Below are 72,089 nucleotides of genomic sequence, written 5' to 3' on the forward strand. Positions count from 1 at the left end.
TTCAATCTAGATAGTAGGATCTCATTGTTATTAATTTTCAAAACAAACCGCACTAGGTATAGATAGGTAGGTAGGCACTAACCGTTCTAAATTGCCTGCCAGATAGGCAGGTATTATCTCCAGTACAACAGTTACTGTACAAGCCCCTAGTGCAAACCGCAGCACGGCAGTAGTTAAACTATTGTCGAGCGAGGGTTAATGGGGAACGTGGGATTGTAACGGGATGCGGGGTGGCGAACAGTAGCAGAGGCATCGTAAAGAAGGCACAGAGGGTCTGGAATTGGTAAGAAAATAGTCAGCCGAACGCACGTCATCATACCATCAAAATTATGTGTATAATTTGTGATTTAGCCAACAATCTAATAAAAGCGAAAGGTCACTGACTGACTCATTTATCACGTAGGTAATCTTAGAAACTACAAGTGCCAGGAGTCTAAAGTTTTGCATAGGGATTTCTTTTAGAAATTTTAGAAGGTGCTCACTAAGACGGGATTTTGCAAAATTCCACCCCAAATTGTAAAACGGGGTCCACTGTACGAAGTTGCGGGCGTCCGTCGCACAGTCGCGACAGCAATATAATTACGCGCGAGCGATAAGGATGGGTAGCTTGGGGTCATTGGACAAAATTCTACGTGCTCACGGACCAGGCTTTAGTATCATAATCGTTATAATTACAACCACAAAATAGTATTTTGTCTTACAACATTGAGATTGTGAGCCTACCGCGAGTGCCCGCGCTGCGCCCGCGTCGCGAGCATCATTCTGCGTAATGAGCGGCCACTCCGGCGTTCCAGTTTCCTATTTTTATTGCAACTTGAAAGCGCAGGATTTTATTGTTTCAATGAAAACGCGAACGCGACCATTTTCAGGTCACAACAAAGTTTATTATTATACACCAAACTTTTTATTTGTCATGATTGCTAAACATATATCATTGCAGAGTAGGTTGAACAGATAAACGTGTAGATATTCTGTTTGATATTTTGTATGTTTCGAATCAACAGTTTGTTTTTAATATGTAATTGTTTACTCTATAATTTGCTAAAATATTTGGGTCGTTGCGATTCTCATGTAGGTATCACTATTATTTCAAACAAAGAATTTTATTTCATTTGCTTTAGATTTAGAAGCAAGCGTAAAAAGAGATGGACAACAGCGATTGAGTTTGCTGTTATTTTTCTCTCTTAACTTTTTTTATATTTGACTCTTTCTTTTTATACTTCATATGCGCGGATTTGGTTCCTTCAAGTGTCGCGTATCCCTAGGGAATCGTGAAGATTCTCTGGAGTAAGTAAAAGTTGGTTTACGACATTCGGGAAAAGCGTAGTTTTTATGTGTTGGGATGAAGCTCAAAATAGGTTTAGTACGTTTCCGTCTTACTGAAACTTATTTACAAACGCACATCTTTTTTAATATGTACATATAAAATGGGAGATACATTTTATTTTAGCGTTTCCTGCCAGCTAGTAGATCTAACTAAATAATTAACACAATTCTAAGTTCGTTCGTTTCAGCCAAATGACGTCCAATGCTGGATAAAGGCCTCCCCCAAGGATTTCCATAACAACCGGTCCTGCGCTGCCCGCATCCCGGTTCTTCCATTTTCTTCAATTCTAAGTGTGAAAACAAAAATTATTCATAATTTATATGCCCCATGTACCTACCTATAGTTGAGCCATGTCATGTTCCGCGTCTCATTCGATTTGAACACTACTCCGTTTGCCGACAGACTACTTAGTGCAAAAAAACTTTCTTGTATTATTTTTCCGCGCAAAATCTGTTAAACAGATACTATAAGTTTAGAGTTTAACTAAGTCAGTGCCTGGGGTATGAGAGTGGCTCGAGAGGGTGTTTTAGAGTCGTGAAAAGTCAACGAGACTTCCAATTATCCACCTAAAGAGGATTTAGGACGCTATTTGGATCAAATATGTAATTGCTCAATGATGAATAACAACTGTCTACAGCATTTTTGCGCACGGGTTATGCATAGCTTATTTTTATTGCTTTAATACCTAGAAATAAGAATAACAACAAAAAATTTTTCTGAATTTGCTTTTATGTGTAAAAAATAGAAAAAATCATATCAATGAATGTATGAAACATGAACATAGAGATGATTTCATTTGTCGCCAAATATTTTTTTTTCTTTCTTTCTTTCATTCTTTCTAATTATTAAAACATACCAAACATCCATTTAAGATTCATTCTCACAAGAGAAAATTTTAAATAGAGTCCAAATATTGATTAAAAATGAAAAATTCTAATTTGCTGTCATGTTCCATAGAAGATTTTTCTCATAAAAATCTAACCCTATCATGCTTTCAGTTTACTGGCCTTGGTAACTTCGTCTCTCAAATCCCACTATATTTTGATGAAAGCATGCCCCTTGTTCTTGCGAATAAGCCCCCATAATTATCTATAAATATATCCCAATAAGAATGTGACGTGCATCTTTAGAGACATTCTACTATGAAGATGGAAAATTCAAATCGCTATAACTCTTTAAAAAGCAAATATTTTCGATTTGTAATCGCACTTTTTTATATAAATTTGCTTATATAATCAGAATCTAATAAGTAAAATCCATGCGCAAAAAAAATATTTTTTTTTGTTGACCGGTGTAATAAAAAAATAAAAAAAAAATCTTTCAGATTTGATGCTCTGTCACGTCATAGATGTCAATGTCACCACTCTCGTGTCGCTCCCATACCTCAGGTAAGTAGTGACTGAGTGAATCGCTAGAACTAATAAATGCATCTTTTAGGATTAAGTATTAGGTTGACCCTGGGATGGCTCCCACTAGGCAACGAATTGGCGGCTAAAATGATTTGGAGCATCGGAGCGCACGTTAAGCCATTAGATTAATTTGGTTCGATAGAACCGTTAGGCTCTTATTAATGACATGAGACGGTACCTATGTTTTTTTACTAACAGTACTTACTTACTTCTCAGATGATATTAACAGTAGTGGCGAAAAAATGTTTTAGTGTGCCTATCTAAAAAATTCTAGCTAGGTTAAACAGGAGCTTCTGTTTTGAACTAATGAGCATTTAATAATGAGACACTAAACATAGGTACCTACTATGTTTAGCACTTGTTTATCTTTTATATCGTTCATAATGACTATGATATCACATTCATGAAAATGTAACAAACATTTTTGCTTTGACTGCCTGATAATAAGTAAGAAATAAAATTGTTTGCCTACCTCCGGCGAGCAGTTTAATGTATTTGTGCGTCTCTGTAAGTTCCACTATTTCCTCCAAACCGAGGGAATGGCTCCGCGTTTACGGCCGTGTCGGAGCCGGCGATCAAACGGAGGCTTTATGTTCCAACAAGTCCCTGGAAATACGAGAATCTTGACATTTCTAGTTCAGTTAAGATACAATTTGATTATGCTGTAATAATACTTATTACAAAACTAGTCGGGTTTGTAAATGAGAGCCTAATTGAAATAATAGTGTAGCTTCTGTTCTGCATTTCCAAATGGCAAATTCGTCTATTTTGTGAATTTGAATTTGAAATTTTGCTTCATTGTAAATATTTCATTTAGTGGGTAATTGATAGCTAATTCCTTGTTACATCAGAGGTCTACAAAAAACTGTTCGTTCGTTTCGTTTCAGCCAATTGACGTCCACTGCTGGACAAAGGCCTTCTCCAACTTTTTTTTTATGCTTGACAAGGCAGGTATTTGATGACCGCAATCGCGCCTAGTGCGATATGGTGGTGGTAACTAGTCCCCTTTCAGCGGAGACGCACAAAAAAAAAGTATCGATAACATTTTAAAAAGTTTTCTAGTCTTCATTTTTACATACATACGAGTAAGTATATTCAACGTAGGTACCTGTATTAACTATGTCACCTCACATGTCAGCACCCTAGACCAGGGTTTCCCAAACTATGGGTCGCGACCCAAGGGCCCTGTCTGTAGAATGACACACCACACTACCGATCCAACCGCTGGGCAGCGGGCGACAATTGTACCTAAACTTTGTTGTTATTTGAAAAGTCCTTTATTTAGGCATATTGGTAACGGTTAAATTTCTTATAGGTGGGTCCCGAGTTTGGGAACTTGTATTATATGAGTCGTAGCCCAGACAACTTTGGGAACCATTGCCCTAGACTATGATAGTTTTCTATGTTATTTGCTCCAACATAGCGCCGTTCGACAGCGACAGGGATCGCGTCGTCTAGAATCCGATTTATTTACTCACACACGCAGTGTGAATGTGACTCGTTTATGGCTCACAGGGTAGTGCTGGTGCTTGTTTTGATAACTTTGTCGATAACTGCTTTGAAGTCTTTACATACTCTTTATTTTCACCTGCGAAAGTGACAAGTAATTGAGGTCTTATTTTCTGCAGAGCCTTACAAAAATAACAATAGCGCTAGATGCCGTATTAGGACCGTATTATTACTTTGACATTGAAAATAAGAAAAACCTTTGTTGTAATAACGATATGTTTGTAGTTAGTACTCATTTATTGACATAAAAGATAAAAAATATTCGGCGGCGTGCCAATGGAAATAAAAAGCGTCGCGGTGTGGTCTATTTGTTAGGTCATGAATTTGTAACAATAAAATACGTAATATTATAAAATATAGTCATAGAGTTGAAGAAAATGACTTTAAGATTTGTGTCCCATCGATCAACGGCGTGACGTCACTATAGCTTCTTCACTATCTCAGTCCCGAGCGCGAGGCGATCAGTTTGTCGTCGGTAGTATGTTATAACGATCTGCTTCAGCTCGGCACATATTATTATCTGACATCAGTATAGCGATCCGCACGTTATAATAAATTAAATTTAAACTAGCAAAACAACAAATGAAAACAATTTTGCAACTTTTCCCAAAGCCGTCGTAGCGCTCAGTCTACGAACAGTACACTCGTACCCAAGTGTCACCTTTTAAATGATGCATGAAATGACTACAAAGAATGTTAATGATTCGTAACTCGTAGGCCTCGTAACTGTCAACCGTGCCTGTTCAATGTTCATTGTCTTAAAACGACCCATTATCGTACAATCTAGTGGAGTGACCACAAATAATGATTCGTAGCTCGAGGGCGGCCAAGCGCGGTAGCTACGAGACTACGGCTACGCGGCTACGAGGTGTCGGCGGCGCGGCGCCCGCCCATTGTCTTACAAGCATCGCCCATTAGCGAATCATTCGGCGAAGTGACTACATACTAGACGAAGGCAGAGTAGGCCCGCTTTAACAGACACGTAATACACAGTATGAATTTATGACAAAAACATTATTAAATGATTTAATTTACAATTAGTTTACATGACAAAGGTACTTACTGACAAAGGTGACTCAGTTTCTTCCGCCACTTCTTCTCAGCACCAGCCCATATGTTGTCCCGAAGTGGTGGTAGGTCAAGCTATATTTGGGACGTGTATAAGTGCTCTGGAAAGGGCCTATGTACTGAATAAACTATTTGAATTTGAATTTCAACATATTATTTTTCACGCGATATTGACTGATTAGTAGTAGGTACACAAATGAAAGATAACCCAGTACATGAAAGTTACATTACAACTTCTTAACAGGAAATGAGCATGTATAAGTGCTAAGCTGACTTGTGCGCGACCCATAAAAGCTTTTAATTAAAACTTACCTGTGCTTACGTAATTTCATAAGTTACAGAATTCCTTAGGAATAAGTCGGATTTTGTATGAAATACAGGAAATTTCATACAAAGCCAGTGTTCAAGATAGGTAAAAAAATATAAACAACACTTGAAACAGTTTTAGAAGTTCGGGACCTCTTCCGATCGCTATAAATCGCTTTTGAAACTTGAAGCTTTCTCAAATAAGTTTAGCAATAAACTATCGAAGTTTCTACGCTCGAAATCATTCCTTGTTTCTAAGTTAATGTTAAGTATTAGTGGTACCTACATATTATTTTATCGTAAAATTACTCGACCATCATCAATTCATAATTGGGTCGTCTGTCCGTCGGGTATGACATCTACTCTTCTCTCTCATTTTCTCTCCATATACCGCTGGTCCTTTGCGCTATATTCCAGTGACCACTTCATTGTTAACTCACTTCAGCACTTTGATACGCTTTCTTGTTCTTTTATAAAATGAAGGCTACACAGCACTATCTTGGTAAAAATTAATATTCATTTTGTGGGATAAAAGATTTCTATCTTTTCTTCAAGCTTCAATTAAAGCTTCAATTTTCGACGATTCATTGTGACCATTAAGTTCATGAAAATCTATATCTATAAATAGGCCAGTAGAATTAAACACAAAAATTGATTAAATCGGAAATAATTCCTACAAAAGATTTTTTTGCTTTAATGGCTTCATTGGTTGCCCATTAAGACTCTCCTAAGTTTTCGACTTCGACGGAGTTTTGCTTAAGTGGTGGGGGCCCCCGAAAGCGGCGTTTCTTCGGTTTTCTGGTTATACCGCGTAAAGGACTTACCCTATCGAAAAGTGATCTTCATGACGGTTAAAGGGCACTTAATGCTGCATTGAATAAGACCAAATTCATATGTTTTGGACAAACCGTTCTCGCGCTAAAGTTCGGCAAAGTAGAAAATATACGTATAATTAATGACCCTCTCCACGTCCAATGGCTTGTTACCCACATGCTTCCAAGCCTTATAAAGGGTCGCCTTAACCAGTGTAACCGTAACAAGGCTCACGAGTTTAATTCGCTTATCCTTGTTCGTCCCAGCCGTTCCTTAACTGCGGTTGCTGCACCTCTTCCTGACACTCTCCTGAACGACTCTGTGTTACCTAATGTGGCTGCCTCTCTTCCTTGTACCCTCCTGTACGATTGCATTGCTTAGCTATATGCCTGGTCCAAGGTTCGACGCCACAAAATCAACTTTGTACGCGTGAAAATAGTTTAAATACTATTTTCCGTGCTTGCAACATTTTTCTTTACTGCTTCGCCTCTATTAGTCGTAGAGTGATTGTATATATCCTATAGCCTTCCTCAATGTATGAGCTATTCAACACAAAAATAATGATTTCAATCAAACTAGTAATTCTTAAGATTAGCGCGTTCAAACAAACAAACAAAAAACTCTTCAGCGTTTTAATATGAACTTGTTGTTGTTGATTTTTGGCGTCGAACCTTAGACCAGGCATACGGCTAGGCAACGTAGTCATGCAGGAGGATACAAGGAAGAGGGGCAGCCACAGTAGGTAACACAGAGTCGTTCAGGTGAGTGCCAGGAAGAGGTGCAGCAACCGCAGTTAAGGAACGGCTGGGACGAACAAGGATAGGCGCATCAAGCTCGTAAGCCTTGATAGGGTTACACTGGTTGAGGTGGCCCTTTTCAAGACTTGGAAGCCTGTGGGTAACCAACCATTGGACGTGGAGAGGGTCATTAATTATACGTATATTTTCTACTTTGCCGAACTTTAGCGCGAGAACGGTTTGTCCAAAACATATGAATTTGGTCTTATTCAATGCAGAATTAAGTGCCCTTCAACCGTCATAAAGACCACTTTTTGATAGGGTAAGTCCTTTACGCGGTATAACCGGAAAACCGAAAAAATGCCTCTTTCGGGGGCCCCCACCACTTAAGCACAACTCCGTCGAAGTCGAAAACTTAGGAGAATCTTAATGGGCAACCAATGAAGCCATTAAAACAATAAAATCTTTTGTAGGAATTATTTCCGATTTAAAAGCTAATTCTACTGGACTAGTTTTCTTTTTGTTCTTTTAAGTGAAATAGACTTTTTGCCTGTACTAAGTTTTAGACACGCGCTTCATTAGTGGATTTCATAAAAAGTATTTCGGAGCCATCTACGGTTTGCTAGCTAAAATCAGGAACATTATTATCTTGAACTTATTTTATCGTGTGGGTTGGAACAATAACTAAGTTTATTCTGTGTGGTGTCAGGTTTTATTTGCCGTCAGAGGCGCCTGCCTTCTCTTAATTAGGCCAGTGCCATTGGAGTATTAAACTTATGTATATTATTCTTTAGACAATCAGGTTAATTTAAACCTGCAATGTCCTAACAGACCTTTCACCTTTCACCTGGGAAACTAAAGGAATGTTTCAACGCCTAAGAATGGGCATTATCCTAAATGCCAGTAGTGGGATTAGTTAGAAGACGGGTAGAGGGTGTAGCTATAAATCAACAGAAAACAAGGTGTTGCCTTTGCAGCCAGGAATTTATCCCCGAGCCTAAAATGTAAATTGTGATACGAAATTAATGGGGTCCTAAATCACAAGTTTTTGCCGAAGGAATCCCACAGACACCGTAGATTTGTCCCAGTTCCAGCCCTCGATACGTCATGACTTATCAATACACCGATATAAATGGCCTCACGAACGCATTTGCATTTAAATTAAAGTCTGCGACACGCCTGTATCACCACGCGATAAGGTCTACTTCAGTGGGAGGGAGTGGCGGAGGTACGTGATAAAATGTAGTTAATGAGAAATAATGAAATTCTGGAACGGTGGGCTAGTGGCGCTGCAGTGAGTGAATGTTAAGCTTTGTTCGCGCGGATATTTAACGCGCAATATAAGGTTCAATTCAGACCATTCATTGCGAAAAAAGTCTCGGCAAAAATCTCTTTACACACGCGGAGCTATTTTCTTTGAAACTACAGTATTAGCTTTTTATATTACAACTCCTCGTTATTTATCATTATACGGGATTGAGGTCAAACGCTGGTTTAGTTTCACGTAACAAAATGAAAAGAAAACCTACGCATGTTTTTAGCACATGAAAGCTGAAAGTTACAACTATTACTTCGTTCAGCCTCATAATTCAGCCCCGCCTTTCGCCTTAAAGCTGAAAATGTCCGCAAATTGAGAAATAAACACTGAATAATTCTTTTAGCCATTCCATTTTGTAGCAGAATTACTACCCGTGGCAGGGTAAGAGCTCCCATTACAGCTGCTGTGAAAATTCTAATAGCAGATTTTTCCATTAATTAGTGGCTGGGTCATTCCATCGTTTCGGGTGTTACGTTCGTACACACATATTCAACAATTTCATGTATTTTGAAATAGTATTTTAATAATGTTAGTGCTTTAATCTGTCCGTTTTTAGTTGTTTTATCTAAATAATAAAGTTTGTACAGCTTAGAATGTAGGATAACGAAAATATGAATCGAAAAGTGTGCGTTTCGGGCGTTACGAGATTTTGCCTCTATGTTCTGACTGTTGTTGCATTTACTCGAAATTTAGCGAATTTTCTTAAGGAATCATACCTAAAACTTACAGGACCTATAAAGTATGACATTTGCAAACCATGTAACATACAATCACTGTTAAATAAAACGTTTTACTATTTTTTTATAAATTTTTTCTTTGTTTCGGGTGTTACAATGGTTCTGTTTCGGGTGTTACGAGTACGAAAATTCAACGCGATTTATCGATAAAATCGGTGTTTTATTAGTCTCTAAGTACTACAAAATAAGGAGTACAACAAATAAACACAAATAGAGCGAATTCTGGTTTGAAATTACGAAGCAGCTTTTTTTAAAAAATATACAAAGTTCAAGTTTAATTTTTCTTCAGAATATAGTATTGAGAATAATGATAAACTGTTTGTAGATCAACTTGCTTTTATTTCAGCACATTTTATATTAATACAAATTAACACCGGTGGGACGCTCGGCGCGACCAGAGAGAAGAAAAAAAAAAAATTGACACTAGTGAAGTGCAAATCAATTGACGATCATAGTGTTGTGCTTTATGTATTTCAACACTCCTCCTCAAATTTAACAATAACGTCTTAAATTTGCTACTTGTAAAGCACCACACTATGTCCCCAAATAAAAACACAATAGTTAGACTATAACAATTACAGCTTTTACATATTTAAAATTATTAGTTTACTATTTATCTATGTATTTAGTATTCTTTAGTTATCTATCCATACATTTATTACAAGTTAACTTAGGTATTTATGTAAGTATTTATCCTATTTATCTTATAAACCTTTTACTTTAACTTATTTAATTATACAATACTAATTTGTTTTACTTTTCAGGTAAGTATATAATCTTAAATCTCACAACAGTCAGCGTTATTACACCTTTTTATATTTACTCATATCATTAATTACTTTCTTTAAGTTAAATTAAACAAAATACAACTCCTCCTGAATGTATATAACTTTTATAAAGTTTTAATAAAGTATTTTTAGTTACTAACTCATAAAGTGATTAACACAATTTACAAACTTTTCTTTACATAAGCTTTTAGTCATTAAATCTGCTAAGTTATCATTTGAATTTACATATTCAATGTTGATGATGTTCTTTTCAATAAGATCTTTCAAGAAATGAGCCCTTATATCAATATGCTTAGTTCTCTTAGAATTTTCGTAACTTTTCGACATAGATATAGCACTTATATTATCAACAAGTAAAATAGCATCACTATTGATGCTCAGGTGTTTGCTGAGGCCCTTGATGTTTACCAGCTCCTGTGCAGCAGCAGCAGCAGCGACGTACTCCGATTCAGCGGTGGATAGCGCCACACACGATTGCTTTTTCGAAAACCAAGCTATAGGGTTCACTCCATGTAGTATTATGCTGCCGCTTACGCTTTTCCTGTCGCTTCTGTCTCCAGCCCAGTCTGCATCAGAGAATCCATACAGGTTTGTATCTTTAGTCTTTCGAAATATTATACCTTTATCTTTGGTTTCTTTTAGGTAGCGTAGCACTCTCTTACTAGCTTTCCACAGTTGTTCATTTGGTTTATCTAGGTATCTACTCAGATAGGATACCACAAATGTCAAGTCCGGTCTCGAAGTCACAGTTAAGTATAGCAGGCTTCCAATCAATTCACGGTAGGGTACATTCAGTATTTCTTCATTATCATTTATTTTTATATTGTAGTCTATTTCCATAGGTGTCTTCATTCCTTTGCAGTCAGTCATATTATATTTCTTTAGTATTCTCTCTATCATATTAGTTTGTTTTATTTTTATAGAATCTTCATTTCTCTCAACTTGCATGCCTAAAAATGTTTTCATTTTTCCTAGGTTCTTCGCATTGAATTGTCTAATTAATTCCTTTATAGTAGTTTCTCCATTTCCAATAATGAGAATATCATCGACGTATATCAACATCCAGCAGTCTTTTTTGTAGTACATACAGTAGTCGTATTCTGACCGTAGAAATCCATTTCTCTTCGCGAATTCATCTATAGTTTCATTCCAACATTTAGGAGATTCTGTCAGTCCATACAATGCTCGCTTCAGTTTCAACACTGTATTTTTATTTTTAGTTTCATATCCTTTTGGTACTTTTATGTATACATCCGACTTTAGCATTCCATTCAAAAATGCGGTTGGTATGTCTAGTTGTACAATTTCAAGATCTTCTTGTACTGCTTTTGAAATAAACATTCTTACTGTAGCATGTCTCGCAACTGGTGCATAATTATTTTCAAAAATATCTTCTTTCTTCTGTTGAAATCCTCTCACGACTAACCTTGCTTTCTTAGTTCCTTCTTCTTTTTCTTTAAAAATCCACTTTGTATCTATTGATTTCATTCCCTTCGGTAATTTTGTTTCTTCCCATGTTTCCAATTTCTCAAGTGCTTGTAATTCATGATTTATTGCTTCTTTCCACTCAGTATTCTTTATTGCTTCTTCATACGAGTTTGGTACACTGGCGCTTAGACAAATGACGATATTACTTTCATATTGTTGTAGATATGCAGGTCTTTTCACTATTCTTCCTGCTTTAGTACAGTATTTTTCTTCATCTAATTCTTCAGTTTCTTCACTTGAACTTTCATTTCTTTCATCATTTCCATTGTCTGTATCTATTTCTTCTTCCTGTTGTAAATACTTTCCTTGTTTAATTTCTTCCTTCTGACTGTATTGAAAATCAGTTTCATCGAATTGCACATCTCTTGACACAATAATTGAGTTATTTTCCGGATTCCACAGCCTATATCCCACAGTACCATAACCAACCATCCTTGTTTCTTGCGCTCTTTTATTCAATTTTCCTTGTCTTGGTATGATAGTAGCCCACACTCTTGAACCAAATACTCGCAGTCGTGATAAGTCAGTTTTCCCATATCTCATGAAGCATGGTGTCTTGAAATTGATCGCCCTTGAGGGAGATCTGTTCAGTTGGTAAGCTGCGCATTGTATCGCTTCACACCACAATGACTTGGGCAATTTTGTCTCTGCAAACAAAGTTCTCACTTTATCACACAAGGTTCTATTTAAGCGCTCCGCCACTCCGTTTTGTTGCGGGGAATAAGGTAAGGTATATTCCAATCGTATTCCTTTATTTCTACAAAAGTTTTTCACTTTAAGTGCTGTAAACTCTGCGCCATTGTCACATCGAATCCTTTGAACTTTATTACTTATGTCATTTTCCAACCTTCTTATGTAATTTATTAATATATCGGTTGCTTCAGATTTATTTACCATTGGAAACACTACGCAAAAATGAGAGTAATCATCCAAAATAGTCAAAAAATATCTCTCACCGTTAAGTCCACATTCTCTGACAGGTCCTGCTATATCGGTGTGTAACATTTCACCCACTCTCCTCGATCTTGGTTTTGATGTCTCCTTGAACGGTCGCCTTGTAGCTTTCCCCTCCATACATGGGCTGCAAACTTTATTACTTGTTGGTAACTGCATTATACCTAAACATTTTCTATTTAAATGTCCTAATCTTTGATGCCAGATATTATTGGAAAGATCATCATCACACTGATTACTAGCTTTACTCATGTTACATTTTACAAAATTTATATTTGCATTCAATTTATACAACCTGTTTTCGCAATAGCCAACCAAATTAACATGTGTGCCCTTTATTATGACATTATTTTTGTTAAAATTTACCAAAAATCCAGCTTCAGTTATTTTCTTTACAGATAATAAGTTATAAGTGACATTTTCAACAATTAACGCTTCTATTTTTATGTTATTATTTTTATGTTTAAATCTCAAGGTTCCAATTTTATTGGTTGTTATGTATTGACCATTTGCAACAAATATTTTTATATGTTTATCCAAGCTTTTAACATTTGACATGTACTTTTCATAATTATTACTTACAATGTGTTGTGTACAACCGGAATCCACAATAAAATTAATTTCAAAATCATTGCCAGCTGCAGTTAACATCTCTTGTTCACTCGCAATGAAACTCAGGTCACTTTGATGTAGTAAAGATGACGGTTGATATCCTCTTGATCCTCGTCCTTGCCTTCCTCGGCCTCTGCCACGGCTCCTTGCATTATTCCTCCTCTGCTCCGGTACTTTTCCCTTATTTTTGCATTCGTATGATTTGTGGCCGGGTTTTCCGCATGTATAACAGGTGATGAAAGCCTTTTCTTCGTGGTCTTCATTACTCACATTTAACTTAGTTTGTGCGTCGAGTAGTCTCGCTTTTACAAAGTCAAAGCTCAAACTCTTCTCCGTTGCCATTGTTTCAATTGAGGTTATGACATGATCATATTCCTTGGGTAGTGAAGATAGCAGGTAGCAAATTTTGTCGTCTTCTTCTATTTGTACGTCAATGGCTTGTAGATCGCTTATTATCGAGCAGAACTTGATCAAATAAGTCTGTAATGGTTCTGTGCATTTCATGGACAAAAGTTTTCTCTTTAGGTAAAATCTATTATATACGCTTCTTCGTTCGAAGTTATTTTCCAATAACGTTAGCATTTCTTTTGCATTACACGCATTTCTTATAATTTCCACATATTTGTCGGAAATGCACTGAGCTATGAGTGATTTGGCTCGGGCATCATCCTTCATGAATTGTTTGTCATGTTCCTTTGTTTTGTCCTCCTCCAAAACATATGATACACCTTTTTCCTCCAATATCAATTTCAGACGAAATTTCCATGTGCTGAAATTTGTGTTCTCATTTAGAAGTGGCAAAGTGGTAGCCGCCGCAGCAACGCCCGCAGACGCCATTTTTGTCGAAGTCACACTCACAATGTGCTACCACAATTTTCAGGATCGCAACCCCTTTTATTGTTCCGTTATCCACTGTTGTAGCTAATTATGCTCTGCTACCATATTGAGAATAATGATAAACTGTTTGTAGATCAACTTGCTTTTATTTCAGCACATTTTATATTAATACAAATTAACACCGGTGGGACGCTCGGCGCGACCAGAGAGAAGAAAAAAAAAAATTGACACTAGTGAAGTGCAAATCAATTGACGATCATAGTGTTGTGCTTTATGTATTTCAACATATAGCTTTTTCTATTGTTTTTGACTTGAAATCGCATTACTTTAATTTCTATTACGATATTTATTGGAAATGTCTAAAATCGAAACTTTTTAGCAATACCTTAATTTTAGTGTTAAGTCGACATTTCAAAAAAGTCTTAAATTGAGAAATATGACTCCTTTTCCGATGCCAGCGCTAGTGGGAGGTCAAAGGACCCTCACAGTAATACTTTTTCACTTCTCCAAGCAATATACACACATTATCGACATATAAATAAAAATGTAATACCCGAAACGTTTCGGGTGTTACAGTTTTTAATCAAGAAAGAAACATACTAAATTAGTATCATGCTCAGATATTAGTTAGTATTTGAAATCATTACTACCATGTCCTTACTTTTACCAAATATTGTTACCCTAATCCATGTATAAGGTACAATAATAAAACAAATACCTGTTTTTCTGTTTCGGGTGTTACATCGCCGAAGTAACAAGAAAACACACTTAAAACTTGATGATTATCCATTTTTTTGGGACTATGACGCTATCTACCAATACTATGATAAATACCCTCGAATCATATAGTGGCAAAACGTTTCACAGATTGACAGTTTTTTTTAAATCGTATTACCAATAATTAGAGAGAAAATGATCATTCAGACAGTTGACTTAAGTATAGACTTTGAAGACTAATAACTTAAAAATAACTTGTTTCTTTCAGATTTTTTTTGTTGCACATTATAATTTGGAATGTTTACTTTCAAAATTCATTAGATTTAATGCGAAAAGAACATATTTAGTTTTTCACCCTCGGTAACATTTGTCATGGAATGACCCGGCTGCCAAAGTGTAATGCGTTTGTACAGTGTGTCCGGGCATGTAGTGATCAAACTTTAAGGGCGTGATCTATGGACAATTTTATCGACGAAAATACTTCAAATCTGGGGCTTGACCCACCTATCGCAAAATTACAAGGATTTGGGTTTTTAGATTTTAGTATTCACCTCTTCCATCAAAAACAAGCGACAGTATGGGCACCTTGACACTAATAAGCAAATAGATAATCCGTAGATCACGCCCTTGTTTGATCACTACATGCCCGGACACACTGTAAATCGATTATAAAACAGCAGATAGGTTTCTTGTCAATAATACTCGCGTTCCAAATAATTTGAAGTACACTTCAGCAGGGGTAATTTTAAGTAAGTAATATTGACTTTGCGATAAAGTGAGAGCCATTTCCACTGAGTACAGGCTTGTTAATTGACACCACTTGCAAACTATCTAGACTCGCAAATAGGCTTTATTCCGACTATTCCAACAATATTAGGTATCTAACTGATACCTAATATTGAAAGTAGTCAGCAAAAGCTTTTGTGTACTATAAATAAGTTCAACAACAATTTGAATGGATTCGAATGGAATGATCTATATAACCGTATCACTCACATATTTCATGAAATACTAGACATAAACCTATCAGGATACCTAGAAGAAGCCAAAAGAATAGGAAAGTTCCACTCACGACAACAGAGACCTGTAGTGATTGAACTAATTAGTAAAAGGTGCACAAAATATATACTTAGAAATGCCAAAGAATTCAAAAACACAGGACTAGCAATATGTGAATATTTAGACGAGCAATCACTTCTCAAGCGGAAAAAACTCCGAGAAGGTCTCTTATCAGCAAGGAAAAATGGCCAACACGCAATCATCCGAAATAACTCACTAATAGTTAATGGACGTATAGTGCAAACACAGGATACTCAGAGCGAAAGCGACCTCTCTAACAGATCTACGCAATTAGAACAAACTGGAAACGATAAACACAACACAACAAACTCATCAAATCATAACTTTCGCAACAAGAACTGAGACTTTTAGTTTGCTATTTCAAAACATGCAAAGCTTATTCAACAAGTCACACGTTATGGAAGCATTTCTAAACGAGAGGCCTAATCAATTCCAGGCTATATGCGTCACGGAATCCTGGTTATCGCACGGAAAGCTAGAACTGATAAACTACAGCGGATACGACCTCGCGTCATCATATTGCCGGACAAACTACGGAGGTGGCGGCGTATGCGTGCTACTACGGGACGACTTGGAGTATGAAGAGCGTAGGGATATTACGGACATGTCTATTGAATATATTATTGAATTATGTGCTGTGGAAATTGTTAAGTTAAATATTTTATTATTAGTAGTATATTGGAACGGACGGGAGAACGAGATTTTCTATAATAGACTAAAAGTTATTCTTGACTATATAAGTAAAAAGTATAGTAAACTAAAAGTTATCATTGGTGGCGATTTCAACGTTAATATGCTTGTACTGGATCGACATTCTAAGACGTTACTCGATACTTTCTTAGAATATAACTACACACAAAACATAACAGAACCAACAAGAGTTACACCTACCACATCAACTTGTTTAGACTTAATATTCACGAACATAGACCGAGTCTACTTGCAAACCTCAGTAGAGGACTTTGGCTTTTCTGACCATCGAGGTACAATCTTACAACTACACCAACAAATTGAACAGAGTAACACTACTTGGAAAATTAAAAAAAGGATTTTTAGCATGCAAAATATAAATTACTTTCGCGATGAATTACGAAAAATAGATTGGAATCAGATTATTTTTGACAACAGATCACTAAACGACAACTATAACTTATTTGACAAGACATTGCAAACGTTATTAAATAAATGTATTCCACTAAAACAAATAACTTTAAAACAAAATAAGAAAAAGAAATGGTTAACTAGGGGTATACAAAGTTCTTGTAAGCATAAACGGTTATTAAGGACGTTCCTAACACAAACTAATAATCCAATTCTAAAAAAATATTACAAAACATACCAAAAAGTATTGAAAAAGGCTGTTAAAACATCTAAAAAAATACAATATATACACGAAATAAAAAAATCTGATAATATTACGAAATCAATGTGGAAAATAATAAAAGAAAGAACGAATAAAAACCCTAAAAAAAGTAAACAAAATGTACGATTGCGCATCCATAATAAACTAACGTCAGATCCGAAGCTAGTATCTAATGAATTCAATAGATTTTTTGCGACGGTGGGAGGGATTGTGCATGCAAACGACGCCTGCGCAGGCTCGAGGCCGAGACCGGTCGGCCGGCCAGTACTACAGCCTACTGATAATACAATGTTCCTGTCACCCGTCAGTGTATCTGAGGTTAATCGAACGATAAAAAGCCTTAAAAGCAAATACAGTTATGGAATTGATCAGTTATCGCCAAAACTTTTAAAAAACTGCGCAGATGAATTGTCAATACCATTTCAAAAATTAATCAATCAATCGTTTACCGATGGCGAATTCCCCGACTTGCTAAAACAATCTATAGTAAAACCGGTTCATAAAAAAGGAGATCGTACAGACCCAAGTAATTATAGACCTATTTCTTTGCTACCAACATCTTCAAAAGTATTTGAAAAGGTTATGTGTGAGCGGTTGTACTCTTTCTGTGAGAAATATAGAATCTTTGATGCAAACCAAAACGGGTTCCGAAAAAACCATTCCACAACCTTAGCGGTCTATACATATATCCAAGAAATACTTGACATATTGAACAGAAAAAGCTATGCAGTAGGTATCTTACTTGATATGACAAAAGCGTACGATAAAGTTATGTATAATATACTATTAAATAAAATGTACGGCATCGGAATACGTGGACAGACATACAAATGGTTTAAGTCTTATTTGTCAAACCGAAAACAATACGTAGAAGTAGAATATTTTGACGAAAAAAATAAAAGTATAATATTTTCAAGATCAGACGTATTACAAATGTGTCAGTCTATACCTCAAGGAAGCGTCTTAGGTTGTGTCCTTTTTTTAATTTATATAAATGACCTCCCGAAAATATTAAGTGACAAATGTGTATTATTTGCAGATGACATTTCTTTATTATTACCTTGCACAAATAGCCAAAATCTTAATTTTAAACTCAATGACATTTTTAATAAAATTAGTGACTGGATGATTGACCACAACTTAGAAATTAACTATAAAAAAACAAAATTAATGCAATTTAGACCCCACCAAAAACTCCCCCTTGACATTGAATTTTCATTTAATAACATAAAAATAGAATGCGTGGACACATTTACTCTTTTAGGGCTGAATATAGACACACACGTAAATTGGAAAGCTCATATACAAAATGTAAAAACGAAATTATCTTCCTTTATCTACGCGCTAAGAGAACTAAAGAAAACAACGGACAAAAAATCAGCTTTAACTGCGTATTATGCCTACGCGTACGGATGGTTGCGATACGGAGTAATCATGTGGGGTAATAGCACACATGTAAATGATCTGTTTATACTCCAAAAGAAATGCGTCCGCATTATAGAAAATAGCTGGCGCTGTGTGAAATTGTCCAAAGATTTATTATTTATTTATTTATTTAAAATATTGACGAATCTGTTAGTTGCAAAGATTACTTTAAAAAACACAAGTTATTAACCCTTACTTCGATTTATATATTCGAAATTTGCAAATTCGTAAGGAAATACCCAGCGTTCACTACGAAGATCGTGGACCAAACACACCGTCGTTACCCTACACGATACAAGAACAACCTAGCATTACCACAATCCAAGTTAACACTACACACTAAAGGGCCACTTATTATGTCAATAAAAATATACAATCACCTACCTGAACACCTAAAAGCTGAAACAAATAGCAGGACATTTAAAAATAGATTAAGGAATATACTTAATCAGAAAACTTATTATAATTTGAAAGAATTTTTAGACGATAAGTTTTTGACATGATTTAACATTTTGACATGATTTTACATTTTTGACATTATTTAATTTATACACATATTTATTTATATTTATTTTGAAAATTTCTTGACATTTAAGGATTTTTAGGTTATTATTTATTAATGTTGACCTGAATAATAAATTAGTAGGACCTAACTGCTTACCACTTGATATTTAACATGACATTTCAACACTTGACAATAATTAGCATGACATTTTAACAATATTTTTCCATTTTTAATAATTCATTAATTCTAACTTTATTTTATAATTATCGAAACGTTTAATAATGACATTTCCACCAAACTCAATTTGTACATTAATTTCTTTTGACTAGTAAGATCGTCGTTCTGTCTCCTTCCTAAAGTTGCTGTGCCCTAACTGGGTCCACATTGTATAACTGCCTAAATTGTAAGACCTATAAATATGAATGCTAATGTGGTTATGCAATAAAAGTATTGAGTATTGAGTATTGAGTATTGAACCACATTGAAAATGGTTGTCGGTCTGTGGTTTTCACTATTGGGCGGTAAAAATTCCATAAACACGATGCGTTTGACACAAACCGCCATATTATGCACGATTGAATCCACTTTTAAATCGCACTCCACATTTCACAAAGTGAATCCAGTTAGAAAAATCTTCTCATTCTCTTCAATTCTGAAGTGTACGAGCAGGAACCTTTACCGATTTGATTAAATTGAATTCAGTACTATAAGGTGATAAGCTACTGAATGAATACCACAAGTGCAGAGCGCGTCTATAGTTTGATACTATTAGAGGCCGGTCGATCTATTCTCATAAATAAAACACTGGCTACTCAACTTTCACATTATATTGCCTTAATTTAGATACAATTCATCACTTAGCACAAAAGCGCGCGGAGTCATCTCCGCGCGTCCCTCTATTCTGACGTTTGATTCTCGTGTGACATTGACAATACGTCAATGTCACTATGACAGCAGCTCATTGGCTATAACGATACCGCTATTTTAACGTTTTATATTTTTCACAATTAACAATACGCATTGGGGCAAGTGGTTGGAGAAATATACTTTACCGGAGATCGCTTCTTAGTTCCAGGTTGCTCCTTCTAGCTTGGGCATCTCACAAGTTTTATTTTATTTTATTTATTAGGACAACCAATAAGACAAACACGCATACATGGAATTACTATAACTAAAAGTGCTTAAAACTAAGTGTTGTCTTAATTATAGGCTGCCACGGCATGCAATGTGGACAGTTGCAAATTTAAAAACTAAGAAATAAGTTAAGGTGCATTTGCATTCGTCAGTTGATCGGTTCCACAGTAAATACAACTAGCCTCCATTTCAGCAGTGTGTGTGCGAAGCGGTCGTGATCGCTGCTCTGATCAATATGCAGGCGGAGCGCGGCTCGCTGAACAAAGCTACATAATTGTTGAGCTCCCGTGATGTTTAGGGCAGGGGCTTAGTGCCAGATATATTGCCTAACTGTTAACTATTTGGCTCTCAAAGTAGCATAGAATAGTGTTAAGTGCGAACCCAGGTATAGAGTACCATAAGGGCTCAAAAAATCCAATATACAAATTGCCCTTATGAAACTTACTGGTATGAATCGCTTATCGCGCTATAACAAATGATCTAGACATTATTACAGTTATACAGTTACAGTGGCTAGCTTGTCAAATAGACCTTATCTATCAGAAATTTAAATTATGCATATTTTACAGTTTCTGAAAGCTGCCACACTGAGTGTTTGTTCCCTACAAAATGAGAAGTAATTTTTCTATACATTTACTCGTAGTTGTGTAGCAATGTTTGAGGTTTCTGATGCTTAACATTTACCCGCTCTGCTAATCAATGAGCGATGCTCCTTGCCAATTGAAGTATGGCGTTGTTTATTTTTCGAGGAGAGCCGAAGGGCCGATTACTGTGCCTTGTGGCGCGGCGCCGCTGGTCTGGAGGCAACGAACTGGCTCTTAATTGTGCTCCCATTACCCTCTGTTTAGATATTTAGATCTACTTGTATACTATAGTTGCTTGTTAAAAGCATCGAGCGAAATAAACCTAGCAATTAACCCTTTGAAGGTCTGAATCGATTTTCTCTCCCTTACCAATGTCAATATAATTTCAGAGTACTTTTTCAGACACAGAATTGAATCAGCAGATTTATGCCAATCACCTACGATTACCTAAAAAGGTACCATTCCCACCTTCAACACAATACCATAAAAGTTGATTAGTCCCTGTGAAAATATTAATTGTATCTGGCCCCGGGATATACTCGTACTTTATTCCTGATTAGTATCTAATCTAATATGGGTATTTTAACTTGTATTTCTAACTACCTTTCCGCCCGCGGCTTCGCCCGCGTGGAATTTTGTCTGTCACAGAAAAACATTATCGCGCGCGTCCCTGTTTCATAAACCGGGATAAAATCTATCTTATGTCCTTTCCCGGGACTCAAACTATGTCTATGTCAAATTTCATCGAAATCGGTTCAGTGGTTTAGGCGTGAAAGCAAGACAGATAGACAGACAGAGTTACTTTCGCATTTTTAATATTAGTAGGTAAAGATTCTTTGAGTGTTAGGTATTATGATTTCTTGTTACTTGAGACTGTTAGAGATTGACTCGTAGACAATTAAGACGCCGCTCCGCCCGGCCTCGTTAATTGAAGTTCGGCGGGCGGCGCGTGCGAGGGCGGCTGCTTAGACATTCATGGCCGCCGCGACTCTTTCAGGACCGCGGAAATAGCTCGGCCTGCTTTAGGCATCGTTTGCGTGTGCGTGTAGACCTCAGCACATTAAGATAAACACTAGAATCATAGTATAGATTTTGTTGCAAACCTACTGCGTTAAAAAAAAGTGAAAAGTCAAAGCTATTATTCAGTACTTGGGCCCTTTCTAAGGCGCTTATACACGTCCCAAATATAGCTTGCCCTACCACCACTTTGGGACCGGGTTAGTGCCGAGAAGAAGTGGTGGAAGAAACTCGGTAGCATTTGTCAGCCTTTTTTGTACGTTGTAACACAACCAATCAAAAATACATTATCCCAACAGAGACTTTTCTGTATCTAATGCATCTAATACAATTTAGGTACTTAAGGAAACGCACAGAAATCTAAAGTTTGATAAACAAAAGATCACAGTAGGCTAGTTTCCTAAAAAAAATTTTTTAGTCCGTCGGTTTTAATATCGAACAATATTGGACGGACACGTATCTATATTTTTAATTGTCAACCAAACAAATAATTACAAAGTTATGGTGCGTTGAAGTTCCGCGCGACGTCACAAAGTGCTGCATTTTTAAGCACTCATTGACGTCACGGACCTTTTCTTTAGAACTTTGCCTCTTTACATTTTCATTATTTTCAAAAAATTTTATAAAAAAAAATAAAACCGACTCCAAAAAACCTACACTAAAACGTAGAAAAATAATTACTAATTACCTACTTATTTCTTAGGACGAATTATTAATATTTATGTAGGTATACCATGATTGATACTTCTGGAGTCGGTGCCAAGATTATGAAACATGTAAAGTTTGCCTGCACCGACTCCAAAAGTATCAATCATGGTATACCTACATAAATATTAATAATTCGTCCTAATAAATAAGTAGGTAATTAGTAATTATTTTTCTACGTTTTAGTGTAGGTTTTTTGGAGTCGGTTTTATTTTTTTTTATAAAATTTTACTTATTTCTTGCTTTTTAGTTAACTAATTATTACCTTGATGTTACCACTGAAGGTAGGCAGTACACTGAGACCAAAAAAAAAATTGATTCATAATCGGCGGAGATATTGCGTATAAAAAAGTTCATCCCCAATTTTCCACCCTTGGGGGTGAAATATTTTCTTCAAATTCGCATGAAACCACCCTTTTTATAATACCTATTCAACAAAAAAATAATCGTTCAAATTGGTTTATAATCGGCGGAGATATTGCGTATAAAAAAGTTCATCCCCAATTTTCCACCCTTGGGGGTTGTTTTTTTTATTATTAAATTTAAATGGGACCACCCTTGAGGTATTACCTATACGCCGAAAAAAGATTTGTTCAAATCGGTTCATAATTGGCGGAGTTATCGCGTAACAAACATAGAAAAAAAAAAAAAAAAAAAAAAACATACGGGTCGAATTGAGAACCTCCTCCTTTTTTGAAGTCGGTTGAAAATTGAAAAATAAGTGTCGAGTATTTTTTGATAAGCTAAACTGACGGACTAATTAAAACTCTTGCTTTTTTACCCAGGAAACATCTCTGTTCTCACAGTGTCTCACAAACTCAAGATTTCCCGTGTATCTGTTACTGTAAAAGCTCGAACTACGGTTAATCTTAAGATTTAAGTGTAAGTCTTAGGATTTACCGACATGAGTTGGTAAATGTAAGTATTTCTGAAAATACGACGATTTTTTCGAGCTTTTACCATTCGAATTCAGTATATGCTAGGTTTTACCTCTGTCAGTTGGTAGATGTTGGTTTTAGGAATAAAACAATGACTAATTCTTTATGGGGAATTATAACACGATCGACTAAAAAATAACTTAGCGACTGATGATGGCATACTTACCTACTGTTTTAATAACTTGAGCGGTATGAATTTGAGTAAGCGAAAAATTAACTTAAGTAACGACGAATATTGATTAATATAATCAAATGCAGAACGAGCTTACAAAAAGTGGGTTATGTTTAATCCATTTTAGATATTAAAATTCTGTCCGTGCGACTACATTACTAAGTGAGCGACTAGAAATACAAAGAGGGCAACTTCAATATTAAGATAGATTCGTTTTTTTTTCCAATTGAAGTAATTTCTGATGATGATGATGATGATGATGAGATGCGCTGAGCACGTTATGACATGTTTTGTTTTTCAACATTTACCGTGCCATTAATGTAAATCCTAAGATTTACCAACGAAATGGTGGTAAGAGTTCGAATCGCAAACCTTTTGGGACATTTACCATTAGAAATTGGTAGATCTTAGGTTTTACTGGAATATCTTAGGATTTACTGCAATTCGAGCTTTTACAGTAACATATCCACGAGAAAGTTAAAAGTTCTTGGCACATAATCGTAAACATCTCAGTCCCGCGGCGCCGGTGCACGCTCCGCGATTACCATTCATCGCCACGACCGCCGAGGGATAAGATAAAACTCAATTTGGACGCACACTTTATACTTTTACTGTCGCGCTCAACTTCATAGGATCATACTTATTTGTCCCGCTTCAGTTTGTAAGGATGAATGGATGGATATCTGTTACTCTTTCACGCTGAAATCAATAAGCAGAATGGACAAGCTTTAAAAATAATTTGGCCCAGGGAAAAATATAGTTCAACATACTTAGTTTTTATACCGGTTTTTGGGAGGAACATACCCTCTCGATAAAGATTTTCTGTGAAAGATAAAAAAAATTCACGCGGGCGAAGCTGCGGGCAAATGCTAGTCTTCTTGTTAATTGATTGCAACGTATAAATCCAAATAACATCTAGCGGACCTTGAACTCAGTCGATTTAGTAGATAAAGGATAAATCATCAATTTCTGATTAGGGCTCCGTACGTGACACGACTTAAACTCGGGGTTTGAGAGTAATAGGAAGATATTTATTGGACCGATCTTCCAACTAATAATCTGCTTGTGACTACGCCGGTTAAAGTTAGGTGGTAAAACTCAGCCTAACAGTCTAAAGTGTGCGAAGTAATTTTAAAATCTACACTTCACGCGGGGGCTGGGACGGGGCAGAAAATTTGCATGAAGTTAGCGCGCCGATGTTTTAATCAAACATTTTTCCAGGCACTTTTCAGCACACCTACCACAGTCCAAATTAAACCTTAAGATGTTAGACCACAGTTGGAAATACAACTCCTGAACAATTTGTCTAAATCGCTTGACAGATTTTTCGGCTTCCAAATTGGTGGGTATTGTACTCGAAGGAAATTTGCCTAATGTCGCTTCTCTTTACATTTCCGTGTCGGATGATCGATGCAAATTACACGTTTTATGTTTTGTATCGGGAAATTGGATTTGTCAAAACCATTGTGAGTATGATTGACGTTAAGGGGTAAAAGAAAGTCTTCAACTGTACATCCTTCCTACTTTTTGGCATTTATTGTGAAAGTGACGTAAAAATAATCTTACTATTTTAAAGTTGCAAAGCTTCATTCAAGTTGGGAAATGCGCTATTGTTTTCAACGTGCATACCATAAACTCTTGTAGAACTAGGACGCGTTGGTTCATATTGGTCAATTCGAATTTAGAATAGAATAAGTATAATAGAATAGAATATTGTTTATATTGATGTACACTACCACGCTGCGAATATTTTACCAATCTAATATTATAAATGCGAAAGTAACTCTGTCTGTCTGTCTCGCTTTCACGCCTAAACCACTGAACCGATTTTGATGAAATTTGGCATAGACATAGTTTGTGTTCCGGGAAAGGACATAGGATAGTTTTAATCCCGGTTTTTGAAACAGGGACGCGCGAGATAAAGTTTTTTCTGTGACAGACACAATTCCACGCGGGCGAAGCCGCGGGCGGATAGCTAGTACCCATTATAAATGAAAGGAATCTTTGAGAGGCTTCACTGCATCGCCAGTTTCCACAGTGTATGGTCAGTCACAAGTATTTACTCCTATATTCCCTTTTCCCTATTATGGAGGCTGGCAAGTGCGTAGGCTGGGTTCTTTCGTTTTACGGTCGGTACACTCTGCCTGTGAAGCACTCACTAGGAAATGAAAAAACTGGATGCCTTTCAGCGAAAGTGATTGGCCTGAATTATTCGGCTACCTACTTCAGTTTTCTTGTGTCGGACGTGGAAAGTGGAGTGAACTGTTTATTACGAGATTGTAATAATATATAGAATCCATTATTGGCTGTAAGAACAAAAATACCTGTTTGTATTATTATATAAAGAGCTGTGGTTTTCTGAATAAAGAAAAATAAAATAAAAATAAAATAAACTAAACATCAAGGGCTTTCAAACATAGCTCTGTTAGTGATAAAACACCTAACCAACATGGAATATTAACTCGTAATAATTACTATGATAAACAGAATAATAAATAATGGCTCCTGCAATCAGAACACGTATTTGTTAAAGTAATTAACAAATTGTATTTTATTGTACCTATTATTTACATTTTAGGCAACTTCAGTCAGGCTGCGTATAGATTTTTTTACATTTACTTTTTATTATCATTCAAACCTTAATTTCAGTCTTTGTAGACACAACCCTTATGCCCGTTTAATATTGTTTTTATTAAAATTTGTTGTTACTATAAGGGTTATGTGTACTACCTACCACTTAAAAATTAGGGATTGATGGTGTATTAAACCCCTTCGCAACAGAAAATCATTGTTCTAATCGGGCCTTTCGCGCCTTCACTAGTTTCCTGTTTGTTCGCGGCGTCAATTATGCATTCCAGTCACCGCGTCGGGTTCCAGGATCGCGGCCTTTGAACAACTAATTCGGGGTCACACGGCGACCGCACAACCGCTCGCCGCCACACGACACAAGTCGGGTATATCGTCAGTCACAATTTGGCGTGTGATCTTGAGTTGGCATTGATAGTGGCATGTTTGAACTTTGAGGGTCTTTTGTAGACCAGTTTTGAGGACTCTATTCATGTTCAATCTGAGTCTCTGTTATATCAAATAACTGTGCAGAAATCGCTGTCTGAATAAGTACGTAGTTTCACGTGTCTTTAAAATTGCAATGTGTATATTTTGTGTAGGTAGTACTGCGCCTGAGATTAAAAACCGTTTCGAAAGGTCGTAAACCCTGCCTTTAAACAGTTAAGCCACATTGACGTTATTTTGATTTTAGTCCGTTGTAACACCCGCTTTAAAGTTCCGTGATGAACAGTCAATATAAAACAAAGCTTGTTTTTTTGGGACGGTACACCTCACTTGAAATTCCACAATAACAGACAAGCCAGCTTTGTTTATCCAGCAGATAGTACCCCGGATAATTGAGCGGCGCCTGTTGTGATAACTCCTTTGTTTAGTGTGGCTCTGACATAGCAATCGAGAACAGCAAGTAAAATATTTTTATATTAACCCAGTTTATGCATCAATTCGTCGGTTCGATGACGCCAAACTTGTTACAGCCCACAAAATAAAAAAGAAACGGGTGAAATTTTACGTGACTAAACAATTTTATTTTAGGGTAAGGGTAAACTGGTTTGGCAGGAAGAAAAATTGCTAAAACAATTCGCTAGAAGTTGCTTTTAATGTACAAAGTTTTACTATTCTAGTTGTACTGCGAATCTATCCATAGTGAAAAATATACAAAGTGCGTGCGCTCGCATAATGGCCGATCGGTTTTCATGACCTGGGTCGCAATTGTACTGTTACTGAGGGCGTTGATTCGTCAAAACTAAAATGAAGCTGGTTTCAAGTAAGTCGGGATTGATTTATGAAAATTGCGTGAGCAAATTCTATCAAGGATGACTGTTAGTGAGATGAGAATATATTCAATGATTATAAATCATAGCATAAAAATGAAAATGTATGTAACTATGTACTGTCGTGACGTATGCCACTGTCTTCAATGAATAATGAATACGTTCATACCTATGTTCCTTGTATGTGACAGCTAATCAACAGGAGATTAACGTTACATACATTAGCAAAGCAATAACATTATGAAGCTTCTGATCAACATCAACGTTTGATTAAGTACTTTGATAAGTAGTTTTACAAGGAATTCTCAAATTCTCACAATTCAGCAATTTAATCAAAAATGTCCACAGTACTGCAAGAAGCGGGCTGCTCGATATAAAATATTCAGAATTCTGTTCTGTAAAACTAAGCATGTTAATTTATAGTTCTGAATTTACTTTGGAATTCACAGTTACAGTGAATTGCAAACTTAGCCAATTCGGAGCTCGCAAGACTCCATTGTGGATGTATTGTAGAGCACAGTTAATTGGAAACGTGTGTAGATTCGACGCGAGATTCGGGTAGAGGGACTCGTAGACGTTCAAATGATGAACTGTACATTCTAAAATGCAAATTAACGTAGACGAATCACTCCAAATGTCTAGATGTACAAAGACAGAAATAATGAAAACGTCTATTCGACAACTCGGTCTTATTTCACACTCTAATGAGACAAAAAGATTAGTAAGTAGGTAAAACAAAAACAGTTGCATCTAAACTTTAAAATGAAGCTTTACCTACGTAAATATTGCCGATTAATATCTTCTATGTATTGTTACAATTGGGAAAATAATGATAATGGGACTAAGTAGTAGGTACCCACCTAGTTATTTTGTGCTCTGTTTGTTTCTGAAAATAATATCGCTGAGTTATAAAGGAAGGTAATAATTAGCTTTTCAATATTTAGACAGCTCCGTCACGGGCCTGTTCATTTGTCAGTAAAATTTTAGGGATATCCGCTTGTAATTAGCAAAGTAATTATTAAATTAATTGGCCTGTGTCCCGTAATAAGCGTAATTTAGAACTCGACACGCGAGTATTACGTCATAGCCGCTGGCGGCTTCTTCGTTCAGGTAGGTTAGTAACAGAATAGGTACTCAAATTATTGTTTTGTATGTTATTTTATACAAATTTGTAATACTTTCTTGTTGTCAAGCCCTTGCTGGGTGTCACATTTTCACCTTATATCAAGTTAATGTTTGAATTTGATTGAATTTAATAAATACGAGTAAACTCTAGTTTCGAATCGTATAACGAAAATCGTGATCTCATTTCCATTTTCAATAATAATTACGAAACATTAATAATTGAGAATTTGGGTTTAATAACGGTACGAGTATTGCATTACGAAATTAAATGGACATGCATTACGAGTAATTGCATACATATACACATATGAAGCGTTGTATTGTGTAAATTGTATTTCACATTGATAAATTAATGCGTATTGATAGTGGAATCCCAAATATGCACAACTAGCTGACCCGGCGAACTTTGTTCCGCCTTAATGGCAATAAATAAGCAGACTTTTTTTTTATTTCGAACGGGATAAAAAGTATCCTATGTCCTTCTCCTGGCTCTAAACTACCTCCCTGACAATTTTCAGCTAAATCGGTTCAGCCGTTCTTGAGTTATAAGTGGAGTAACTAACACGACTTTCTTTTATATATATAGATACAAACATTTGAGATGAAACAGCTCATTCAATACGCAGTTATTATTTTCATTGAGTTTGTTTGTGAGTTTACAATTTGTACCATTTAACGTTTCACCTCTCTGACCTAGATATAAATACAGTAGGTACATAATACTTCTTTTGTTTCGTACATTTTCGATTTTTAATTTTATTTATTTAGGGGTTGTTAGTTGAGATTGAATACAAATTAAGATGAATGTCCTGTATGTGCATCATCAACATGTGTTGTGCTTGGCCATCAATTTGAGCTGTCTTTTGTATTATTGTGTACAAGTCTCATTGAGCCCGAAGCGGCTGCAGCGCTTTGAAGCGCAGCGGACCGGCGTCAATCAGTCCGTCCATTCAACCCGGTGGATTTAGTCGCCGCTGCAAAGGGATGCAGTGCAGTGTACAGACACGCACAGCGCAAATTGATGAATTCGTTTTAGTGTTGACAAAAGAATAAAACAAATCGACCAGTTATTTTACTCGCTTTTTATTTATGAATGACCCAAATCTAATCAATTTTCCAATTAATAATGTATTAAGCTACACTATTTACGCGTCACAATGATTAATTTCAGTAAGATAGAGCGCTGACTCGTAAATATTTTATAGACTACTTTTTAGTGCCTTGAAGGACAAGTATTAAAAATGGTGGTGTGCAGTTTGATAAAGTCAAATGGTGTCCACTGCTAGTCAAAGGCTTCCACAACGACCGGTCCAGGCACCTCCCGCGACCTTTACTGATCGTCGGTCCACCTAGTGGACCTGCCCACACTACGTTTTCCGGCGTCACTACGACTACGTCTTAGGAGTACTGCTCTAAAACCGTAAAAGTCGCGCATCATGTGGTTTGTCTCCCAAGATTATACAGTAAATCTGTGGCAAACCGAAATACGTCACTATTCTTGTACCTATACAAAGTATGTGTACAGTAGTACAAACAATTATTTTAATTTGGCAAACTGTCGCCCGCCTGTAATCCTCTGTAGACGGCTTTTTATAGAGCGTGCCAATCGGCTCACATTGGGACCGGCCATTTTCGTTTTCCCAATTAGTTTCACAGCTTTGAAAAGGGAATTATAGAAAAAATTACACGGTTATCAAAATTTAAGGTTATTTCTAAAAGGCATGTAACCACCTTCGTAATGATAGTGGTCAATTCGATGAAATTGTACGAATGTCTCCTAATCATGTTTCTCCAAAAATTAACATGATCCTACACAATCTAAAAGTAATTATACCTACTAAAAATCACAGAATAGGTTCGATTGTAAATGCTTTGTGACTCGTGGGTTACAATATTATAACATTAATAAATAAATACAGTACCTATTGACAGTAACATAGTAACTATGAAGCCATACAAATACCGTTGTACAAATAAAATACAATCCTGATGCATCTATGGGCTAGCCGTAAAACTTCAGGGGATTTTCATAGCGCCCAATTCGCGTTCCTTCGGGAGCGGTCAATTTGATCCCTTACGGCTTAATGGGAGGCTCTCACAAATCGACGGCCATTAAAAACGGCTCACGCTGTTAATGCGGAATTCATTGACTCACATTTGCATTTAATTTTTACATTGGAGATAACGAACCGTTTTGAAAAAAAAAACCGAAATTTTCCAATAAGACATATTCCAAATCATTTATTATTCATACTACCTGTTCAAAGTGGGAAACCCTATCGCGATACCATACTCGTGGCATTAAAATTTTCCATATTAATAAGTAATTAACAATTTACAGTTTGAAAAAGTTCTAATCATGCTTCCTTACCAAACTTGCGACGTACGAACTTGCGACTCACGATAATATCGTAGATAGTATGATTTTATATTTCATTTTAGTCCAGTCAATGAATGCCTTAACGACGGTGTAGAGAGAAATCCGTGGAACACAATTTCTGACCTCGGGACTTTATTTAGCCTAGTTAGGTGGTGAACATAGCAAAAGTCCCCGCCCTTAGCCCTTGAGCCGGCGGGGAGAGGGGGGTTTAAAGGTATCACTTTTCGGTTTTTCGCTTAATCCTCGGAAACTATGCGTCCTAGTGACATGACTACTATGAACCAAAAAAAGCTTATTCAATTTGCTACAGGTGAGACAGTCAAGTTTTTCTATATCTTGTATAGTTTTTACGGCATCTGCTCTAGAAGGTCTGTAATATTGGAAATTTTATTGTTGTCTTACATGTTCCTTTCAGGAGAAAATCGACTAAATCAACATTGAGCAAACACTATAGACATGCGGGAGCATGTTAAGCCTAGTTCCAGGGAGGGGACTGCACCGTGCGTATATTTAGACGAACCAATTAGAGCCACTTTTGACTCCTCATCATTCAAAAACTACTGTGCATTAACACTTCAAATTTGGCTCATGTATTAAGACTTGCAAGATATACATCAGCTTCAAATTTCATAAATATACCTCAAACGGTTATTTAGGTATTGACGTTCAAAAATCGACATTTAGAACACTACAATCTATCTATCACATGTGAAATGTTAAAATTTACTGATTTTTTATTTGTTCCTTTGTATTTACATAACTACCTTTCTGGATGCCAAATTTGAACCTTCGAGGTCATCTGGAAGTGGTTAGAATTTGGTCTATAGGTCAGATATGTAGATTTTTGAACGTCAATACCAAAAGAACCGTTTGAGGCATATTTATGAAATTTGAAAGTGATGTATATCTTGCAAGTCTCAACACATGAACCAAATTTGAAGTGTTAATGCACAGTAGTTTTTGAGTGATGCGGAGTCAAAAGTGGCTCAAAGTGGTTCGTCTAAATATACGCACGGTGCAGTCCCCTCCCTGGAACTAGGCTTAACATGCTCCCGCATGTCTAGAATGATTGCTCAATGTTGATTTAGTCGGTTTTCTCCTGATGGGAACATGTAAGACAAAAATAAAATTTCCAATATTACAGACCTTCTAGAGCAGATGCCGCGAAAACTATACAATTTATAGAAAAACTTGTCCATCTCACCTGTAGCAAATTGAATATGCTTTTTTTGGTTCAAAGTAGTCATGTCACTAGGACGCATAGTTTCCGAGGATTAAGCGAAAAACCGAAAAGTGGCACCTTTAAACCCCCCTCTCCCCGCCGGCTCAAGGGCTAAGGGCGGGGACTTTTGCTATGTTCACCTCCTAACTAGTCTAAATAAAGTCCTGAAGTCAGAAATTGTGTTCTACAGTTTTCCATCTATAATGCTTTATTGACTGGACTATTTGTAACAAACCGAGTTATTAAACTAGATTTCCAAACCACTGAAAACATCTAAGTTCAAGCAAACAAATTGAATTAATCAGCCATCACCTCCCGCGTCCCAGTTTAAACTCCGCTTACAAAGGAGTGCTCCTCATTATTTGGAATCGTGACTCCCTGCGTTCCTCCTGTCACTCCAAAATAGATCTCATCTCCAGCGAGTAAGGCTCAAGGGCTCGATGCGTTTATTTGCGGTCCCTCGACGCAATCCGCTAAGAGGGTTTGCCGCTAGTTCCATTTTTCCTCTGATTAAGTTCGGCTCCCCGAGGTCTGGCCGCGGAGGCGGGTCGTATTTGCATCTATAGCGCTTTTGTTTTAATAAATGGCCAGTCTGAGTTGCTGTACCAAATCCTCAAAGGATTGGCTTGACCTCACTGCCATGAGATGCGTTACATACCAGTGCATAGAAGGTTACAAAAAAAAGTGTAGATACCTACTGCGCTTCGCAAATAAAGAAACAATAGTCAGTGTTTAACTGTCACCACATCTGATTCCTTATAGAAGCAGGTTGGCAAGTGACTAAATAGTACTCAAGTGCCTGCTGACTGAGTTCAAGTTACAGTACAAATACAATAATATCCACGTGAGTTACGGGACTATTCCCACCTCTCGTTACCACCATTGCAACCAGGATCTACAGCTTCACCGCCATTAAAAACCCAAACAAAGAAGGTGGAAGAACATGGAAGGCCATGGAAGTTAAATATTTGAAACCTTCTAGTACCAGCTCGTGTCCGTTGTTTTATCACTTTCACATACACTTATCTCAGCAGCTACTCAAGCAACCATCCCTGTAGTAACTACTGCCTCCGAGCATTGTGAGGCGTGCTGCTCTCAAGTGGCCCGCTTTCACCGCGCGCGCACGTCCGTATCTTTTTGCATCTCCATGCAATTTAGCGTGCTAATACGGGCCGCGGCCTCTATCCGCTGCGGCAGCAATGGAAATGCGTTCAGTAAATCTATGTAAACTTTATTACTAGTAATATTATCATTCTAGTGCCGTATGTGAGTAACCTTCAGGTTTCAGGTCTGTGGGGTCTCTGGACCTTATTATTTAAATGCCTACAATAATCTCATGAGTGATAACCACAAAATTATCAACTTTTACTTGCAATCTAAGTTGTAGGTAGAGCATGGCAAGAATTTGTGTATTATTATCTATGTTTCAGGTAAGTGATTTTTTCTGGATCATCATCATCAACAAACAGCCCTTTACAGTCCACTTCTGGACTATGAGCCTCCTCTACTTCACTGAAATTTGTATGCTAGAAATGTACGAGTATTTATCTCGTAAATGACCCAGCCTACGTTACATAATTCTTCACCTAATTTTGAGGTCTGTCCTTATTCTGTGGCGCTGCTGCACCTTTTACTTTGCACTATGGCTGAAATGCGCGCTGCATTGAAATCGGGATGTGTACACAGACCGCTTACATTCGCTTCTTTCGGCCATCCAACTACATCTTCTATCCCAAGGCCATAAGACACATTATTCAGGAGGCTCTACACAGACATTCCTTTTCAACATTGGCCATGCTAAAATAACCACTAGTGCCGGGGAATAAGATAGGGGTGAAATGAGAAGGAAGGATGAATGGGGTTCAACAGGTTGTCGTCAGTTTATTCCGCTCGAGTGCCTCAGGGCTGCCGACCAGTCATTTGACATTTCCTGAAATGCCACTAGAACAGTCGGCAGTCAAATAACGTACTTTTTATTTCGGATATAAAATTCTCTATTAGGTAGACTTTATACAATAGGTCAATTAGGAGTTCGTTCGTTCGTTTCAGTCAAAAGACGTCCACTGCTGGACAATTAGGAGTAGTAGGCTTAAATTATTTTCAGTTATTACTTTGACTAATTGAAAAGGAAAGAGTTGTAGTAATGTTGGCATTGTATTAATATATTTTTAGTTTCCCCGATTATTCCATCCATCCATGCTAAATTAATGATTTAGCGTTATCTAGCAGCATGGAACAAGCTTTGCTTTGTTTGTCACTTATTGTTTTGCGTAATATTAGAAAAAATGTCTCTATTTTCCTTTCTTTCTCTTGGTTAATTAAAACTTTAAGCAGATTATTATCTGTAGCGTCGTTTTAACTAAAATATTTCCTTATAGCTTTTCCAGATATAGGCCTGCCTTAACAACATTAAACCCAGACTTGTTCCAATATTGACTGACAAGTCTGATACGAAGCTGAAAGACGACAATGCAAACGGCGGAACTCGTAAAAGTTTGTTAATATATCATGTTATTAGTATTTGCCGAGCCCTACTGACGCTGAGCACACAGCCAGGTCATATCCCGACCTTCGTTGTTCGTGTGTGAGTGCACAATGAGAGTGTGTGTGTGATGTTACTTCAGGTGCAGGTTGCATGATATGGCGTGAGATGTGAATCACAGCTCATCTCTGTAATGAAAACTTGAAAGCAAGCACGAGTGAACTTTGGTCTCGATTCATATCATTTAATAAGCATAGGGATAACCTCAGAAAGCAAAACTTTTATGAATTTTAAAAGTCTATCTTTGTTTTTAGTACGACCATGCACGACTGACTGCGATAAACAAATATGAAAAATGAAAAAATGTTTTTTCAGTAGGTAGGTATCTTTAAAGATTACGTGTTGTTTCAAGTGGCTGGGGTCTCCTTGTAAGTATGATAGCTGAGTTAGGAGGCCTCTCTCTTTCTTAGTTACAAAGATGTACAATAATGTGTTAAACAAACCACTAAAACTCACAAGTACGTATTACTAGTGCGAGAACAATAATAATAATAATAAAATAATAAAAATACTTTATTTTTCACCAAAAACAAATACAATTTGTTAATTACAAATTAATTATTACATTTGTTGGCGCTATTTAGGTGAACTGGAGCCTAAACTAGGATAATCCTGTATTTCAGGACTCCAGGTCTCTTACCCGCGGTACGGGTGTTGAAGTATTTAAGTATTTTATTGTAACGTAAGGATACAAATAATGAAAAATTAGCGAAAAACCACACAATAGTAATTAAACTGTTAAATACGCCATTCACTTGTTGACTAAATATACTAATTTTAACTCTCTACAAGCCTACAAAAGATTCAAGCTTCAAGTCGAATCTTATGTACAAACCGAAAAAAAAGGTTGTTAATTTTTCTTTTGTCTGTTCCTTCCTTTTCAGACAAGCAGTAACGTAATGAGAATAGTAACTTTCGGCCGTTGATTAGTGTTCGGCGAGCGCCGGACAACAGCGCGATTGCTGATCTAATCAGAAGTTCCGCAGCCGCCCGTGACGCGTGATCAGCCAGCGAAAATATTCCCGTCTTTAGTACAGACTAAGGGCCCTTTCCCACGGCAATCCAGTTTTGCAGAATCCTGCATTAAGTAATTGAATCCCGGAAAACTGGACTTGTGTTCGTTCACACGGCAGTATCCCGTTTTTCGCTGGTATGGTTTTTTGTGTTTCGAGTGTTTGCAAAAGAGATCAGGAAGTTGATAGTGGGAACACGTAGTGATCAGGATTTTGCGGGACACTGCAAATGGGATGTTCGTGTAAATGGATCCTGCAAAATATAGATCGTTCGTTCGTTTCAGCCAAATGACGTCCACTGCTGGACAAAGGCCTCCCCCAAGGTACAGTAACCTGCAAAAAATGAATTTCGCCCGGGGAAAGAGCCTTTAGAGTCTAAAGTTTAGACCCGCCTCTCTCTCACTGTGATAATAAGTCCTCATAATAAGTACTGTCATACAGTGAAGTAGTGCTAAAAGTACGGATATCATAGTTCGGTTCGGAGTGGAGAAGATTTCAATCTTGTAATATTCATAGTACCCTCTAACCATCTCAGCTGACACGAATCAGGATAAAAGTTCCAAAATCAGATATTTGTATTCTAGATTATTTTAATTATAGTCCAGTCAATAAAGCATTATAGATGGAAATCCGTGGAACACAATTTCTAACTTCGGGACTTTATTTAGACTAGTTAGGAGGTGAACATAGCAAAAGTCCCCGCCCTTAGCCCTTGAGCCGGCGGGGGGAGGGGGGTTTAAAGGTACCACTTTTCGGTTTTTCGCTTAATCCTCGGAAACTATGCGTCCTAGTGACATGACTACTATGAACCAAAAAAAGCTTATTCAATTTGCTACAGGTGAGACAGCCAAGTTTTTCTGTATCTTTTATAGTTTTCACGGCATCTGCTCTAGAAGGTCTGTAATATTGGAAATTTTATTTTTGTCTTACATGTTCCCATCAGGAGAAAATCAACTAAACCAACATTAAACAAACATTTTAGACATTCGGGAGCATGTTAAGCCTAGTTAAGCTAATTTAAAGCTGATGTTTATCTTGCAAGTCTCAACACATGAGCAAAATTTGAAGTGTTAATGCACAGTAGTTTTTGAGTGATGAGGAGTCAAAAGTGGCTCCAATTGGGTCGTCTAAATATACGCACGGTGCAGTCCCTTCCTTGGAACTAGGCTTAACATGCTCCCGCATGTCTGAAATGTTGGCTTAATGTTGATTTAGTCGATTTTCTCCTGATGGGAACATGTAAGACAAAAATAAAATTTAAAATATTACAGACCTTCTAGAGCAGATGCCGTGAAAACTATAAAAGATATAGAAAAACTTGGCTGTCTGACCTGTAACAAATTGAATAAGCTTTTTTTGGTTCATAGTAGTCATGTCACTAGGACGCATTGTTTCCGAGGATTAAGCGAAAAACCGAAAAGTGTTACCTTTAAACCCCCCTCCCCCCGCCGGCTCAGGGGCTAAGGGCGGGGACTTTTGCTATGTTCACCTCCTAACTAGTCTAAATAAAGTCCCGAGGTCAGAAATTGTGTTCCACGGATTTCTCTCTACACCGTCGCCGCGTCGTTAAAGCATTTATTGACTGGACTAATTAATTCAATGTGTTTTCCGTAATAGAGGATTCTCTGTTTATTTAAAAAAAAAACATTTGTCAACTGTCAACTGCTGGTGTCATTAAAAAGTCAAGGCACTAGGCAGGCGTCATTTATCAAAAGTCTTGCTTGCTTTATTTATTACATGTTTCTAAAATAAAACGAAACAAGTTGTACTGCTTTCCACCACCCCATTCATCTCGTTTGGAAAACAACTTGTAATTTGGTTGTTTGTTTCTCGCCCAGTCGAGACTTCGCCAACAACTGTTGCCGACCTTGAGGTGAGTATACACTAGAGCGTTTCTGTGTAATGTAACATTCTTACGAATGGTACAATACAAGTTAAAATTCAGTTTCTATTAACATTTTCATGTAAGGTAACATTCCGGCGAATGCTCGGCGCTCTGATCGCCGTATGCTCACAGCGGGTGTACATTTATCCGTAACACTTCGTACCTTTCTTTCACTCTTTACTGAAATGTGCATCGCCCGTGCTCGTCCAAAGACTCGACGAAATGTTACATCAATACGCTCGTTGGTTTGTACAATAAGTTGTTACAAAACATTGTACGTTCGGTTCGTGAAAGGGTGAGGGATGATGACTGGGTAATGAAATCGAAATTCTATTTAGTCCGTCAGACAGATAATTACAAAATATTAGACTCGCATTTTTTAATTTTTTCCATAATGGAATAATTACAGTGTTATATTGAGTTGAAATGTCGCGTGACGTCACTTTTGAGTAAAAATTCTACTCAAGCGTGACGTTATTCACTGTTATTATTTAATTATGAAAGAAAATAAAAAATATGAGTCTAATATTTTCTAATTATCTGTCTGACGGACAAATAATTGAAATTTTGTCATCTAGCCTATTGCTCTAGTCTATACTCACCGTTGGAATTAACTGTGTCAGTACAACTCCTTGAAAAATGTACATATTTACTTATTCTACTTGTTTATTTAATCTACTTTTGTTTTACGATGCGAATTTGTTTCAGATTCTCTCAGATTCCGAAGTACAATGAAGAAGAATAAAGGGTAAGTGTACTTGCTATATTACTTTGAGGAAATGTGCCTGCTCGTCTAAGGATGGATTTGACCAAACAAGAGTAAATATGAATCTCAGAATAAATTTGTCATTTTGACATATTTCCCATACTGAAACTATTATAGTTATACCAGGAGTTATTCTCGGATAAAAGTTTGATCAAATCGGGCCGAAAAGGAGTTTAGATGGCTAGAGCATTTACTTATACCAGAACATCTATGAAAGGTTCTAGTGGTTACCCTTTCAAGAAACAGACGTCGTACCTACATTTTACCTGTATTGTACCATTCGTAATATCGTTACCATACCATAGAAATGCTCTTGTCTAAACTCATCTTAATCATTGAATGTTACCAGACATTGGATTTAATTTAAGGTGAGTATTCCTGTAAAAATGAGACCGGGAACTAAATTAAACATCTCTTGAAATAAAAAACAAAAAGTGTAGGTATTTCTAAGCAAATGGAATTTACTTATTTAAACTTTAATGCCAAATCAATTTGAACATAAGGCGAACTTAATGGACTAAAGCATTCTCGAATAAGAAGCTTCAGCAATTTCGTAGCAAGCTCGTAGTCGTACCGTAGCAATCGTAGCTGTACCGTAGCAATCGTAGCGGTACTGTAGCAAGTGTAGTATCGTAGCAAATGGAAGCGCGCCTCTTGGCGGAGCTAATAAATTAATGTTAACCGCATGCAGCACGACTTGTATTTACAAGTCTATGCGACTCGCTTGCATATATTTCTAGAGAAATAAATTAAAAACATTTTATTTATGGCAAATCTTTTTGTAAATGTAGATTTTTAATTTAAATTAATGTTCACGCTGATGAACATTTACTCATTTATTTACATTCATGCAAGTTCATAAAGATTTTAGTTAAATTATTATTATATTTACACATTTTATTTACCTAATTCATGCAAGTTCATAAGAATTTTAGTTAAAGAACAATGTTACAAAACGTCCCCAGAACTTTAGGTAGGTAACCTTATATATCATAGAAGTTGGTCAAAAGTGATTTAGTAATGTATTTTTTCAGGGTTGATTATGAATTTTTATTTTTGATATTTTTCTGAGACATATCTGACTTGAGCTGTCATATAATAAAATTATAGTATTAGCATGGTCTATCATATAAGGTAGGTATTAAAGTGCTACAGTTCTGGGGACGGGGTTCATACAAAATGTCCCATTGTTCTTATACATTAAAACACTTATCTAAGTGCTAATCCCCAGAATAAACACATAGTAAATATAGTACATTGTAAAGGTACTTTGTACAAAGTACATTACATTATAGTACTCAACTCATTGCACAAAGTTGTCCACCTCTCGCGGGAAGCAACTGCTGATAGTGCATTTCAGAAAATTGTTACTACTTACTCCTTATCGAAACTGATACTCAAATAGTTTGGTGTCTTCTTCTTTCTTCTTCCTCGGTCCCTCACTGATGAGGATCGCGACCACAGATAGTGTTCCTCCACAGACTGCGGTCATAAGCTGCGTGGACCGCACGATGCAAACTCCCGCCCACCGTCCTCCTCACCGCGTCCGACTATCGTCGGTGCCCTGCCCCGAGCGCGTCTGCCTTCCATTTGTCCCAAGATAATTTGTTTCTCCAGACAATGCCTTGGAGACCGCATAATGTGTCCAAAGAAACAGAGGGTACGCTTTAGGCATATAGTGGAGAGCCGCGTGGTTATGTTGAGCTCTTTTAATATGGACTCGTTGGTAGTTTGGTGTAGAGAGTATTTATTTAAGGTTTTTGCTACATATTTATTTCCAAAGTGGACGACAAACGCCACGCCGGAGGTGAACTGGCGCCGCTCGTACATACTTCGTCGTAATTCGGCCTCTCTGGCGAGTTATGACGCTGGACGCCGCTCTTGAATCACAAGCAGCCCGATAGTGACACTCTGGAACAAACAAATTACATTATTTACGCACAGGGTACAAAGAAAGATAAGATATCAGGATCTATTTTCCTTGTACGCCACGTAATATTGTCACGTATCTACTTTCTTAAAAATTGGCCAAGTGCGTGTCGTGCCACGCGCAGTGTAGGGTTCTAGCTACACTACATTTTTTTTTTTTCAAAATTTATTTTACCGTTTTGTCGGCGTAATTAATATACATACCTCCACAAAATTACAGCTTCCTAGTGCCAATAGCTTCCAAGCAAAACCTCGGACAGACAGACAGACACATAGTTTTTTGTCAGGACTACGGAACCCTAAAAATGAATGAATAAAATAAGAACAAGTTAAAAACATCAAGGGTCAAATTACAAAAAAGTTAAACTTGGGATGAACACTGGTTTAAAATCACATTGCCAACTAAAACCTCCTTACCGATAAAAAGTTACACAGTTGTTGAACACTGTTTTAAAATGACATTTCCATACTAAACGTCACTTTAAAACACTGTTCAACGAGCGTGTAAGTTTTATTAGTAAAGGGGTTAATGTCAATTTTAAGTAGAGTTCAACTAGAGTTTAACTCTTTGTAACAGTGGGCTAGTGTATAAATACATATGTGGTTAAACATTGTGTGAATTCTTAGGCTGTTCGCACGTTATACACGATTAACCTAGATGTGTTCTTAAAATAAACTGAATAATTATTTTTACCTAAGCTAGGCGTCTGTTAGTCTTGGTTTGTATGTAACCTGATTACATAATCTTATGGTGTAATTAAATTCCTACGCAAAGTAATTATTCTAGGGACATTAAAATGTTAAAATCCAGACCATGCGTCACTCGTGCGTGTTGGATATCTAATTGGTCCTTTTAAGGTTAAGGTCCCATTAACTCAAGCTAGCTGCTCATTTCACACACGTTACGGTCCCGTGTCAATGAATAAAATTGAGATCACAGATACTATTCATAACTTTTTTTTTATGCATAACAAGGCAGGTATTTGACCGATCGCACCTGGTGTTGAGATGCAGTCTAGGGTGGCACATACCTGCCCTGTAAGTGCCTATTCACTCTAGCCTTGAAAAGGCCCGGATTAGTGTTCGGGAAAGAGAGCAGTAGGCAGCGAATTCCAGTCCCTATCTCTGTGTCATTAAATTCTTATCAATGCCAGTATACGAGATCAGCAAATTTCATTTGCGCCGTGTATTCGCTAAATCCTGGAAATAAGATTCCACAACCTGTGCCTCTGCCGCTTCCATACATAATTCCTCGTAAAGGAGGGCCCACGAATTGATGGTTTCAATTAGGAAGGCCGTGTCCCACACAATCGTCGCACTGTTTGCTTCGCTTTTCATTGGGGCACGTTTGTTTATACATCCGGGCGTGGAGTAGTTCTGTAGTGCTAGCAGACCGCACTTTGAGGATCCTTGTAAACAAACGCAGAATTCGGAATAGGTTTTGGAATTTCGTGTTGGATATAAAAATGCACAATTTAATATGCTGAACTACGAATTAGGAAGGTAGGTGGACAGGAAAGCTTCGCTTCATGTACGTACGGATGGACAAAAGCTTATGGATTTCCATGACGACCGGTGCTACATTGCCCGCATTCAGGTACTTCTCGCAACCTTCATCAGATCGTCGGTCCACATATTGAACGGATATCAAGCTAAAAACTGACAGCTTCTAATAGGCGCGATTTTGCTACAAAATATCAAAGTCTAATGTGCTGAAAACTATAAAGAAGTTTTCCTTATTTTCTAAATATGTCACGTCTAGATAGTTTCCTAGAAACATGTTTATGTTATGTTCTCTATCTATTTTTGTCTCCCAGGAGGCTTCTTTGTTCGTGTGAACTTATTTTGTTCATCCTCAACTTTGTTATGGACGGTATTAGTTCCTTGCCAAATACCGAAAACTTACTAATTGTCGGCGATTTTAATCTGGGAAACGTTGAGTGGATTCCTATCAAGAACCATATACGAGCCTCTTCAGCTATGTCTCTGCAATCTAAAAACTGTACTGTCTCCCATCTACTGTCCGATTTCATGTCTTTACACAATTTGACACAATTTAACAATATTCGTAATCAAAATAACAAGATGCTTGATCTGGTGCTTTATAACAACAATCTTATAAATGTCAAAAATATCATCCACCCACTTGTAGCTCCTGATTCGCATCACCCAGCCATTGTAATTTCAATCCCTTTCTCAACGTGCCAGTTTTTGAAAAAAAATAACTCAAGTAAATATAATTTCATGTTGGCAAACTATTCTGCAATCAATAATGATCTGAACTGCATAGATTGGGAACTTGAATTTGGAAAAGCCAATTCTATCGACGACATGGTGGATATCTTCTATGAATTAGTAAACTCAACCATAGAAAGGCACGTCCCTAAGCTGTCTTGTCGTTCAACCAAGTACCCGTCTTGGTACTCGAAGAATCTCATTAGGTTGTTGAAGGAGAAGGATAAATTAAGGAAAAGGGTCAAACGGTATGGCAACCCCGTTGATATATTTGATTTCGAACAGGCGAGGTCTAGGTGTCATCTGTTAATTAAAGGATGTTACAATGAGTATATGAGTAGAATTGAAAAGTCTATTAGTAATAACGACATGAAGGCCTTTTGGGGATTTATAAAAAACAAGCGTAAGAATACCGAGTCAATACCCAATGTAATGCATTTAGGTAACGATAAGTATGACGAGCCTCTATCAATTTGCAATGCTTTTGCTAAGCATTTCTCATCTGTCTTCGTACATAACAACCTGGGTTCTCCATTACCTGGCAATTCTCAGGATGACACTCTCTCTACTGATGCTATGCTCAGCCACATTTACCTGTCTGTTGATTGTGTAGAAAAGGCATTGAAGAGATTGGATCCAAAAAAGGGGGCAGGACCAGATGGTATACCGGCAGTGTTCCTTAGTAACTGCATCTCAGGTCTGTCCTGTCCGCTCAGTATTCTATTCAACCACTCTCTTTCTACTGGGACGTATCCTCTGCGTTGGAAAACTGCTAATGTACTACCGATACCTAAAGCCGGAGACTCGAGTGACGTGCGTAATTATCGGCCTATATCTTTATTATGTCATTTTTCTAAGATATTTGAGTCACTGGTCTGTCCACATTTTTCAAGACTCTTTAGATCATTTCTAGTTCCTCAACAACACGGTTTTCGACACAAATTGTCCACGGTCACTAATCTTTCTTGCTACGTTTCTGATCTATCTGATGAACTCGATCATGGACTTCAGGTTGACGCTGTGTACACGGACATAAGTAAAGCGTTCGACAGGGTCAATCATTCAATACTGCTTGAAAAATTAAAGACCGCTGGTGTGCATGGTACTCTGTTGGATTGGTGTAACTCCTATTTGATGGACAGGTCTCAGAGGGTAGTTGTGTGCGGTTACGAGTCCGCTTTATTTGATGTCCCCTCTGGAGTACCTCAAGGGTCCCATTTGGGCCCTATTTTCTTTTTAGTGTTTATCAACGACTTGACAGAAGTTATTCTAAATTCCAAATTTCTCCTTTTTGCAGATGATTTAAAATTATACAAAACGGTCAAAAATGCTAATGACTCACTATTATTGCAAAAGGATCTTGATAATATTGTTGTGTGGTCTCAAACCAATATGCTTCATTTTAATTCGGATAAATGCAAGCATATAAAGTTTACTCGAAAACGTTTACCTCTAAATACTTCGTATGTCATGAACTCCATAACTCTGGAAGAGGTTCCTTTAACACGTTGAGTGCGAAACCAGGTCTATAGACCTTGTGCACGTCTCGCTTACCGTGCGGCTAAGAAAATTATAGTCTTCCTTGTCGTGCGAAAGGCATAACTTGAATTGGGTCCGGTGTAGGAAAGTGATGAATATATATCTATGATGTATTCTTAAAATAGAATCCAATGATATACCTACCTTAATACCAGGTTTTTAGACCTGGTACCGCACGGAAGTAATAAAATGTCTTCATAATGCGAAACCAGGTCGAAGCACCTTGTACCCTGCGCACCTGGTACCGCACCCCACGCTAGCTTCGTGCAGCCAGTGTTGCCTCGCATTCGTAAGAAACGCACATGTCGACATGGCGTCAAGAGAAACAAACAAAATCAAAACTGCAAATTGATTATAATTTAATTTGCTACACGATTTATTGCTAATTTAAATAATGTTTTTCGTGACAAACATTTGAAGTTGTAACTAAATGTTATTAAATAATATGTTTTCTTTAAATATAGCTTATTGAAGTATTTGTGCACGTATATCTTATTTGTAAAATATTTAGACTAAATTATTAAAACATCTTTGTTTGTTACTTTTTTAAATTTTTATTATAACTTAATTTAAACTATCGATATTTGTATTTCACATCCCTAGAATACCCACCAAACTTCCCTACTTCAGTGCGGCACAGGGTGCATAAGCCTTGTATTTTGAATATAGCTATAATTTTTATACTAAACAAGTTATTCACGAACGGCTTCAGGTGTATGTCAATAAATGCATAATTATTAATATTCAAAGAAAAAAAACACAATATCTATTAACATGAAGCCAAAAATAAAATTAATATATCTTAAATATTACAAGGTCTTTAAGCCTTGTGCCGCCACAATGTAAGTTTTAATACCAGGTTTACTGACCTTGTACCGAAGGAATGGAAAGTATTAGAAAGTTACTGCCGCAGTAAAGGTGTTAATGCGCGACTTGGGGATCATCTTAGATAGTAAGCTGTCTTTCACATTTCACTTCGACAATATTGTATCTAAAAGTCTTAAGCTCCTAGGTTTTATTTGGCGAAACTGTAAATCGTTCAGGAATGCTGAACCTTTAAAAAGTACCTATTGTGCATTAGTACGAAGCTCACTGGAATATTGTTCTAGTATCTGGAATCCTATGTACAAATGTCACATCGATCGATTGGAAAAAGTACAAAAAAAGTTCTTGTATTTCTTGTCAATACATCAGGGTAAAAAGTACAAATTACTGAGCTACCATGACAGGCTAAAATTTTTCAAATTTTCTTCTCTCAAGAATCGTCGTTGGGTCACTGATCAGGTTCTCCTGTACAAAATTATCAGAGACCGTATTGATTGTCCCCACCTTTTGAGTGAAATCAAGTTTAAAATACCTCGAAAAAGTGCGAGTATCTCGAACTATAAGCCCTTTTATGTCAAGCGGTATAGGACAAATCTGGGAGCACAAAATGTCGTTAATAGACTCTGCGTTGAATATAACAGGTTCTACGGGGCCACTGGTGCCACCGAAAGTGATCTCCTGCACTACTCCCAAACACAGTATAAAAGGAAACTATACTCCTTTGTGGCGTCTCAACTGTTTGTGTCAGATTGAGATATGGTAACAGTTTTTTTTTAGTAAATGAAACCTATTTTGTATTTGTAGTAAGTAAGCAGGTACCTACTTATAAGATAAGTCATGTTTAAATCAAAATTCTACTATTATTGATATGATTAAATGTTTTTTTGGGTGCATGGAACGGTTCGGAACAAACTGCATTGAATCTATATTGCATGTTGTGTCAGCCTATAATTGTTGTTGCATTGTAACTTTGTTCATAATTGTTATTTTTGAGTGTACATGTTGTAATGTAACAATGTTGGTAGACCTAATAAATAAATAAATAAATAAATAAATCCTTTTCATGGAAAGGGCTAGTGCTATGCGATTTCCGAATCTATTGCCACCTACACAAGGAATACACATTACTTTTAGTGCAAAACAAAACAGTCGGGTAATTTATGGAAACGGACAAGTTTTTAAGAGTTTAAACTTATTAAAAATTGGAATATATCTATGGAAAATGCACATAGATATTATAAATGTAAGTTTTTGAAGAAGTAAAATAAATACTATAACTTTCAGGAACTTCTTTTACGTTTTAAAGTTAGTTGAGTTTTTTTTTCATTTCTAAAAAGAGATCATCATTTCTGAACCTGGAAAATTCTTTTTAATTTGTTTTTCTTGTGACGTCACGTCTGTCGTTAGTTGTTGATGTGTACATTTTGAATCATTGACTTCCGACTACGTCATTATTCCCTAAAGCTGGCTGTCCATCGCGGGCTGCGGTGTGGTATATTTGCGTCACGTGCGGCGAATATCGTCCGTTCGCCGAGTCCGCCGGTGCGACGTGCCCACTGCTCGTCGAGCGACTGAGTCGGCGGAGTGATAACCCTCTTAAAAGATTCGCGTGGGATCGATCAACGCTCTTTATAACGATAGTTGTTAAGGGCTCTTTTAAATTAGACAGTTTGAACAGGTCAATCGTGCCCTTGTAAGACCGCACACTTACCGTGAGCGGTCTTGCAAACAGACGACTAATGTGCAGTACTAATGTTATTGTGAAAGAAAAAACTAACTTAAAAACCAAAACACACCTAAAGTACCATCCAAGACCTAATTTGGGTCACAAAGCGACTCCGTATTTTTAAAATAGATTACGCTCAATAAAAATCAAACTTAGATGAATATACTCGTACCTACATGCAATATTCACCATCGTACATTTATATAAAGTTATATATCTGTTGGCAAAACCTAATTTTGTGGACCGGAATACCCTGTCAGTTGCACCAAAAGGATACCGGCTCACGGCAGAGCGGGCAGTGGTTCAGCTGTAGTATGTAGCTCAAATATTTTACTGGATATTGACTGCAACTGCTTGCACATAAAGTTGGCTGATTTCTTCTACCATGTAATTTTGGTCAGAAGCCGTCTGCGACAAGTTAGTGACAGTCATGACTGTCTGTAGTAGACTAGTGGACTATTAAGGTACAATCTTTTCCTATTCAAAATATCTTTGAAGTAAATTCATTAGAAGAATACCTACTCGGTTACAACGTCAGCCGTTTCCTAGCTAAACTTTTAAAATGCCTAGGATTATTTTGACCTTACACTATTAAAATTTTGGGGCATACTTTACAAACCTTGGCTCTATTTACGCAATACCCCTAATTGCCCATAAAGCTAGCTGTGGGCAGGTCCTAAGTAAAGCGTATAAATAAAACATAATGTATTTTAATTAATCAGCGAGCCCAATAACTCTGCGTTTATGGCGAAAGAAATGAAGGCCAGGCACGAACGGCCCGAGTAAGACCTGCGTAGTGCTAGTTGCTGACCTGGATCAGTGGTTCTCAAGCCGTCATCATAACAATACAATTTTAGTAACATAGTTCTATAGTCTGGTCTGTGAGCACGTAGAATTTTGTCCAATGACCCCAAGCTACCCATCCGCAGTGAGGGTGCGAGCGCGACAGCAACATAATTACGCGCGAGCGATAAGGATGGGTAGCTTGGGGTCATTGGACAAAATTCTATGTGCTCACAGACCGGGCTTTAGACCTAATATGAAAAAGGAAATCTGTCTCTTACCTTTTTCGCTTTAAAGGACGCCGCACATTTATCAACCCGGAAAGGGATCGTAACCGTATCAACTCGAGGCGATCAGTATTCTTTGTATGAAACTCCATACTGCAACGCACCATAATGTAAAAGCCTCGCCTCGCAATTGACAGCGCGTGGAATCCGATGACAGCTCGCGAAAGGCGATACGATGTTGATCCCTTTCCGAGTTGATAAGTCTGCTATGAGCTTAACTCTGGACGCGAGTGTTCGTACAAGAAATAGATTGGACCTTGGCAAAAGCTTGTTTTTATTAATATTGCCAATACTTAAGTATAGGTCACACATAAAAGTATGGCTCGGTTGTCACCAAGGCGGAGCGGCGCGCGCGAAGCGGAGAAATAATGAAATCGGAGGTGAAATTGTGTAAAGCAATCGTAATCATTAATTTGACAGTTCATAACGTACGATAAAGTCAGTTAAACAAAGCGTTTGACAGAAAAATCGTACGTTATTAATTGTCAAATGATTATGATTGCTTTACACAATTCCGCCTCTGATTGGTTATTCAAAACACTTCTCCGCTCCTCTCCGCTCTGCTCCGCCTTGATAGAAACCGGGCCTAAACGAGGAAGCATAAGCTAGGAATCGATGGAAAACTACCAGCAAGTACTTCGGGAACATCTTATCAAGATAATGAGTTTGTTTGTTAGCCCCTATACAAGTTGGGCTTTGAGTTAATTACAAACTAGAGGATCTCGCGAATTGCCGCGATAAGGACACTGGTGCTTCATAGTTGGATAAGCGCTTTTGTGCCAGAGAGGTAAACATTATCGCCTGTGTCAAGTTTCCTAACAATAGAAAGTAAGAAGGGAAATTATCTGCGCGCATACTTGCCTGATAAGGAAGACAATTCGAGTGTGATTTTCTGATTCTTTGAGTTTCTCCTTCTGCTTCATCGCTTTATTTCTTTTGACGATTATTTCGCGTTTGAGTTCGTTAAAATGTTACAGTTTACATTATGTACTTATCACCATTATATTACATTAATATTTTGATTAATATTGTGAACCTATTGCATATAAGATTTTAAACTTTCGCGTTCCATTTCAACTAAAATAGAGAAACACGGGTCTCTACGCGACATGAGTTACTCGTACATAGCTGCCGAAATGTCAAGCCGTGAGTACATAAATGTAACTCTTAAAAAAATGTGGCGTTGAGACCCATATTTCTCTATTTTAATCTATTGCATATTTTAGGACGTATCTACAAAGAGTAGCGGCGTGTAGAGTGCGTCACACGTAAATATCATAAACGGTTAACAGGCTTCGGGATTTACCGGATTTTGGAACGGCTGTAACTTCCAGCAACTCGATACTTACGCGGGATTAGCTGAGCAGCGTAATAGAATACTGTCCATAAGCCATACTCACATTAGGTGTTATAATCGCGTAAGTAACCTTGAAGAAAGAAATACCTTGAATGTATGTTAAGTACTCATAACAATTTGAGAAAATACTGGAAAACATGCGCAATAATGTGTGTAATATCGTTAAAATAACTAGAGCCTTATTAAATTTTTGACAGTGTCCGTATAAGCGGAAATTTAATAGTCAGTTACACATTCAAATAATAAATTAATTAGGTACTTAACAAACTTTTGGAAAACAAACGGTTCATTAGTTCACTTCAATCGATTTACTTTTTCGAAAGCTTTCTTTAAGCACTTGAAGCATGATAATAAAATAAAGTGAATCCAGGGCCGCGGCCGTTAGCGAACGCGTATCAAATAGTTTACGGGCCCAATAAAAACTCGGACTTCGGAAGTAAGTTATGGCGCGAGTTGCGAAGTCTTTCAGTTAACTAGTTTGTTCGAGGACGCTACATTATTGCCTGCGCGCTTCCGAGGAACATGAGAACGGGGACGCAACTAGTTCTTCGAAATTGAAGGTGGATAAATGGCTCACTTGGGCGTTTGGGTTTCATAATAAAAGTTGTTTGTCGGATGTGTGTCATGATAAATATAGAGGTGAATAAGGTGTCTATTTTTAAAAATGTTTTATTCATGGATAACACTTCGAGGAATAAGCGAAGGCATTACGAACATGGCCCTATTTCTTCAGCCCCTTTCCACATACGTGAAACCAGACGTAAGTTAACGTGCCACCCCTACGTTGTCGACATTCCACGTGAGCATTGCTAACTCTTTTTAACCGACTTCAACAAAAGGAGGAGGTTCTCAATTCGGTTGGTTATTTTTAAGCAGAGCCTTTGGTGATTTCTTTTCTGAACAATACGGGCTAAGCTTTATCGAGGCATTTATTCATCTATTGTTGAGTAGCGCCAGATCACCCGCGGGTCCGCGTGATCTCTTCAATATTAAGCCTTTATTTGCCTACTTTTTTTAAAGGCACGTGGAGAATGTGTAGAGCGTGACATTACCAAATTTATTCTTCTCCTATAAAAAAAAGAAAATAATTGATTTGAGCCTTCATTGTTATTTTCGTTTTCGAGAATTCTGAGAATTATTTTTCTCTTGTACATGTAAAATCACCCCCATTGTTTCCAATATACACACAATAACCGGATTTAAAATACCTGCGTATTAAAATAGGCAAGTAAAAAATATCTAGCGTCACTATCTACATTCATAGTAAACTAAATGTGTGGATTTTTAGATAAGAAACATTACCCATTATTTTCTCAAACGTCTCCGTCTATCTCCAGGACTACGCGGCAATGCGCCGCGAGTTATTGGAGCGCGATATTGCTCGCCGCGGCCGCCCAATAACATCCAGATAACGTCGAAAGCACCGGGGATACCCAGTTAGACGAAAGGCAGATAAGGGAAGAACCCTTTTTAGTGCCGACAAAGTCCTGCTTAAGTAAGTTTGTTCCTGGAAGACGTAACTTAGAATAAAAACATTCAAATCAGAATAAAAACCTAGGTGTCCTATTAGTTCCGATGAGATTATTAGGCACATACATATGTAGATACTTACTTTACACACTCACACTGTCAGAATAAAATACTTTAATGCCACTGATATTTCAAGGTATTTCCATCAACTCAGTTGCACTCTTGAGCCTTCTTATGGTGGGCGGGGCACATAGCTCGTAGAGCTAATGGCCGCTGGGGCAGGAAAGTTCTTGAGTGGCGACCACGAGCCGAAAGACGTAGCATGGGCAGGCCTCCCACTAGGTGGACCGACGATCTGGTGAAGGTCGCGGGAGGTGCCTGGATGCAAGCGGCGCAGGATCGGTCTTCGTGGAAATCCTTGGGGGAGGCCTTTGTCCAGCAGTGGACGTCTTTCGGCTGAAACGACGACGAGTTGCACTCTGTAGCATGAAAATGTATTTCTCAATGCGAATTTTCATCCGCACTTTGATTTGAACGATCACGAAAAAATAGCGTTAAGTGGATCTCTAACTTCATTCCAAAGCGAGTGTCTAAAATAATCTCCGTGAATTTACAACATTCCGGGCCGTGAAAGGGCCCATTTTTCTGTACATTCAGATACATTTAAAGGGGCGCTGGCGGATGATTTAGTGGTACATATATCACTCCTGAAAGCCAAACGGATAAATCTGGGCTCGTTAAGAAGCCTTCTAAAAGTAGAGCTTTTTCTCAAGGCCACGGTCATGACGTGAACTTATGTGATGTCATTCGGTAGATCCCATCTGTCTTCATGTCATTTATCGACGGGGAAGAGCTAATTTATCCTCTATTTCATAGCCCTTGGTCTCATAGACGATGAATAGGTATAACATTACGAGTGATGAGTATCTTGTATGTATTTAAATACATTTTGTCTATCAACTATTTTGTACTAAAAAAAATTACTTAAGACAAACTTCCCCCATGTTTGGTTAAATACTGTAATTTCGCTGCTGGTTACAAAACAGTTAGTTCATCTTTCCCTGTTACCAATTCAAACTTTTTTATTGGTAAGCTCTTAAAAATCCTGCCAATTACAGTGGTGGGAATAGCCCTGTTAAAACAAAACGCTCCCGCTCCCAATCAGCTCCGCTCCACGTTTCGCCTGTGCCTGCAACCTTAGCGTTAACTTTCCGAACCATTGGCAGCACGGAACAAGAGCCCTAACCTGATCATGGGGGGTGGGGGATACAAGTTCCGCACAATTAATTGGACGTTTCACTGGCTAACGGAATAACAGCTCGATGGGAGTTTACTACATTCAGGTATCTTGAAAGTTGGAAGACTAATGAATACACCAGTGTTCAGTAATAATCCAGTTAGCTAATCAGCATCAATTAAGATCTCAGACAGCAGCACATACGCCTATAACTATACAACTACAATCTACCTTTTGTACTATACCCATTCTTCTTTGCCATAGCTCTTTCCCATTATTTGGGGTCGGCTCTCCTCGTTCTGAGGCTCCAAGACAGTCTGTTCTGGGTTGTCGAAATATTAGTTTGGGCACGCTCTAAGAGCGCTTTCACATAAGGGCGTTAAAAGCGCGACAGCAGCGTTTTTGTAACGTGAAGGCATGCGTCCGCTGTCACATAGTATGAAATTATCGGCAGCGCGTTGGTCACGCGTTTGTCGCGCTGCTAAAGTCACCTAAATGTGAAAGCGCTCTAAGTCCTTGGCCACAATAGCCATTGTGTGAAGGAAACAAACAAAAGACAAAATCCTCTATATCACTTACCCGTAGCATCAGTTAATTTGAGTAAGCCAACACCGCCCAGACTCGGAAAGTTTCCCGCCGAGTTGCTCCCAGCTTGATAAACCTTTGTCAGACATCGTCACCACCAGTTGCCACTCAATGGCGGGCAGCAGGGTGTGTCCTGAGAAATAGCGGGAAAATGCGTTTTCTTAATTTATTAACTAATTATTTTAAACGATTTTTTCTTCTGGGAGAAATTGGAGCTTTTTCTGCCTACATGATTTTAGTAATCAAGCAACGTAGTAAGTCTTTACTAGTAATCACCTTTATTTCCAGTGAGTCCATGTAGCTAGTTCCACATGGAACTACTGCTACTCACTAGTTCCATGTATGGAATACTTTTAATGTTCTATTATTTACAATGCTAAATAACTTGTACATGTACCACCTTCGGCCTGATCGTCACTTACCATCAGGTGAGATACAGGCCAAGAGCTTCCTCGTTGCGGATAAAAAAAAAACATTGGAATTAACTCTATCACAATTTTGAACATCAAAAACTTGTGAGTCTGTCGTCTTCTTAGCTGTATTTAATTCACCCGATCTTCACGATTGTTTTACGTTAGTTTGTTTATGATCCACTTTAATCCTTCCCCAAGTAATCCGCTACCACTGGTGATGAACATTGAAACTCTTCGGTAAAGCAAATTTTAAACATGACAAACCGCCGCCGCGCTCAGCGCGCTTAATTAAGTTTGTCGGCGGGACACGCGGAGACAATGCGTCGGGCGGTGCAAGGCTGCAACGGACAGGACAAACTTATTTCACGCCGAACTGTTTTATCTCTATCTAGGGTACCTGTTAATGCTACCGTTAATATTGGAGCTTATATGGTGACTTTTTTAATGTTATCCGTAGTTAATGAGGATATAACGGTGATTTAGATTTTGTCTTAGACTTCCTAAAAGTAATTAGTGCAGCCAATGGCTTGTAAATTAAAGTCCAAGTCCATTATTGTCCATCTTCGTGCTTTTTTTTTTTTAGTTTGTTGTTTCTCATCGTTACACTGAACAAAATGTTTGGTTACTGCTTACACAACAAAAGTGACCACCGGACTAAGTGTTAACTATAACCAAACTAAGTCTAGCTCACTACAGAATTATTTGTTTAATTTACACAACATTTTGTTCCTCATAACCAAAGTGTTCGGTGGTGGTCACTTTTGTTGTGTAAGCAGTAACCAAACATTTTTTTCAGTGTAGCTTTTATCACCGTCAGTTAATTTGTTCTACAATCTCCAAAAATAACAGTGCTTCTTAGCTCTTCTTTTTTCTCTATTCTTTATTCATTAATCGTAGCCCAAACTTGGCTCGTAATTAGACCGCTATCAATTCCGCGTGCGCCACTTCCACCAAGTGGGTTGCGTGTAACCGAGTTAGAAGCGGCGAGACGGCTGCCCGCGAGATTGCTAATTCAATTTGGGTGTTTAGATCCTTAGGCTAGCTAGTGGCTAAGTATCTTGGTAGCTAAGCAACTGAAGTAAATACATGGCTTAAGTCTTCAATTTGTTTTCACCAAACATTGATTGATGATGCGTGTATTTAAATATTGTGTTCCTTTGTGACACTATTTTTTTAAATTTGTGTTGAGCGGCTATTCTAGTTCAATAAAGTCCTAGTATCACTGCGACCGTTATCGATCTATTGTGATCGCCGCTATTTTCCTTACAGTTCGCCTCCGAGTCCTGCATCCATTAGGAAGTGCAGTATCTTTTAGGGGGCGATATGTTTTACATCTTTATTTATTTATTTATTTATTTTATTTTTACGGCTAGTTGTGACACTAACTGATTTTACATACGAGTAATGACGAAACTTATGTATAAATAAACTAAATAAATAAATAAATAAATCTTTGGACAATTTCACACAGCGCCAGCTAGCCCCAAAGTAAGCAACTTAATGCTTGTGTTATGGGTGCTAGCTTAACGGATATACTACTTATATACTTTTTTTTAAATACATAAATATTATACATAGTCACACCCAGTATATGATGGGATATCAAATATTAAGACATTTAACTCATGCTCAATCAGAATTATCATTGAAAGTATTATATTTTTTTTGATAACTAAGCCTAGCTGAGACAAAAAATAGTAGGTTTACCATTTTTATTGTCATTTGTGTTTAAATCGTGACAAAAGATATCTACCCTGAAACCTTATTGAACGTAATGAGAATCAGAACCCCGCGACTCAGATTTTCAGCAATGAAAAAGCTTTTCACCGAACAATTGGAAATACTTGTGCCAATTTTTGTCTTTAGTAATGTCTGTAATAGCTTCTGTATCTCAAAAACTAATGTAGCATTTTCGATATTATTTTCTCTAATAGTCTAATCGATACACTGTTTTACGAGACAGATTTATTTGTGTAATGTATTCCCATATGAAGCCAGTGCGAGTCACGGTGACGAGATGAGACTCGGCCGGCAATACACGGACCGCTTGAAGCAGTCAGGGTCGACAGCTTCAAGCTGCGACTGCACAGTGAACTGCAGAGTTCTATGGACGCACATACACGAACCGCTCGAGCAGTTGCAACTGATTCGGGCGGTCGACAGCACGGTGGATCATGCTGTCAATTCGCGACTGCCGTAACAATTCAACTTCGTAATGACTTTTCGTAATGGCCGAACTTTTGTGATTATATTTCTAAATTTTGACTAATGTCAAAGAAAGTCACGCGTATCCACGTGATTTTAATTTCTTTCTAAATCTGAAATTTGTGAGATACGCCTGTATTCACAAACATTACTATGAGGTCTCACAGTGCGCGTGGACGCACAGGGTGACACACGAACCGCTCACAGAGCTCTATTCAACACTGTGCGTTCGATTTGCTGCTTCTCTTAAGCAAGCATCGTTTGTGAATACGGCCGTAATACATGTACTGTCTTCTTTAGCAATGTTTTAAAAAGGTTTCTTAAAATACTTTCAGCGTAGCTAATCATTGAAAAGATAAACTTATCTCAACAAATAAGCGTGTACGTATTTGTCTCAACCACTCCATTGCACAAGACGTGAGATCACATAGACTAGACTGTTTAAGATCCCCCTGAAAGCTTCATACATCACCCAGGGTCACCTAAATTCGCAAACTTATTCCATAATCTGTGACCTAGATGTTACGCAGCGTCCGTGACAAATAGAAGATAGTCAAAGTATCAACCGTTGCCATTGGGCAACAAGATCAGCCGACTCATTTGCAAGTTAAACCGTTCTGATAAAAAGTGGAATTCGAAATGTAACGGCTGACGGCTTTAATGTATCTCGCTCTTGTATAATGAAAGCGAGAGGTAGCGGCAGCTGCCGTTTCCAATCTATTTTCTTATTTGCTGCTATTCTGTTCGGAGATGTCTGTTCCGTGTTTAATTTGCGTCCAGTCGATTTATTCAATGAAATTTTACTACGGCATAGGCAACATTTTGTGTTAGTTTTCGGACAACTCAACGACTAAGTAACGACCAAACTTGCTAGGTCTGTTAATGAATATAAATAAAAAAATAAAAATAAAAAAACGTTTATTGCTAGGTCTGTTAATGAATATAAATAAAAAAACCGGCCAAGTGCGAGTCGGACTCGCGCACCGAGGGTTCCGTACAAACCTGCAAGGTTTACAAAGTTCGTTCATTACGACAATCGAGTCATAACTATGGTATTTTTATTGCAAAATGAAATTCATAACATTACAATGGGGAAAGTAACTACTTAAAAGGAGAATGCCCAAAAGTGGTATCGCTCGAAATCTAATTGTACATTGAGGGTACCACACCGTAAATTCCTTTCTTCATTTGTAATGATTTGCGAAAGTAGTAAGAAATTGTAAAACCTCCGGAATAAAATCCGATTTTAATAAAAAGTATTGTAACAATGAGCTGCAATCAGCAACACCTATCACCGAGCAACGACACTACGTAGTTCGCACGGTTGTCAATAGATGGCGCTGTTCGTAGTTAGCTCGCGGTATCATTTGATTTTTTCCTGTCCTTAAGTAGTCAGGGCTAACCACAAATCCCTTTCCCCTTGCAAAATGGTATAAATAACATTGGTATGCACGCAAGATTATTTTGTGTTTATATCTGATCCTTATCAAATAACGCTAGCTTTGGCGTAGCTAGGGTTTTTTTTTAGGCAGGGTAACTATCTACAAATATAAAACAAGTATTCTAAGGTAAAACCTGTAGCTATGCAAATGGACACCATTCATTTCACTTAAACCAAAATTACGTCAAAGTCCGGAGTTTTATAAAAAAAAAAAATGCGGTATGATTATTTTTTATTTATTTATTTTTCCTATATTTGCATTATAGGTAGGTACCTACCTCAGCGTTTTGAATTTTTGCGTTGATTTAGAATTTCTCACAGTTTAGAGGCAATTAGATTTAAGAAGTGTTTGATATGAATTTCAACTTTAATATCTCTACGCGTTCATGTGAAAAAGGGTAGGTAGTAAGTTTATAATTATTAAAAAAATATTTTATGTCATGTAAGCAAAAATAATATTTTAAATTTTATATAACTTCAAATTTATCATTTTCGCAATTTTTCCTTTATCTGTACTATATAACGTTGCTTCGTGCCGAATTTCAAGATTCTGAGTTCACAGGAAGTACCTTGTAGGTTTTGATTCCCTAGCGTGTGACGGAAATTCGTCTAAGGTGTCGGTATAAACTGCTGTATCTTTTGATCGCGTTAACTTAGAAGTTTGATTTTTTTACTTCTTAAAGGGACAATAGATCTAGGTATTTGGTATAAATTTCAATTTGATACCTTTATTCGTTCGTGAGAAATAAGGTAGTAAGTTTCATTTTATTAAAATATTTTTATTATATTATATAACTAAAAAAATGTAATTTTCGCAATTTTTCCTATATTTGCATTATATGACAATGCTTTATGCCAAATTTCAAGATTCTGAATTTACGGGAAGTATCCTGTAGGTTTTGATTCCTTTGCGAGTGTCGAAAATTTGTTGAAAATATCGACATAATCGGCTGTATCTTTTGATTGGCTTGGCTTAGAAGTTTGATATTTTCACAGCTTAAAGGGACAATAGACCTGAGTATTTCATGTGAATTTCAGCTTGATACGTTCACGCGTTCTTGAGATAAAGGGTCTTGACAGAAGGACGGACGGACAACAAAGTGATCCTATAAGGGTTCCGTTTTTTCCTTTTGAGGTACGGAACCCTAAAAATAAAAATAAAAAAACGTTTTTTACGACGTTGCGTGCTTTCCGGTAAAAAAAACCTATTAAGTAAGATATTTGAGTACAACTTACTTAAATTGAGTTGCCATAGCCTGCCAACAACAGAAAAAGTCACCAGATGTATGATGGCTGTTTTCTCCGAGATGTGCAATGGATACGCGGTGTGTAACTTCCACAATTTCCTCCAGTGAATTCAATTCTTACAGTTTCCTTGAGGACAAACGGGTAATGCTTTTCTTGTTTTCTCGAGGATCTAAGTTATGTGAGTTAGTAAATTCTATTGATAATAAGAAATTTTGAGATTCCTGTTGATAAATCAATCATTTTGCTTCTAGAGTGACTAATAGTTAGGTAATTGATATTATGACGCGTAAGCCCTGAAAGTTCTTATGTAAGGATTCGTCTTCACGGCTAGCGTCTTTCGGTCGTGATCGCGTTCTTCTCGTTTATTGTATGAAAAAACCAACATTTACCTATTTAGTTTGTTAATACAAAATAATGTGCCATGAATTAATACCAACTTCTCAAATATAGTCTTGTGCGTACAAATCCAATTCGATCCGAACAAACGGAATAGATATTAGCCACATTTTTCACGAGTGCCGCCGCTGATGGCTCCTGTGGCGCGCGAGATTGAGTTTGTTCTGCCGCGTGTTTGCGGCGGCGCTGAGCAAATAAACACTCTATTGCTAAGCAATTTACGACTCCAAATTACTATAGCATCGGGCAAAAGTTGATCTGAACTTTAATTTAAATTTCTCTAGTGCGAAATATAGTTTTGATTTATACACAAAATGTTTCTTTTATATCTCAGCTCAGGAAAATCCGACGTTTTTTTGTCACGCTCTACTTAGCTGTGCATGTGGATTGAGTGATCCTCGTTTTAATCTTAACAAAAATCGAGGAAAGTTTAGTTAAAATATGTTAAAACATTACGGTGAAGTGAAAAACAAAGTTAAATGTAATGTTTTAAAATATTTTAACTAAACCTTTCTCGATTTTTGTTAAGATTGAAGCAAGGATCACTATGCACTTATGCACATTCTACTTAGGTGTAATTATTATTCAATCGGTATTTGTCACCCAGGACCTACTTCTTCTTGTCGTGTCGACAACAAACCTACTATACCTACAGTGTCAGCCCAAAACTCCGCTACTAGAGTACCCGGTACTTAAATTACTATGCGAGTACAGTGAAATGCAGTTCAGTGCGTGATGTGACGGCGCTAACGCCGGGTAGTTTATGGCCGCAGGCCGCTGTCAGGCGCTTGTGAGTTATGGGGACTCATTGCTGGCATTCATTGTTTCAGTTAGTCTCACGTAGCTGTGGTGACGACATCTGGGCATGCTGTCCGCTTAAGTTACTTGTGTAATGTTTCTTTACCAAGGTTTCTTCAAGATCGAATCGGAAATGAGGAGACCCGTGAACTAACTACACGGGCTCTCAAAGAAGCTCAAAGTCGCACAGCGTGCTATAGCAGTGGTAATGCTCGGTGTTTCTTTACGAGATCTAATCAGAAATGAGGAAACCCGTAAACGAACTAAAGTCGCTGACATAGCCCGACGGATTAGCAAGCTGAAGTGGCAAAGGGCAGGGCACATTATGCAGAACTGACGGCCAATAGGGCAGTAAGGTTCTGGTGTGGAATTAGCAATAACTAGAATGCTACATTGTTGTACAGACTCATGCTGCTATCTAAACCCACGAGTTCACAACTATCTAAATATACAATATTCCCCAAAATGCTCAACGTATAATAAACATAACATTTTACGTAACTTTACGTTAGGTACTCGTAAATGGTTAGAAGCCAAAAGCAATCTTAATTTATAACAAAATACGTAGTTGATCATAATTGGTTTGGCACTTACCGATAAATGTTGACGTCTAGGACGGCTTATGTTAATTGATTTAGTCAAGTCAAATCAAATTAATTTATTTCTGAGAATAAGATATTTTACATCGGTTCGTAATATTAATTACAGCATAGATGGCGTAAGAATTCAAACTTGGGTTAGTAGAATAAAATGTAGTTAATTAGTCTAGCTTCGTGTTCAACATTTTTAAATTTTTGATCAAATACCTGCCTTGTTATGCATAAAAAAAAAAAAAAAAAAAACTCGTTTGAGCTAGATGCCATTTTATACAGGGTGAAATTGAAAATTTGAAATCGTTGGCATCCTTTTAAACTAAGACTCTACTCATGATACATAGTACATTCCCTGAATATGAGTCAAATATTTGTGGCGACTACGTCCCACTTACGCCTAATACCAATTAATTAAAATATACTTAATTGTAATACTTCTTGTACAAACTTAAGATGTAAATGCTTTGTTAGTTATAGCGTGTTAATTTTAGAGCATGGTAATTTTAGTTTCTCACACACCTGCAATTTTAGGATTTTATTGTCGGAGTGTTTAACTCAAATCTTTTTAGTGTTTCGCCGATGTAACATGTGGTCCATTGTTGATCTATGCAATTATTGCAGGTGTCTGTGTATCAAGCAACACCAACCTTTGTAATGTCTTTCTATTGTTTGTTGTTTACTTTGTATTATGTTTGTGCCAACCTTTGCCATGTGTTTCATGCTAATTGTTTTGTTTGTACCTTCGTGTTATTTTCACTTTGTTTTACGATTGTTACCTGAAAAGGCCGCCGAACGTCGAGAGTAAAACCAATGTTTAGTTTAGTCAGTCAGTACGCAACCTCGGTACCGGTCGGACGCCTCGAAGGCCCATCCTCGCGCTTACACAATATAGTTACCGTCTTACCAGTCTATATGAACTTTTATTTATAAAAACCTGCGAACCCTGCTACCCGAGTATAGAGCGCCGACAGTGGTGACCCCGACGTGATCTTACGTGTTTTATTGTGCGCTTAGGGTTTTATCAGGGTTCAGGTTCGCGTCGCGCAGTGATAATTTATAGACTTTCTGACAGTTTTTTTTGTGAGTGTAATCAGCGTGTCGTTAAGATGGCTAATAGTCCCGTCAAGAGGGATACGCCACTCGACACATTCGCCGACATCGCCGACTTATTAGCTGAAAACGCCAGGCTACGGTGCACGAGGCCATCGCCCCCAGCAGCGGCGATCTCCACACACATAACTGACGAACGATTACGCCGGCTGGAGGAGAACATGGCGCTTCTCATGAAGAATTTGCAACAGGCGCAAGTAAGCAAGGTAGACACGAGAAGTAACAAGCCACGCGGTCGTTCAAACTCACGCTCGTGTACCTCTTCACGGTCTAGAACTAGACTGACAGACTGGCTATGTTGGGACCATCATCGTTACGGTTCACGAGCGAAGAAGTGCATTGGACCATGTTCCTACAACAAACCACAGCAGGGAAACGCCAGCGGGAGTCATTAACGGCGGGTGACGCAATTTCCCACACACCTACACGCCGCATCTTCGTTACCGACAAGGCCAATAATGTAACGTTCCTCATTGATACAGGGGCCGACCTTTGCGTATACCCTAAAGCACTAGTCCCTACGGCTTGCAAAGCTTCTGCCTATGGATTAGTCGCCGCCAATGGAACTTCAATAACCACGTATGGTACTATCGCACTGACCTTGAACCTCGGGCTTCGAAGAGACTTCCCATGGATTTTCGTGGTAGCGGATGTACAGAAACCCATTATAGGTGTAGATTTCCTCGCTCACTACAACCTGATGGTAGATGCAAAAAATAAGAGGTTGGTAGACGCGATCACTCATCTTACGGTCCATGGACATGTAGCTGAGTGTGAGCAACTCACTGTGAAAACTTTAAGTGGAACATCACCTTACCTCGATCTACTGTCCAAGTATGTTGCGATAACACGACCAGACGGAGCCATGCAGGAGGTAAAGCACGGAACGAAACACCACATACTGGTGACGCCAGGACCTCCCGTAGCATTCAAACCGCGAAGGCTCGCTCCCGATCGTCTTAGAGCTGCCAAGAAAGAGTTTGATTCGATGGTAAAACTTGGCATCGCTCGTCCATCGAAAAGCCCGTGGGCAGCGCCCTTAGTTATGGTAACCAAGACGACCACATCCTCCACGCCAGAATCCAGTGCATCACCGATTCCCGGAAGTGAAAAGGAGACTGAAGAAAAACATCGTCCATGCGGTGACTACCGAGCTCTGAATGCAAGAACAGTGCCCGATCAGTATCCAGTGCGTCACATTCAAGACTTCGCACAGTGTTTAAGTGGTAGTAAAGTGTTCTCAAAATTAGATCTAGTGCGTGCATTCAATCAAATCCCTATCGCTGAAGAAGACATTCCAAAGACTGCTATCACAACGCCGTTCGGTTTATTCGAGTTCAAGTTCATGACGTTCGGCTTGCGCAACGCAGCTCAAACGTTTCAGCGGTTTATGGACGAAGTGTTAAGTGAATTAGACTTTTGCTACTGCTACATAGACAATATTTTAATTGCATCCAGTGACGAAAATGAACATTTAAAACACTTAGAGACAGTATTTAATAGGTTAAGAAAATATGGTGTAGTGATTAATCCTAAGAAATGTGTATTTGGCCAATCAGAGATCGAATTCCTAGGTTATGTAGTGTCAGCCGACGGTACTCGTCCGCTCCCTGAAAAGGTTGAAGCAATACGGACGTACCCACTTCCGACCACAGCAAAGCAGCTACGACGGTTCCTAGGTATGCTAAACTTTTATAGAAGGTGCATACCTAACGCAGCCGCTAGCCAATCTAGTCTTAACGAGCTGCTGCATGGTAACATAAAAGGTAAAACTCCAATTGCGTGGACGGATCAGGCGAGAAAAGATTTCGATGTTTGTAAGGAGAGTCTAGCACAGGCAGCTTTGTTAGCCCATCCTCGGGACGACGCCGAGTTAGGCCTCTTTTGTGACGCATCAAACAATAGCATTGGAGCAGCTCTGCAACAAAAAGTAGGTAACGATTGGCACCCTATCGCATTCTTTTCTAAAAAACTTACTACGGCCGAACAAAAGTACTCAGCGTACGACCGCGAACTATTCGCTATCTATGCTGCAGTCAAACATTTTAGGCATTACGTTGAAGCACGACAGTTTGTAATTTTTACTGACCATAAGCCGATAACCTATGCATTTAGTAAAAAAGAGCAACAATGTTCACCCAGGCAGTTTAGATACCTGGATTTAATAGGTCAATTCTCAACAGATATACGTCATGTGAATGGCGAAGACAACGTGCCAGCCGACGCACTTTCGCGTATAGAGAGCGTTCGTAAAGGCCTTGATTGGGAATCTCTTGCGAAGTCACAGGAAAATGACACTCATCTTAAGTCGTTGTTAGATTCAAATAACTCGTCATTGCAATTACGACTTCTTAGTTTGCCAGATAGCGACACACCAGTCTATTGCGATGTATCAACTCAACGCGCCAGACCCTACCTTACAGAGCCTTTCAGAAAGGTAGCGTTTAACATACTTCATCAGAATTCACACCCCTGGGCACGTGCAACGACGAAACTCGTTTCACAACGATTCGTGTGGCCCTCAATGAATTCTGACTGCAAAAAGTGGACGAGAGCGTGCTTGGGTTGCCAGCGTTTCAAAGTGTCGCGACACGTTATCACTCTTCCTGGCACTTTCGCACCACCATCTTCTCGGTTTGACCACGTTCATTTGGACATTATCGTTATGCCTTACTCTGAGGGATATCGATACTGTCTCACGTGCGTCGACCGCTTTTCAAGATGGCCTGAGGCGATACCGATACCCAACCAAGAGGCAGAAACAGTAGCACGCGCGTTCTATTCGAATTGGATTGCACGTTTCGGCATTCCAAGCAGAATCACAACGGACCAAGGCAGGCAGTTTGAGTCGCACCTATTTAGAGATCTAAACGCTCTACTAGGTTCAAACCACCTACACACCACTGCTTATCATCCGTCCTCAAATGGCATGGTAGAACGCTTTCATCGGCAACTTAAGAGCGCAATTAAGTGTCATACCTCAGCTGACGAGAGTTGGACGCGGGTATTACCAACAGTATTGTTAGGCATTAGGGCATCCTGGAAGGAGGATTTACAAGCTACATCTGCTGAACTTCTATACGGACAGAGCTTGCGCCTCCCAGGTGAGTTTTTATGTAAGAGTGTTACGCCCAACCCAGTGCCTAGCGATTACGTCAACCATCTACGACAGCAGTTTAATAAGTTACAGCCAATCGACGGCACGCGCCATGGCATTAAGAGTACTTTCTGTTTCAAAGATTTGCTGTCGTCCAGTCATGTATTTGTAAGGAATGACGCTGTTAAAGCTCCTCTGCAACAACCCTACGAAGGGCCATATAAGGTAATAAGCAGGACAAACAAAACGTTCGTACTCGATATACGTGGACGCGAAGTCACGGTATCGATCGAAAGACTGAAACCTGCCTATATTCTGAGAGATGCAGAACATCATCCAAACAACCATCCGGACAGCAGTATACCATTGGAGGTAACTTTAGAGAGTGGCCGAGGTCAATCTACCGGTTCCAATGTTAATTCAGGTTCTCCATCTGCAGCTTTACCGCCTATCTCTATCGAACCGGACTTCCCTCGCCGTTCTGGTAGACGCGTTCGTTTTCCAGACTACTACCAAGCAGGCTTGTGATAATCAAACGTAATTATAACTTCTTTTTTGTAATTTTGTTATTTCGTTATTTATATCACTTATAGTTTACTTATCGCGATTGTTGTTTTTGTTCTCTTTTGTTCTCGTGATCTAAATCACTGGTAGGGGGGTACTGTGGCGACTACGTCCCACTTACGCCTAATACCAATTAATTAAAATATACTTAATTGTAATACTTCTTGTACAAACTTAAGATGTAAATGCTTTGTTAGTTATAGCGTGTTAATTTTAGAGCATGGTAATTTTAGTTTCTCACACACCTGCAATTTTAGGATTTTATTGTCGGAGTGTTTAACTCAAATCTTTTTAGTGTTTCGCCGATGTAACATGTGGTCCATTGTTGATCTATGCAATTATTGCAGGTGTCTGTGTATCAAGCAACACCAACCTTTGTAATGTCTTTCTATTGTTTGTTGTTTACTTTGTATTATGTTTGTGCCAACCTTTGCCATGTGTTTCATGCTAATTGTTTTGTTTGTACCTTCGTGTTATTTTCACTTTGTTTTACGATTGTTACCTGAAAAGGCCGCCGAACGTCGAGAGTAAAACCAATGTTTAGTTTAGTCAGTCAGTACGCAACCTCGGTACCGGTCGGACGCCTCGAAGGCCCATCCTCGCGCTTACACAATATAGTTACCGTCTTACCAGTCTATATGAACTTTTATTTATAAAAACCTGCGAACCCTGCTACCCGAGTATAGAGCGCCGACATATTTTTTGTAGAGAAGTCCGTTCGCTCTTTGCCCATAAAATGACTGAAATATTTTTTCTATCCAAACAATGCTGTCATGATTCCTTTAAATAAGTTGCTACTGAAACAAAAGCGATACTTTACAGCGTCAACGCAATATTTTGGTAGCGAACCCGACACTCCATAACTCTCCGCTCGCGTTACCGTTTAATGAATATTTGCTCTGCCGCGGCTTCAAAGCAATTTACAGCTGATTATAATCATAATTATCCAATCACGTGGCTTGATTCCAATTATCCTATCAGGGTGTGTATATTGTAAAGTATAATTAAATGAAAAAGGATTCTGAAAGAATAGAAAATAATAGAATGGACTTAATTGAACACAGTAAGCACAATTTATAAAATAACAACGCAACACGAAAAGAAAAAAGAAAATTAGTGTGACACTGCGCCAATAGGCTCCCGCTCGTAGCATTTATCTTGACATGCTCGTAAGGGCATATCAAGAAGCTGGTCTTCCGCGGAAGCCCTAAGAAAGAAGAATCTCCTAAAGAAATACACATAGACCAAAATGCCTAATGGAAGTTTTACTTCAACATAACATTAATAACCACAGTGAAATGGTTAATTCTTGTTTATTATAAAATAAAAATGATATCTGTTGAAGATCTTCTAAGTAATCTGTCGCACTCTACAACCCCATGTAAAAAATCTTCTACGGTTTAGTCCATCTTCTAGCTTGGCCTTTTGTGCTATCCTAAGCACGTAATGTGGCTCAGAATCTTCATCCCTGTAATCGAATAAGGGTTTCACAAACAAATTAAACCAATATTATACTCGTATACCTATTGATTGTTATATGTGCAACCTGGTATCCCGATAATGAAGGCTTTAAACTGTAAAAAATCACGTTTGCTATCATGGCAGCGCATAACCATAACGATAATCTTCCAGACATTGGCTGCGCGAAACAAAAGCACTTGGGTGTTACGTATTTTGATATCGAGCCATTGAGCCCAAACGGCGGCAATTCGCAGTTTCCATACAAAGCGGCGTTGGACCCGCGATCGCGACGTAAGCGAATTGAGTCTTATAAACAGGAACAATATTATTTCGTTTCTTTCCATTCGATTTTATATTTATCATCATTTTCTTCTTAGTCGGCACTCTTGTCAAAGTGGTCGTGGTTGCGCTGACGAGGAACATGGTGGGATGATGTTATATCCGAGGGTAGCTCTCCTGGCGATGTGCTTCTATTTCTGACGGTTAGAGGCGTCGCGAGTACACCGGACCATGGTGGACTCAGTGGCCTTTGTGATGGCGTCTATCCAGCGGGTTGGCGATCGACCGCGTGCTCTCTTGCCTTCAACCTGGCCCTGAACTCATCATCATCATTAGATCCGATAAATGTATATTGAACGTGACAAGCAATTAATTCATATTGTGTAACTTTAGGCCTCTTATTTATTAAGTAGTAAGTGGTTTATGTACCTTCCAACCTTCTAACAAACTAACTAGACCCTTTGAACATAAAATAGGTATGGAACAAAAGAAGGAAACTTACAAAAATCATGTCTTTTCTCCACATTAATAATTCAAAGCAGTTAAAATAAACCCTGCATAAATCGCCGACTTACAAGTTTTGGAACTAACCACTCGACTGGCGGTAGTTTTGTCTGTACAACTTTGTTCATAAATAATGTACTCTGGTATAATTGTTTTCGTCATAAGCGGTATGTTTCACGCTTCTAGGGAAGTCATTTTCGTGGTTAAGTCTAAAATTATCCTGAAACACCGTATCAATGTTTTGACATTACTGTAATACGCATGATAATTAATGATTTGCATAATTATAATTGACAATGCAGAAAATGCTAAAGCTGTATCGACAAGCCTTAGTTGTACCACCTTCATGTTACTATGACAGAGGACTGAGTGTGAGTTTTCATCAAACCGCGCTCACATTTAATGACTATGACGGATTGCACAGCGCCCCTAGCGGGAAACGTTCAAAAACTAAAATTTTCATATATTTTTTAACTCGCACTCAGCCCTCACAGGTGTTTTTGTATGGAGCTTGACAGAATTTTGACGAAAAGTCGGATAGTGCAACCCAGAGTTAGTCCAGTAAGATTACTAAATTGTGCTCTTATCATAATACCTATAAGATATCCCTTGGGATAATACGATTTTGACTATCTTGCATGTGCCTATACAAATTGATAAAGTAATTAATGCTTGCTAAAGCCTACCTTATCTCCTGAGCTACTAAGTAAGTACTTCAGCCGCATAACTGATTTATACGCAATGGGGTTTAATTGGCATTAGTGGAGTCCGGAAGCTTAGTGTTATGTAGGCCTTAGCTAAATGTAGAGCTTAGGCCCCATGCATACGAACTTTCGTACTATCCATTCGCTTAAAGTTTGCCGCTGGCGATATGACGTCACTCGAAGGGAGGCGTCTATAACTCTAACAAACTATATTCAAAATATTTTTTATTTATTATTATTGATAAAATTTGTGTATTTGCGTAAAATAAAACACATTAATTGCGTTTATTCACTAACTAATGCGTTTAATCGTGGTTGGAGGAGGGGACGCGCACTCCACGGACCGGCAAACTTAGCGCGAACGAATAGTATAGAACAAGCGCGAAAATCAAAACTTTTGCTACTTCCTTTAAGAAGAATTATCACCGAGATGCAAACTCAGTCAAAAAGTTGATATTAATTATGTATTTACTGAAAACTTGTACGTACATAAATAGCAAGTAAAAGTTGGTATTTATTTCCTGAAAACTTTATTTAAGCACATAAACATCAGTAATCTACAAAAATATGAGCTAAATGCTACAAGTTTTTATGCTACACGTATATTTTTAGATTCTTATGCAATGCTGAATTCATAGACGTTCTCTTTAGATTAGGAATAGATTTGTAGATTCAAATTGGACTTTAAATGCGTTAGGGATACATAAATATTCTGCTTCACGCGCAAAGCTCAAAGTTTATACAGCTTTAAGTTACGGACAAACTTTAGTGTAATTCTTATCTAGTTAGTTCCTAGACAGTAATTAGTAAACAATGTTCTGAAACCGACATCCTATTGTAACAACGGCAGCAAATTGATGGCCTGCAAAGACAGCGTCGTGGGTTTGAATCCTGAAAGGTACTAATGTTACTATGATGAGCACGCATAATTTGTACCTGTGTTATTATGTATTATTTCAGTTTGCTTCATTTATTAACATGTTTGTAGTCTAATTTCAGGCATTCAGGCTTTGCCTAGTTTGGAAAATAAGACATTTAAGAAAATATCGAGGCTGACCTTAGCCGATGACCGTCACCGAGTTCTCACAAAAGCTTTATTTGAAGAAAATGTGCTTTAGGCAAGGATTTAGTTAGGTGAATGTTATAAATATGAACTAATCTGTGACATAATCTCTACCAGTACAATAAACACGCTGAAAGGTACAATTAAGCGCTTGAATATTTAATGGCAGAGATCTGTTAATATTAGCCTTTAGTATCGATACTGTTACAACTATTCGAGGTAAATTACCGATAGTTATAATATTTACGCACTCTACCGATAATAATATTATGTAATACTAGCTGTTGCCCGCGGTTTCACCCGCGTGAAATTTATTTTGTCACAGACCGTCATAAATTATAGCCTATATGTTATTCTGGGTTATTACTTTAAGTTTCATCAAAATCCGTTCTGTAGTTTTTGCGTCAGAGTAACAAACATGTTAACATCCAGACATCCAGGCATCCATACAAACTTTCTCATTTATAATATTAGTAAAATTAGTAAATTAGTAAATAATATTTGTAAGAAGTAAGATGATAAGTATTCGTTTTGTTTATGATAAGTATTTGATTAAAGATTATTTTTCTCTATTTTCAGATGATCGTGTCAACCTTAGATCGGACTGGAACTTTAATGTAAGTAATTCGGTTTTCTTAAAAGTATATTTATATCTTATTTTTCAACGACCGGTTAACCTACCTAGGCAAGTTTTCTTCAGCAGAGTGCGACATTTTAAGGCTTCTTTGAAACGGAAGGAGAATGCTTGCGTTTCGTTACAAGAAATTAGCTACGAAGGGTGTAAAATGTTTTATGTTCATATAATTTTTTGTCGCAGTCTCTCTCGTAAAAACTTTACACTTCACGTTATAAATGTCGGTTATGGCAATAATTAACCTTTATGTAGGTTACCATTTATGACGTTTCAAAACGTTATCTGAAGTTAAATTTTATTGTTTACGTAGGCAAATTAAATATGGCACTGTAACTGGGTATCTCCAGGTTGAAATAGAAAAGTGTTGCTTGTAGTGAAGGTAGTAATTTTAAACAGATTTATTTCAACGACACTTTTTTTTTAAATAAAAATCAAAATTCGTTTATTCGTGGAACATAGGTAAATTAGATATTACAGGTGTTGAAAATTAAGTAGTCGGTATCACTATGTTTGGCCCAAGGTCGGCGTACAAATTTATCTACAACGCGGAAACTCTTGGCCTGTATCTCACCTGATGGTAAGTGACGATCAGGCTGAAGGTGGAAGCAAGCTTCACCCGGAATCCTCAATCACGGAGGAACTGGCTATCTTACCTCCAACTGCCGGAACACAACAATGCTGTTAACATTGTTGTTCCATAACAGCGACAGACTTAGGTAAGATGGTGTTATATTCGTAGGTAGGTTAAATGAACAATGTCCTACCGATGAAATAATTGGTAAAATAATTTTCGCTCGAGCACGAAGCCAACTAATCCGCCCGCCCAAGCCAGGGTGTCGCAGTGACAACATCCTGATTGCGGCGGATAAGGCCTCGCGCACGCACGAGCGGAGCGGGGCGCGGAGCGTTTATAGCGCGTTTCGTGGCCAATTAAATATGAATTCACATAAAAATATGTATGCAGGTAGTCCTATTTGTAAGATTATTTTTAACCGACTTCAAAAAAGGAGGAGGTTATATGTTCGACTGTATGTATTTTTTTTTTCTATGTATGTTCACCGATTACTCCGTCAATTGTGGATCGAGTTCTTCTTCTTTTCATGTCGACAGCAAACCTAAACAGTGACTAACAGTGTCAGCCCAAAACTCCGCCACAAGATTGGCACTGTCAGCAGCATTCATCAAATCCTCCTGAGTGCAGTTGCTGGGGCACTCAGGGCACGACATCAGGTGCTTTATCGACTGGGGAACAAAACCGTACCTGCACTAAAAACTTACGAGTAATATCATACAACTACTTCATGTAATTTTTTCGTTGTGTGAGCTCTGGGCTCGCGCTAAAGTTAACGCATCACGCACGTAACTAATGTATCCTATGTGCGCTTCAAACATTCGTCCGCTGTCGCTTCTCTTCTCGCCCCGCCCAAGTCCCGTATGTGACCCGCCCAAGCCCGCCAAAGCCGCCCAAATTGAGCTGCGTGACCTCAGCGCTCGTTAAGCGCGAGTGTTTGTGCTACGTGCTCTGTCTTTCGCCTCGAAGAGTAAATAACTAATTATTTTACCTCGATTGTGTGCGGTTTAGTTACCTACTCGGATAATAATAGACGTTTTGAGTTGGACGTTAGACGTAGTAGGTAGTAGTAGTTAGTAGTTAGCCAATAAGTAGTTGTTGAGTTGACTGAGTTTCTTCCGCCACTTCTTCTCAGCACCAGCCCATAATGTTGTCCCGAAGTGGTGGTAGGGCAAGCTATGTATATTTGGGACGTGTATAAGTGCCCTGGAAAGGGCCTTTGTACTGAATAAAATATTTGAATTTGAATTTGAAAGTTCTAACATGCGGTCTTGCAAACGCACGACTGACTTTACGCCCTGCTCCAAAGGTCTTATTTGAAAAAGCTTATAAGTGCCTCAGTGCCTCGATAGGACCGACAAACGATCATAACTGTTGATTTTATTATTTGTATCAATCATACTTCTTTTCTATTTAGGAAGGCGATTTAGGTATTTGCAATAGGTATTCTATTGATAGGATATATAAAGTAGGATATTTTTTTAATTTCATGTCTTCAAAACTACATGACGTAAGTCCTTGTTGATTTTTGTGCATTTTAATATTGTAGAATCCGATTAGCGTGCAGTCCTTTGAATATACTACAAATAATACATTTATTAATACTCGTTAGTGCATGTTTTTCTTTTTATAAAGCTTATGATACACGGAAGCGGACTGCAAAAAGCGGGAAAAGAAGCGAACAAAGGGTCGCCGGAGACAAAGACGCGCTCGCTATATGATTAGCTGCAGGGTACAGTCGTACGCGTGTGCTATAGTGTGCTATTATGAAAACAATTTAAGTAGAACTTGTGAGACTAATCTTAAAGTACCTTAGATGAATCTTCGTTAAAAGCCGATGAAGACCGTGCTTCTTAGATACACATTGAGTTTTGGTTTCTAATGCTTGTAAAATGACAAAAGCTACGTTGTTTGAAATTAAAAACTCAAAGGTTTACAACTGAATGAAAAATTAAGTTAACTTTATTTACTTTTAAAAGTGACTTCGGACTGCGAAACCTGTAATACGAATAATATTGGTTATTTATTTATTTATTCTAAAAATCCTTAAAGCTAACAGAATACAAGTTCCAAAGTGCTTATTTATAGTTAGTTCGAGAGATTAATAAAACAAGTTATGTGGTCACTATATCTTACATGCATTTTGAAGTATTTAGCAAGCACGTTGCATTATTATTAAACACATCCGCTTTTTTATAGTCGAGTGTACTTCATTCTGTTTATTGTGGCCCACCACACATGGCATTGTCTTCGTTTTTCCCGCCCATTCCCCGTTCGGCCGTCACCGCCAAATCACCGGAAACTTTCCGTGATAGGTACATGTTTTTGCACTCGACTGTACCACGCCAACTGCTACGTAGTTTTTGCTGATAAATATGACATGTGGCTCTGTGGTACTGTCTCGTTTTACGACCAAACAATAAGAACGACATTCAAGTAATAACTGTTATTTTTTCACAAAGAGTAAAAATGTTAACTGTAACATTTTAATAACGACTACAAATTAGAGATTTGCCTAACTTTATTACATAGCCTTTGTAACATTTTAAAAACCACTACAAGTTAGAGGTGTGTCTTAACTCTAGTACAGATTATTCACTATTTATTAATATTAACGTAAGACGTCCACCCACAAGGTGGACCGACGACCTCGTAAAGGTAGTAAGTAGGAAGCCGCTTCCAATCGGCCACTATGGAAATCATTGATGGAGGGGAGGGAG

Source organism: Ostrinia nubilalis, chromosome 22 (assembly GCF_963855985.1).
Source record: "Ostrinia nubilalis chromosome 22, ilOstNubi1.1, whole genome shotgun sequence".
Classification (NCBI taxonomy): domain Eukaryota; kingdom Metazoa; phylum Arthropoda; class Insecta; order Lepidoptera; family Crambidae; genus Ostrinia; species Ostrinia nubilalis.